Source organism: Ochlerotatus camptorhynchus, unplaced genomic scaffold (genome assembly GCF_037179485.1).
Source record: "Ochlerotatus camptorhynchus isolate MF236.1 unplaced genomic scaffold, CSIRO-AGI_Acam_v1.1 ptg000406l, whole genome shotgun sequence".
Lineage (NCBI taxonomy): Eukaryota > Metazoa > Arthropoda > Insecta > Diptera > Culicidae > Ochlerotatus > Ochlerotatus camptorhynchus.
Window position 1 is genome coordinate 2,987,280 of NW_027040892.1, and position 72,089 is coordinate 3,059,368.

Here is a 72,089-nt window from a genome sequence, read left to right on the forward strand (position 1 = left end):
TTGTGTATCGTGTATTTTGCGAAACTCGTTGTTGTCGTTGGTTCCGGGTTTGAATGGATACACAAATTTGAGCAACGGTATTATGTGATATGAGGGGCTCGGTGGCCTTAGAGCAACCGTTTTTGCTTACTGAGCAGAACATCATGAGTCTAATCTCAGGCCCATCCACATTCAAGATTCGTCAATCGTTTTATTTGTTAATATGACTACATGGTAATAACAGCAACTCGGTGATTAAAAAGGTGCTCGTCTGCCTAGTGGCAAACGTTTTTGCTTACTGAGCAGAAGACCGTGGGTTTAGTCCCAAGCTCCTTCGCGTTATATGATCGTTAGGACATTAATTCAGCTTATCGTTTACCAAAACGAACCCTGCTGCAAACCCAACCCTCTTATCCAACATCCCAGTGATTCCTCGTGGAAGTGCAGAGGTGTTCTCGGCTTCCATCAAAGCGAGTGTCTTGTCAACACAATCCTTCCCATTCCTTTCTTGACCTGTGTTCGGGCGCGGCCGGCGCTGGTATTGCCTAATTTAAGATCACCAGTTTTTACACATTGAGGATGATTGCCAGTCCCAAGCATCGTCTATTGGTTCTCTGTGTAATTACAGCTGATCTGGCAATAACAGAGTAGCAACCGTGGGCGGTCAATCAAGCTCAAGCTCAAGCTCAAGCTATTATTAGAAACAAGAAAGGTAGATCTTTCCCTAAATCATGTATTTTTCATAATTATATGTTGAATTCATAAAGAAAATACGACATGAATGTTGATGTCGTGTCAAACCGGCCTAAATAGGTCCAACCATCATCAGTTACCCTAGCACAAACTTCAACAATGAAAATAATTGGACCAACACTCACTTAAGCCATTAGTGGATTGCTACGCTGGATCCGATGATGGAAGGTTTCAGCTCGTTGAATCGCAATGACATGAACCATATTGGATCATGTCGGGCGTAGCCGTAGCACGGGGTCGAAGAAGTAGGAAATTCCTATTTCAAAGAACTCTGGAAGAGTCGGTTTCGTGGAGTAACACTTTTGTCGTAAATACTGCCTGGCGAAATGTACGCCTATGTTCTAGAGTTTCAATATCCAGAAGAAGACAACGATCTGCATTGGGTGGAAGGTTCACTGGATCACTGCACTGAAGTTGACGAAAGGACAGATTCAATCCCTGCTATCCAAACGGCCTTGATACGGGCACCATATCACTGCGTCAAACTCCAATTTAGATCGTACGAGAGAGCAGTACACAGCTGTTAGGCAGGCAGGATCGCGAATTTTGCCAGAGATCTTAAAGATGAACCCGAGTTGTCTGTTAGCTTTGGCAATTATGTCTGAGTAATGTTGCTTAAATGTTAAAGCAGTGTCACGCATAATTCCAAGGTTACGAAGTATAGGCCGATAAATGAAATAATTTGCGTCCCTTTTAACCTTATGGTCACGTTTAAGGTACCTTTCAGTTATGACTGCAATATGCACGTTATGAACTCTCAAAAAGTTAAATAGCTCGTCCTCACTATCTTTAAAATATTGAGCATTCCAATTCCAAATATTTAATGATTAAAAATCCATTTCTTAATTTCAGCGTCATGACGATATTGTTCGCAGATTTAACTCCATTTTAAATAGCATCAAAGATGGAGTTAGCTTGAGGCATATCAGTAATCGTGTCAATTACTGATTCCTGTAAAAATTCCAGTAATGCTTCCCAAGTCAAAATTATCAAAATTACCGTTCGAATTATGTCGGCTAGTATTTTGATTTCTAGTCGCTGCAATAGCAACAAAGGTAGCTCGATTTACTCGCTAAACATTGTTAGCAGCGAGGGGACCAGGTATAGATGAAGAATTTGAAGCAGGGGTGATGTTTGTACCTACGGGTACGAATATCGAATTTGTTCCTCGCTGGTCGTTGTTAACAGCAGAGGAATTTTTAACTTGGTTGGGAACGTGAAGCGTTTCCTACCTGTCGCTTAGAACGAAATGGTAGGATCGTCTTGCGAGTCTTACATTCCCAAAAATTGGATTTGTGGTTTTTACCACAATTTGAACATTGGTTGGAAATGAATGGTAAATCTTTACATTCTACTTCTAAAAAACTCATTGGCTCTTAGAAAGAGCTTGAATAGATTATCTCTTCAACCAGAAGTGTTCCAAGACCGGACCGAACCGAGTTAAGTTGATATACTTAGAACAAATGCACGCAACCTGAACAATTGAAATACAATGACATTTTACTGCTACTACTCGCTCAATTAATAAACAATTTGGGACAGGATAGCAACAAACAACTTTCAAAATTTATCTCAGAAAAAATTTGCATCAAAGTCTGCTTAACCTCTCAAACTTCCGATGACGCATCTATACCTTTCTTTCTATTGTTCGATCTCGCTCCAATGGCTGAACCGGCACCGGATTGATATTCAATAAGCGTTCGGAAGTACAAATTCCAAAAACATGGCCCATAAGCCACCAGCAGCATGTTCCGCGTGAGCAGAGGTACACTGCCGGTTTCTTACTTTTTTTGTGTCAGTCCAGAGCGACAGAGTTTTCTCACGTCGATCGAAAAGAAGAAAAAATTGAAAACTTCCATTCCGTTCGGGTGAGCACCCTTCGCCGATGATGGATGGAGCCAATGTCATGCAAATTAACAGTTACAATTTGTTCACGTACGACAGATTGTTTATTTTTTCGGTGATCCCCTGTACTACTATTGTCAACTGTGTGAAGGAACGTTCGCTTCTTTGTGTTGTTTAGTTTTTTTTTTCGAATTGTAGCCACTCTTTTTTTTTTTTGAATTTCAACATTGCCGTACGTGACCATACGAATCATACCTTGGGTACATGGCTCGCAAAATATGCACGTGCTGCTGCCACCGCCACCGGCTTGAGTAGTAGAATTGTGATGAAACACTCACGTGGAATGGAAATTGGTGCCTTCTGCAAAAGCCGGAAAACTGTGCCCAAATGCTTGTCACACGTGGAAAGCTAGCAGAGCAAGAGTCGAAAACCGATTGACGAATATGTAGAGAATGTAGGATAGCGGCAGACAAAATATCAATGGAAAAAATGTGTCGTTTTTTGCGAGTGAGAGCTTTGCAGATCGGGTGCGGCATTCAAATGAAAGCAGAACTGAGTCATTGAAGGAGTGTGTGTGAGTGGGACACAATGAATTTTGTTGATCGCACTGAATCGTCATAAGTTGACATTTTTCTACTAAGAATAAATCTTCAATCCACACAAATGCAGTTCCTTTTAAATTGATTGATTTTCTCCATCCCAGTTGCAACGGGGAAAAGCTTTCCTAGCACTCGATTGGTCAAATAGCTTCCGCAGAAAAGCAGCCAATTTCACTCCGGACCGGAAGCAACACTTGGTGCAAACCGTTTGAATCCAATTCCAGCCAATTTCGGTGCAAACGTTGACAAATTGATTCGCATTGCTCAATGTTTAATGAAACTTTCTGTTTGTCACCACGTTCATTCGAAAAATTTCGACTGCATCGGAGTGGGTGGCTCGGTCTCCAGTGTAGTGAGTAGCGAGTGCTTAAATATTTGAGCGGTGCTATTTTTCCGCTTCGTCTGCGCGGAGGAAATTTTCCGTTTCCGAAACCGAAAACCCATCCGTGCATTTAATTGTGGTTATTGAAATTAGTGAAATTTTAATGATAACCGGAAAACGAGAAGTTCATAAATTTCTCACCAGCACTAGTGGCAGAAGTGCACTCACTCACTGTTCACAAGGGGAATCAGAGCAGCAGTAGGGATGTCATGGTAGATTTGAAACTGGTTGCCCTCTTAGAATCACTCTTTGCACCTTTGTAGGAAATGAAGAAAAACAATGCTTATTTTCAGTAACTGGTTACCCTGGAGGGCCACCAGTTCTAACCACCATGACATCACTGAGTAGCAATAGTGATTGGACCGCAAAATTCCGTTTACTGACTGTGCCTGGACCGGATTGAGGACGGTAGTCGCCGGAGTGTAGTTAATATTCAAAAACTGACCAACTGAACAAACCACACCGGAGCCATGTACAGAATCCGGTGGACCAAATGTTGTGTCCTAGTTTTTTTGGTGGTGGCGAATTCACGAATCACTGAGTATAGTTTGTGGTCAGTGCTGACAGGTAGGTTATGGGGAGAGGTTTGGGAGGTTTTTGAATTGAATCCAAAAAACAACACAACAAGTTCAACCAAATATTCGATTATTTGAATTTTCTGTAAGGGTACTAAATTTTAATAAAAATGCACTCTTTTAGTAACCAATGATCAAAACTTTAAAGTACTCGGTTTCTCAAAATATTGAAGACACCCAAACAGAACGAACCAACTTTCAATGCACCGGCGCAGCTCTAGTGCAAGTAGGTATCTCCTACACGTGTACGCCGCATTCCTTTGTCTGCACATCTGTGTTATAATACCAAAGTGTATGCAAACATACAACTTCATCATCATTCACTCCACTTGGTACCAAATTCAGCGCGGTGCAGTCTGCAGCTGCAAGCAGCGATAGAATCTACCCGGCAGCATATTAACAACCGCAGAAGCCACCACTTCACAAACGGGTATAGCCGGATAGAAGCGAGGACTGTGTTTTGATACGATTCCAGCATACGGAAAAAAGGACGATGAGAAATGAAGATGCATTCGGGTTCCAGCGAAACAGCTTTCCGGCCGGTGCGGTGTTGTGGTATTTAGGGCGTACATATTTTTTTGAGTTGATAGAAAAGAGATGAAGTGAAACCACAGACAAACATTCACAACACGAACGCGCATTCAACGGTCAATTCGAATATTTATTAGTTGGTAATACCGCTTACTGTGGCGCAAATAGGAGATTCCCTTGCGTTTGACGTTAACACATTATCGCCATCTGTTCAGAGTACTATTATTATTATTATTATTATTATTATTTATTCAATACTAATCTGTAACATAAGACATTCGTCTTTTTATAATTGTTACATATGTTTTTCCACGTAGAATTGGCGTCACGATTACTAATTCAAATTAATATTAATCCATACTGATTTTGTTAAATTATTGACTCATTCATTAATTGACCAAACATTTTTGTTTAGTTAAAGTACTCAATACATCTCCTGCTAAATGCTAAGAATGATTTTTCTAATGTTAAATCGTTGGGAAGTAAATTCCATTGAATCACGCCTCTAACGAAAAAGGATTTTCCATACCTTGATGTGTTGAAGCGCGGCAGTTTGTACTTCCTCGATCGATTGCTTCTGAAAGACTCCAATTTATTGAACAAATAGCCGGGTTGTTTTGTGGCAGCAAGACTGAACAGAAACAAGCAGCTTCTCATGTGACCGAATTTATCAAAGGGACAACCAATGAGTTGATGTTGTAGGTGTGAAACACTTGAGAATCGATTTAAGTTAAAAACATAGCGTACGCAAGAATTAAGTGCAACTCGTAGTCTAGACAGAGCGAAAGACGAAACTTCGAACAAAAGAAAATCGCATGCAATGAAGTGAGGAAAAAGCAAGCTTTTAAACAATTTAATCTTGGTGTCCACACTAAGGAATGAGCAGGCTAGGTTTAGTGTTTTCAAACCAGCAAATATTTTGCCACACTGTTTTAAGATAAATTTGTCAAATGAGAAATTTTCTCGAATTGTCACTCCAAGGCTAGTAGCATGCTCTTTAAATTCAATATTTTGGTTGTTAAATACCAAAGTGGGTTTCAAAACATAATTTCCTCTACTGTTACTGATAAAAATAGCATGTGTTTTCTTAATATTAATAGACAACATGTTGTTAGAAGACCATTCGTAAACTCTGGCTAGATCTGCATTGATTTTTTCCGAGATATCAGAAGCAGAGGTTCCTGAACAATCAAAGTACAATTGGACATCATCGGCAAAAAGATGAATTTTGCAATACTTTAGTACACCGGGCAAGTCATTTATGTATAAGGAAAACAAAATTGGGCCAAGAATAGAACCCTGAGGTACTCCCGAAGAAATAGGAATGAAGGCTGAAAGTATTCCATTATTGCAAACGGCTTGCATTCGACCCTTCAAATAAGACTGAATTAAAGTTGTCCCACGATTAGAGAAATTGAAATTTTGACGAAGTTTTCTGCACATTATTTTATGGGAAATAGTATCAAATGCTTTTGAATAATCCAGGAGTATCAAAACTACCGGCTTGTTATTATCCAAGACAATACCAATATCGTCGAAAACTTTTAACATCGCAGTTTTCGCACTGTGTTTTGGACGATATCCTGATTGATGGGTATTGAGAAGATTATTGTGATCGACGTATTGACAAATTTGCAGCTTCAACAAACGTTCAAAAACTTTGGATAAAGCGCTAAGAATACTAATCGGACGTAGGTTGTCTATGGCATCACTGGAAGATTTCTTTTTTATGGGAATAATTTTTGACTTTTTCCATCCATCGGGAAATCGGCTGGATAAGATGATGGAATTAAATATGTGAGTAATTGGTTTTATAACTGAAGGGCAAATAGTTTTCAAAAATTTCAATGGAAGCAAATCTAGTTCAACTGCATTTGATTTTACATGATACATTGCATTAATTACATCGACCTCACTGACGATATCAAAGTAGAATTCATTCTCAGGAATGTGTTCTTCATTTTGACTTTGGAAATTATATTCATTCGAATTACTAGAACAGCTAAAGTTCTTGGCGAAACTTACATTAATTTCATCGGAATTTAATCCGTTGATCGGACAAGAGTTGGTTTTACCAACACCCATTGATTTTAATCTTTTCCATAATTCTTGGGCGGGTAATTTGGGATCTAGATGCACTGTAAAATAGTTTTTTTTTCGCATTATGAATGAGCTGGTTGACTTTATTGCGTAGTCGTTTGAATAAATTGTGATCATCAATGAGCTTTGAATTTTTCCACGCTTTGTACGCCAAGTCACGATCAACCATAGCTTTGCTTATTGAACTGTTAAACCAGGAGTTTTCTTTTTTATCTGAATTGAGAACACGAGTAGGAACGAAATCATCGTACAGATTTGTCATAGCAGTGTTGAAAAACTCTAAAAGAGTGTGTGAATCGGCAGTTTGATAGAAACTCAACCACTCGAGTTCATTATAAGCATCCAACAGCCCATCAACATCCATGGAATTGTAATCCCGAAAAGAAGTTATGTTATCGCACTGTTCCATGTCAAAATCAAACGAAGCAAATATAAGATCATGATTGGAAAACATCGGGACATCTATTTGATTAAATCTTAAAACTTTGGACTCATCATTAAAAAGCATTAAATCTAACTGAGAAGACCCATTCGTATGGAAAAATGTTGGTTGATTTCCTAGAGTAGAAAGATTGAACGATGAAAAAACTGACATTAATCTAGAGGTTCTGGTAGCATTAATATTAAGTAGGTTTGTATTGAAGTCTCCAAGTAAAAGTGTATGTATGTATTAGGAGGAAACGATAATTGAGTACTAAACTAAAATCTACGTTATCAAACATTTCAAATGTTGTACTTCATTTAAAAGATATGACGCAAATAATTATTAATAGCATTATTCACCAATACAGCAACGCTCCATTCCATCTCTCGTACCGCCCAGTCCTCGGGCCCAACAGCAGCAACAGCAACAGCAACAACATCAGCACTATAGTTCAACTAAAAACTTCAACTTTTAGGAGGAGAGACACGGGATAAAAAGGAGCGGAGGCAAGGATGTAAACAATAGCAAGAAAGGATAGGTCAACGTTGCATTATATCTTCCAGTTCACTCTCGGACATTACAGCAACCGCACGATCACTTCCATTCGTTTTGACGAAGACGATCCCATCTCTAGTGAAGACTCCCGAAAGTTGTCCGTTTTTCTTCATCGCCAGTGCTTTGGATCGTAATCCCCTCGTAGCGAGCCCAAGGTTTTCGTTGATGAAGATCCGCTGATTCACCGAAAATCCAATCTCCAAAAGCGATAGGTTGCGAGAGCGTAGATAGCGTGCGAAAAAATCGTTCCTCTGCACCGTTATGGCAAACTGGCGGCTCCTGCCTTTGGAGTTCCTTTTGTAAGTCGCCTGACATCTACCATGGGTGTACAGTTTTCCGCATATCCCAGAGACTGACACCACGTCGAAAAATATGCAGATAGATCCTCTCTCGGTGTAAACGGCACACCGCTGACAATTAGGTCGTTCATACGCACATTCCGATCCACTGCAGACACAGCATCCGACTTGGTCCTTTCAATGGAAACATTCAGTTTACGAAAGGTGTTGTTGTTTTCCTCACGTAGCTGCTCGATGTCAACAGAAATATCGGCTTTCAGCTTGTTCATTTGAGCCGAAAGAGAGGCACCCATTTGTTTTAGTTCTTCTTTGGTGATTTTTTGACACAAAGCGAAATCACTCAGGGAATCACTCATTCTCTTGAGTTCTTCCTTCGTACTTTGTTGATACGATGCAAACTGCAATTTCATTAGATTCGCAAGATCAGACACACTCATGTCGGAGTCCGATCTTGTTTTTCCAGCTGTTGAACCACTTCGAAGCTGCTTGGGTGCAAGTTGATCTTGTGACATCTTTGGTTGAAGGCGAAATACAGATGAGCACCAACACAAAGCACACTGCTCGAATCACGTCTTTTATTGTCTTCGATTGTAAAAATGACTTCCAGGCACCAAAAAGTGTGCACTTTGTTTATTGGTTTATTTGATTCACCGCACAGTATTTTCTTAAACCGCCAACGGAAAACGATGGAATGACACTTTATCCTCGCGAGAAATAACAGATGGTGATTTATACTTGGATTTTAACTTAGCAATTTCTTATTTGCGCCAGCTCAAAATGATTACGTGTTCACCATTTCTACAGTGTTGTGTTAATTAAAAAAAGTTAAAAAAAAACTACCCACCACAGTATAGTCAACAGATGGCGGTAATGTCTTAGCGACAATGTTTTACACTGGTAAATATTCAATGTGTTATGTCTTTTTTTCTGTGGCGGTAGTGTTTTACTGATTATGTTTTACAGGGAAACATATCCAATGCGTTATGTCTGTTCTTCTGTGGTGGAACTATTCAATGCAAATGGGTTTGGCTTTATGAAAAGTCGACCATTTATTTGCTTTCAATTTGAAACATGGTATTTGCTCATGATTTATCCGGCGGATAAATTTGAAATGAATACATTTTTTGTTGTTGAGCTAAGCTTCAATTTGATGAGATAAGTTCCTGAACACTTGAGCAAAACTCGAAGAAGGTCGATCCACTCCAAAACATTTGACAATTTCCTCGTTTCTGAATTATTTATGGACAACTTGCAAAAATTTATTCCCAGAATAATCGCTAACAGTTGCGAGCCTTCGTCGTCCTCCCGAGTGTGCCAAGCGTGCACATTAATAATTAATGTGCTACTTGACTGCGAAGAGCTTTTCATTTCCGACGATGAACCAACGTGGACAAGCGAAAAAAAAAACAATGTTGATGGGCAGGGAGATATAAAGTGAAAATGTTCGTATGTGTGTAAGGTAACTTTTGGTGATGCCATTTACTAAACGCAATCGTGGTCGTCATTTGTTTTAACACACTGGATCATAAAAAAAATATACGATGGTAAACGAAGAAATAAAACTCTCGCTATCTGTATATCTCTTTTTTAAAGCCGCCAAACCCGTGGATAACAACTGCGTTCATTGGCGGTTCCACGAAATAGGGTGGATTGCATTTTGAGCCCCCTAATTAGTAAATATCAATGAACCATTCAGTCATAGATTCATGTCAAAAAACGTTTACGCCCACCTATATAAATCATTCATGAACTTTGTCGTTCACTTTTTTCCAGGAAAAAAGCTACAATAAAAAAAAAACCTAACATGGGTAGATCACCTTTTCGTAGTTAGTTACGAGATGTAAGAGCTACTACGGATTCCTTGTCCTGACTACTTCAAACTAGGGGGGCAGGATTTTCCAGTAATCAAAGAAAACATCATAGTCCTTGTTGATAATGACTAGACTCGGCTTAGAAAAAAATTGTAATATAACATACCCTATTGTATCTTGACAAAATACCATTTCATGTAGATTATATTGAAGTATTGTAAGTGAACACAATTTATATAAACAGTTGGTAGTTCTCAGGAGAACAAGAATGAACATCCGGTCAAGTATGTATATAAACCCTAAGCACCCTATTGTAAGTCTCTTTGATGTCCGAACCGTTGACTAATAAATACCAAAAGAAGAACCTCGTGTGTTTGTGAGTATTTATACATTTGAAAGACATAACAGTTTCTGGCGACGAGGAGAACAATAACGGTCGCGTCTATTGAGTGAGTGAAACATGTCAGTTGAAGAGGAAACAAGAATATTGTAGTGATGTCAAAGATGGCGTCTGTAGGACGAATGGATCCATTTGTACCTGGTGATGATTTCGAGGTGTACATCAAACGGTTAAAGATGTACTTTGTTGCAAATGGGATTTCGGATGAACTAAAGGCAGCAGTGCTTATTACAGTCATGGGAAGTGAAACGTTTCAAATACTCGATTCGTTGTTTAGTCCGGAAGACCCATGTGAAAAAAGTTTCGATGAGATTGTGTCTAAACTAAACAATCAGTTCAAACCAATGGTGATTGTGGCCGCAGAAAGGTATAAAATGTATACCAGAAAGCAGAAAGTGAACGAGCCAATAGTAGAATATACCGTAGCATTAAAGCATTTGGCCCAATCGTGCAATTTTGGAGCTTTTCTACCAGATGCACTTCGTGACGCGTTTATAATCGGTATTCAGGATTCGAAAATACGAAGGCGGTTGTTGTCAGAGGACATGAATTTTGATCAAGCGTATAAAATAGCTGTTGGAATGGAGTTGGCGAATTCCGAAGAATCAAAGTTAACACGTGGAAACAGTTTGAATCACGTGGTATCGAAGCAGTCAAATGGGTGGATGAAAGTATCAAAAATGCGTGGCAGTGTAAGTGGGAAGCAAACAAACGAAGAGCGAAAGGTGAAGATGTGTAGTCGGTGTGGTAGATCAAGCCATCCGATCAACCAGTGTCCTGCTGTCAGCGTAGTCTGCTTTAAATGTCGAATCAAGGGTCACTTTGCGAGCCATTGTAAGACCAGAAATGTTCATTTGGTCGATGAAAGCGATGGAGATGAATACGATGATGAAAATGTAGATGTGATCAGTTGGGTAGCGGAAGGTAATGATCCGTTACTAATACCAGTAAATGTTGAAGGTAAGGAGATCCTAATGGAAGTTGATACTGGTGCTTGTAAATCGATTATAGGTGAAGAAGAGTACCTTGAGAAATTTAATCACGTGTATTTAAATCAAGAATCAAAGTCATTTCAAGTGATTACCGGTCAGAAATTTAAGCCGATAGGAGTGGGAGAATTCAGAGTCAGCGTACCTAATAGTGACACGGTTTTTAAATTACAAATGAGTGTAGTACGGTCTGAATTTAAATTCAAAGCACTTCTGGGACGCACGTGGCTAAATATCTTGTACCCTGGATGGAAAAGTAGAATTTTAGATGGAGGGCAAGGTTATGTACATAATGTGGAAAATGGGAAAGTGATTGAAGGCATTGCAGGTGAAAAAAGCAAGACAGTGTGTAAGCGAAGGCTAGATTCATTTACCGAGAAATATGTGGTAGAAAACAAAAATGATTTCTTAAAAACATTGCAAGAATGCTACCCGCGAGTATTTAGTGACGACAGCAGTACATCGATCGAAAATTTTGAAGTGGACATCCATTTGAAAGAGCATACACCTGTATTTCATAAGGCATACGAACTTCCGTTCAAAATGCGAGGACCGGTAGAAGAACTAACAAAAATGGTGAACAGTGGTATTTTGAAATCAGTGAAGCATAGCAGATATGCAAGTCCGATCGTAGCCGTTCCAAAATCAGATGGTAAGTCTATTCGAGTTTGTGTTGATTGTAAAAGGACGATTAACGAATTTGTGGAGACTGAGCACTACCCTTTACCGCGAATTGATGATATTTTGGCAAGCTTTCCAGGCTGTAAAATATTTTGCGTTTTAGACCTAAAAGGTGCTTATCAGCAGTTGGCTTCATCTGAGGAATCTAAGAAATATTTAACGATTAATACTCACAAGGGCTTATTTCAGTTCCAAAGGCTTTGTTACGGAGTGAGTAGTGCTCCTTCAATTTTTCAACAAGTGATTAATCAAATTCTGAAAGGTTTGGTGAATGTTAAATCGTACATTGATGATACACTCATTGGCGGGAAAATTTTACCGAATGCATGGAAAATCTTAAATTGGTATTAAATTGTTTAGAGGAGAATAACGTTCACGTAAATTTGAATAAGTGTTGTTTCTTTTTACCGCAAGTTAATTATCTTGGGCACATAATCAGTGCAAGAGGCATCAGCCCCAATGATGACAAAGTAAAGGCAATTGAAGATACACCCTCACCATCCAATATTTCCCAACTGCAGTCATATTTAGGATTGCTTAACTATTATTCACGTTTCCTTCCTAATGTGAGCACTTTGTTGAGGCCTCTTTATGATCTGTTGAAGAAGGATACACTTTTTCATTGGACAGACAAGCATCAGAATGCTTTTTTGAATAGCAAGAAACTTTTACTATCAAATAGACTATTGGAAATGTATGATCCCGAAAAAAATTGATCGTCTCGTGTGATGCCTCACCATACGGAGTAGGTGCCATACTATCTCATGAAGTGAATGGAGAACAAAAACCTATCATTTTCGCTTCATGTACATTGTCACCTGCCGAAAAAAATTATTCACAGCTGCATCGCGAAGCATTGGCGATTATGTTCGCAATAAATCGTTTTCATAAATACATTTATGGTTATCAGTTTGAATTGCATACAGACCACGAACCACTTCAAGCAATTTTAAATCCAAAAAAATGTAAGAATGCAATAGCAGTTGCAAAACTTCAGCGATGGGCTGTGCAATTATCCATGTACAACTATATTGTTAAGTACAAACCTTCTTCTAAAATGCGACACGTGGATGCCTTATCAAGGCTACCATTGAAAGGAGAAACAGAAGTGGATTACGTAAAATCGTTAAATATTTCTGAGGAACTTCCTATTGATATTGAATTGATTCAAAAGAAATCTGAAAATGATGCTTTGTTACAAAAACTTATCAAACATTGCTCATCTGGTTGGTCGAAAATGGACCACTCTGACAATGAACTAAAGTATTATCAAAAACTGCAGAATTGCCTATCAATTGAAAACTATTGCCTAGTGTACCGTGATCGAGTAGTTGTTCCAAAGGGACTACATGATAAAGTTCTGTGTTTGTTACATGAAGGTCACATCGGAGTAGTAAGAATGAAGATGTTAGCTAGGCAATACGTTTGGTGGAAGAATATTGATAGCAGTATTGAACATTTCGTGGGTCAATGCTCAGTCTGCCAACAAACTCAGAAAAAACTGCCATCTGGTACGGTCCCTTGGCCAACTACGAAATTTGTATTGGAACGGGTGTATTTGGATCTATTTTATTTCGGTAAATATACATTTCTGATCATTGTTGACGCGTTTAGTCGATGGATAGATGTCAATCTCCTTAAAACTTCAAACGCTAATTCCATAATTGATCATTTGCGAAGATTCATTGTCACTTTTGGATTGCCTAGAGAAATTGTCTCAGACAATGGGCCACCCTTCAATTCAAGTCAATTTATAGAATTTTGTCAAAAGCAAGGAATTAAAGTTACTAAATCACCCCCATACCATCCAGAGTCCAATGGTTTAGCTGAACGCGGTGTACAAACTACAAAAAATGCATTGAAACGTTTTTTGCTGGATGAAAAGTACCGTGCGATAGTTAACTATAAATGAACAAGTTGACAATTTTCTATTCAAATATCGCAATACACCTAACGCTGTCTCTGGAATCTCTCCTTCGGAAATCATGTTTAAATTTAAGCCACAAACACTAATTGATAAATTGTCTATTAAACAGAAACCTGACGATAAAATTGAAAGTCAAAGGAAAATAGATGTAGTGAAAATTAAAAATTTCCCAGTCAATAATTTCGAAAAAGGAGAAAAGATTATGTATCTTAACCACTTTAAATCATTTTGCAAATGGATTCCCATTAGGATTAGGGACAGGATCTCTAAGACATTGTATAGAATTTACGTCAATGATACTATTAGAATAGTTCATGTTTCTTCTCTTAGAAGATCAAAACAAAGTGACAAATATCATCCCAATGTAGCGATAACCATTATTCCAAATAAGGTTGAACAGAAAGAATTTCATGTACAGAAGAAAAAAAATTAAAAGAAAACAATCCGTGCGACCTAGATTGTATCTTGACAAAATACCATTTCATGTAGATTGTATTGAAGTATTGTAAGTGTATACAATTTATATAAACAGTTGGTAGTTCTCAGGAGAACAAGAATGAACATCCGGTCAAGTATGTATATAAACCCTAAGCACCCTATTGTAAGTCTCTTTGATGTCCGAACCGTTGACTAACAAATACCAAAAGAAGAACCTCGTGTGTTTGTGAGTATTTATACATTTGAAAGACATAACAAAAATGAGTTAGTTTGTCTTCACCTACGGGATTCATAATCGTTGTTCCCTAGTTTGAAATAGTTAATGCTAGGGTTCTGATACATGGTTATTATCGGTGTCATTGCTCAATTTTGTTGCTAAGGAATCCAATTTTAACTGACAAAGGGACGCGTCTTTGGTGGCTGTTCTCACTCATAATAGCGGGACAATAGCGGGCAAGAATGACAACTGTATCAAAACCGAAAACTACATCATTTCTCAATAGTAATGGAGTAATACGACATGCCCTAAACTAAGGACACAGGATACAATAGATCAAATTACTAGTCACAGTGGATTTATGTCATGAACAGAGGGAAACAAATATTTCCCCAGCAGAGCCAAAACATTCAAATGTGAGCTCAATCCCTCAACATACCATGATTTATATGCACGCTCCCACTCACAGACTTCAGATTAGAGTACTTGGCACAGAAAAACATGTTAATTTAAATCAACATCCAAGACCCTGCATTATTCGTACTCGACACAAAATATGCTTTCTAAGCCCCACCTGTTAAGGGCGGGGCTTGGAAAGTATCCCAAGTAACCAAAAGTTCTGATAAAAGGCTAGTTGTTGCTTAAGCAGCTTGGTTGAAGGTGATCTATAGAATGTAACCGTTTAGTTACAATGTCCTAGGTTTTAATTTGCGCATGTTGTTTTAGGAAACTGTAGTGTTTTTTTAGTGTCATTGTTGGGTTAGTAGGATTAGTAGGATTGTTGGTAAAATTGCTGTAATTGAAAAAATGTATAAATTTGTGTTAGTAGGTAGTTTGAAATTGATATTTGTTTATAAACTTAATTGGGTGTGACAGGATCGAAAGGGTGTTATGATCAACTGTGGTAGAAAAACTCAATAGGCGAAGGAGATGATATGGATGGGTGGTGATAAGCTACAAGGAAGGAAAATGGAGGAAATAAGGAACGAATTGAAAACTGGATGGAAAAAGGAGGGCTTTTGATAGCTGGGATGGTCAACCATTGCCCAGAAGTAAACCGGCGTTTGTGCCTAGAAGACGTGAGTGGAGTACAAAAGAGAACCGAATTGCAGTGAACAACCTTTTTATGTTCCTAGTGTTCATTCAGGAACTGAATTTGACCAAATATGATTTTGGCTCGGTTTTAAACAACCATTTGTCCTTTAGGACCTTTTTGATTAATTCCACGGATATTCTTACAATCGACACTTTTCGACCAAGTCTAGATAGAGCTGGAATAAGGGCGTAACAGCTTTTGTAAACAATGACTTCTAACGATGATTTCTATGAATTCAAGGCACGCCCACGCAGACCAACCTAACCATCGGATAGGGGAAGTCGTTCCCTACCCGATGAGGATGTTGGTTTGCGTGGGTGAGCCTTGAATTTCTAGAAATCATCAAGAGAAGTCATTGTTTACTAAAGCTGTTTGGCGCTATCCAGAAGTCAGTCTCCACTGTCTTAGTCTAAATGTCAAGGACCTTCCACTCTCCACCTTAATAATTGCCAGAAAGGAGAGCATCCTTGGACTCGGAAGTCCTAATTGTTAAAAAAGAAAGACCTTTCCCGGCTCGACCAAGGTGGCCTTGTCACGGTCAGCTGATATTCGCCAAATAAAGGGAGACGCCGTTGACACCGAAAAGGCTACTTCGGTAGCTGCACAGGGATTGCTATATTCCCTGGTTGAGAACCGCCATCGCAACGCGCAAACCCAAGCCTCAAATCCGCTCCAGTCATCAGGCGCCATCTTCCAGATCACCAGATAAGTTGAAGACACCGCCAATTGTCGACGGAGTGATCAAGCCACGGACCGCCATCGCGGTCATTCAACATCGGCCTCAACACAATCACCACCCGCGAGCGCTCGCCATCGTCCAGCAAACACCACCGGTACGTACCAAAGAAGCAGAAACCCATAGAACACACCCCAAAATAGCCCAATAAAACCATCCGCACCATAATACAATTTTAATAAATTTCTAGACATTTTCCACCCACACTTTAGCTTTCAATTAATTTCACCATCACTTAAGAAATCCAACAGTTTCTGCACAGTTTGTTCCGCGTACCCCTGCAAATTACCCAATAGTATGCCAGCCCTGTGACACAGTTCAGGGGTCCCATGCTACTAAGCTAATTATCCGGGAGTCTTGGTTGAGCCACTAGGGTGAGTCTCATCTAGTCTCAAGAATTCTAAGCAGCCTCATTTTTAAGTCGTTATAAGAACTTGAAAGTTCCAATACCATAATGAAGAGCTTTCTAAGCAGCTTCTGGTGGAACTTGAACGGAACTTTGAGAAAATAAATTAAAAAAAGGTTTTGTCCTGTACACCAATTTTATGTTCAGTTCGAACTTTTATGAATGTTAATTCTAAAGTCAGGTCTTTATGAAAGTTATTTCTAAAGGCAGATATGAAGTCTATTGGTTTATCAGTATTAGTAGTAGTATTTGAGCTGTTTGAAGAGTTAAACCCAGTCCTTCTGCGTGAGGGCCCCAGGACGAACCGCTACGCCATTTGAGATATATTAAAGTGAGCTGTTGTCCCACCTGAAGTTTTCAGTGCCAGCTGACTAGCTTGAATACGAAACACAACACCTTGATGAATTTTACATTGGTGTTTGCCCGCATTGTATTCCAACACAATTTTGATTTATTTGAGCCACTGACCATTTCATTTTTACGAACATTAATTTTTGTTCCTAAAAAATACTTGTGCGGATTGCTTCATGTGGGCTATGACGGACCTTTTAAGAAACTTTCAAGTTGCTAAGGAGTTCCGCAGGGCGCTTTTACGATACTTTAAAGTTGCTAAGAAGTTCCACTGGGAACTTGTTCGGAACTTTGTTGTGGCCATGTTTTCAGCTTTGCCTGAAGTTCCTAAGAAGTGCTTAGAGATGCTTTGTGGAACTTTTTTTGAACTTCAAGAGCCTGAAGCTAACGGCACCGATGGTGTACTGGTAAGTGTGATTACCTCTCACCCCAGCAGGCCTGGGTTCAATCCCAGTCGGCGCCACCGGGATGTTCTGAGGCATAACATCTCTGATCATGCCTTCCTTCGTCGATCTTGTTTCCCGTACTGAGTACCAATGCTACCGACGCACAGTGGTGCCAATGGTATCAAAACAAGCGCTTTTTTATTTACGCCGAAATGGTTGATTAAAGGTACTAGGTGTCTTGTGAGAAGTTTCTCCAGTTACAACACTCCTTCTTATGGTAAAAGAAAATTAAAGATTCATCCACCTTGAAGTGAGATGTAAAATTTATTTTTTTTAATATGATGAGATACAAAATAGTTTTGTCCAATAAAGCTGTAGAGAATGTTAATGTGAACAACTTTGTTGAAAAATATACTGTGTAGCTCTTAAAACAACTGCTGAGATATGAAGGTTTTTTGTGGAGACATCGTTAAAATCAGTTTTGTATTTTTAACTTTTTCTACAATATTTCTATATGTTTGGCATGTTGTACAAAGATGTTAGAAATTTTAAACTACATGTCTTCTCAGAAGATTACAAATTGCTATCATTTATATTTAAAAAGTTGTTTACATTTTTTGGTTGAAAATTACCCAACTTCCAATACCAATAACTTCTAAACGGGCAAAAACAAACAGACCATTCTTTGAGCAATTAAAATTACAAGAAAATGCAATAAAATGGTGAAGAAACCAGATTGCCCCCACGTGACCCTTGACCGAAATACTTGCATTGAAACTTGTCACTTTTCAGAATTTGAAATGGCGATTTTGTGAAACCACGAGACTGTTATCGTGTAGGTGTGAAAAGAGGCCTACAAATGAATAACCAAGCAACCTGGTTATTTCTAAGGACTAACAAAATGACTCGGGATCAAAACCAGACTATCTTTGTAGAACATGCCAAACATGTAGAAATATTGTAGAAAAAGTTACAGATACAAAACTGATTTGAACGATGTCTCCACAAAAAAAAACCTTTATATCTCAGCAGTTATAAGATCTAGAAAGTTATAGTCTTCAACAAAGTTGTTTACAGTAATATTTTCTACAGCTTTGGTGAACATAATTATTTTGTATCTCATCATATTAAAAAAAATAAATTTTGCAGCTCACTTTAAGGTGGATTAATCTTTAATTTTCTTTTGCCATAAGAAGGAGTGTTGTAACTCCAGAAACTTCTCAGAAGACACATAGTACCTTTAATCAACCATTTCACACCTGGACCATATCTATCGACCCATCATTTCATGGATCGGTGACCACCGGCTTTACTTCCATCCCGAAGGAAGGCGTGATCAAAGATTTTATGAATCAGAAAATCCCGATACCAGACATGTTTCGCAGTGTCAGGTACTACATTATATAGTTTGTGAAAGGAATTGCTAGGTTACTTGACTGCACTGTCCTCTGTGAACAACTAACGGAAAACATATTATGTATTACTTCCGATCGATGTCACCGCAACCAACAGCAGTGACATCTGATGGAAAATGAGTGCAGAAGCTTCAGAACTTTCCCTTGTTTATAAATTAGCACACTAAAGCTGCGTGTTGATATTAGCATAGTATTTCCTTCCAACTATGAAGGTTTAGAAAACTTCGGGGAGCTTTTGTGAATTTTAGTAAAGTTCTCGAGAAAAGAGGGGGGGGGGCTTGAAAATGGGCCAAATTTGCGTGACATAATTAATGGACCATCCCTAAGGCTGGGCACGACTGTTGGATACCCTAGTGGCCCAAGGTAGACAACCCTTGTACAGAGAACTAATCCACGATACCCACTACAATGCGAGCGGCGGGGAAGGCCAATGCTGAGACACCTCAGTGCATTTGCGAGTTGTGCAAAAACCTCAACCATGTAGCAATGGTAGCTTGCGACCAATGTCGTCGTTGGTACCATCGTACGTGTGTGGAGGTGGCTGAGAGTTTCACCGGTAAGTGGACGTGCAAGGAGTGTATCTCGACCTGGACAATCAGTGGTGCTTCGACATCCGGGAGATCCAGCAACATGTCGCAGTCGACACGGATTCGATTACAGCTAATGCGACTGGAGAAAGAGAAGCAATCTCAAGAAAAGCTGATAAAAGAGCAGCAGGAACAGGATCGTGTTCGGATGGAAGCGAAGGCTGCACTTGATAAAAAATACCTCGAAGAAAAGTACGCCTTGCTCATTGTTGAAGCCGAATAAGAGGAGGCGAGTAGTCGCAGAAGTCGTCGTAGCCGAAGGAGTAGATACAGCCAGGTCCAGGAATGGATACAGGATCTGGATGAAGCAGCGGGAGGGAATCCCATTCAGGTGAATGTCAACGATATGTTTCCACCGATTCCAATCGGTACTGGATCAAACGAGCCTTGCGGAGGAATGCTGACGAGGTATACAGGTGCAGTCTCGAAAAATCCACAGAGTCAGATGAATGACAGATGCAGGAATCCATCACGTCAGCCAACGACGGAATGGATTGCCGATAATGTTGGTACTGAGGGTATGGGTTCGCTACCCGGTATGAAAGACCCGATCACAGCATCGACTCCGATACGATCGGTTGCTAGTACAACAGCCACACGTACAAATTTACAAACACAATCGTTGGTCATACAGCCGGTGCTTACACAACCAGTATGCACGCAGTCGGTGTTTACTCAACCTCCGCAATCTAAAGCTGTACTACCAAAACTATTCCCGTGAACAACCCTACCGACGTTCTTATTTCGAGAACCGCTATCGAAGCCAGCAGCTGATCAGGCACCTGTCTCGCTCCCACCAGTAAGCGAACCATCGTTACTGCGATCGAGTGTACAATTCACGGTGTCGAATCTCGAGTAGCAAGCGAGTTCATTCCAACAAAGACCACCAGCTCTCCGCACTCTAGTGTCACTGCCGTCTCGCTTACCTCCGTTATCACACTTATCACAAGAGCCAACCATCCATCGTTCAACGGAGCAACGATCGAGTGAACACCCAGCACAGACATCGAAAGCATCGTATCGACAACCTCACACACTAGCGCACCCATCGGCATTGGCAATGTGTGATCAGTTCGGTGAACAATCTCAATTTCCATCTGTGTTGCACACGACATCATCGTATACTCCGTCACTACCACACTCTAGTATTTCGCAGCACACAGCGCCACAGCAATACTATACATAGTACTGAATACTATGCTAATCAGATGCAGCAACTGCAGAATCAACAGGCAGCATGGGGACAATTCCAGCAACAGTTGTCCGCCAGACAAGTCGTACCTAAGGAACTCCCAGTCTTCACTGGAAGTCCTGACGAATGGCCACTTTTTGTGAGCAGCTATCGTAACTCCACTGCTATGTGTGGTTATTCTCAGGCAGACTACAGAAATGCCTCAAAGGCAAAGCATTGGAGGCTGTTCGGAGTAATCTGCTGCTACCATCGTCGGTCCCGAAAATAATGGAAACTCTGGAAACATTGTTCGGGAGCCCAGAGCGATAAGTCCAATCGCTACTCAGCAAGGTACGAAGTGTACCTACTCTGAAATCAGAAAGGCTCGAAACTTTGGTAAACTTTGGTCTCGTCGTTCAAAATCTCGTGGGTCATCTCAAGGCCGCCAACCAGCAAGCCCATTTGACAAATCCAACTTTGCTGCAAGAGCTAGTCGATAAGTTGCCACCCCACCTTCGTTTGGACTGGGCTCTCTATAAGAAAAATGTTGGGTATGTAGACTTGGGAGCATTCTGCGATTATATGTCTGCAATCACATCAGCCGCGAGTGACGTAGCACATTTTAGCGATTTCGACGGACCTCGAGTAAGTGGGATTGATAAGTGGAACAAGGAGAAGGTCTTCGTCAACGCGCATGTATCCTCTGAACCAAGAAAGGTCGAGCAGCCAAGAAAGAAGGTGGATAATCCGGAGAAGCCTTGCTACATTTGTCAGAGTGTGAAGCACCGCATCAAGGACTGTAACAAGTTCAAGTCGCTCAGTCTTGGAGACCGTCTGAAAGCCGTAGAGTTGCACCAGCTTTGCATGATCTGCCTCGTACCCCATGGAAAGTGGACCTGCAAGTCAACGCGCACCTTTGGAATTGGAGGTTGTGCCAAAAAACACCATCCCTCTCTACATCCAAGTCAACCGACTGCAAACCCAGAAGGTGCTGGAGCACGGTCAAGATCAGACGCCGTCGTCAACATCCATTGTCAAATCGAAGGCACTACAATATTCCCTATAATCCCGGTGGTATTACACGGCAAAGAGGTAAAAATATCCACCTTCGCCTTCCTGGACGAAGGTTCGTCTTCAACATTGATAGACAAGGAAGTGGCAGATATATTGAATCTCGGAGGAGAATTGCAGCCCCTATGTTTGACTTGGACAGGGAAGGTTTCTCGACATGAATCTGTTTCTAGGTTAGTCAATCTGATGGTTTCCGGGGGAGAAAGTGGCAAAAGTTTCCCACTGAGAGGTGTAAGCACTGTGAGTCAAGTAGACCTTCCTGAACAGACATTACAGTACGACAAATTGTCTCAGTATTATCCTAACTTGGCCGGACTACCGATTAAAAGCTATGACCAAGCCGTTCCAATATAAACAATATAAACCTGTCGTTGCCACTCAAAATACGCGAAGGACAGGTAAATGGGCCGGTTGCAGCGAAAACGAGATTGGGATGGACTGTCTTCGGAAAAATCGGCAACTCAAAAGCGGATTCGTTGGTTCCAGTGTTCCATATTTGCAAGAGCACGGAAGAAAATAACATCCACGACCTAGTTAAAAGCTACTTTGCGATGGAGAATCTTGGAGTTTCTGTACAACGTGGGCCGGAAGCAGAAGAAGATCGGCGAGCGAAGGAGATTCTGCGACAAACAACAAGCGAACGGATGAACACTATGAAACTGGATTGTTATGGCGGTATGACATGGTGGAGCTACCGTCTAGCTATGACATGGCTGAACGACGCATGATCTGCCTCGAGCGAAAGGTACGGAAACATCCGGAATTACAGGCGAGTTTGGAGAAGCAGATAGCCGAATTTCAGACCAAAGGATATGCTAACAAAGCAACGTCTCAGGAGCTGGAAGAAAGCGATCCGCATCGTACATGGTACCTCCCAATCGGAGTGGTTACAAATCCACGTAAGCCCGAGAATGTACGCATCATCTGGGACGCAGCCGCGAAGGTGAAAGGAGTGTGCCTTAACGACTTTCTCTTGAAGGGCCCCGATCTGCTTACGTCATTGCCAGCTGTGTTGCCAGCTGTGTTGCCAGCTGTGTTGCCAGCTGTGTTGCCAGCTGTGTTGCCAGCTGTGTTGCCACCTGTGTTGTGTCGACGCCCACAGCGACTCACGAAGAGCTACTGATTCCGATCAATAGCTGTGCGGCTTCTTCCACCTTCTATGGGTGGTCATGAGGGCTGTAGCTCGCTCCTATCAGGCAGCCTTTCGTTGTGTACTGGAGAACACCACTCACCACGCGGTGATTGAATAAACACCGTTTGGTTAGACTGGATGACATTTAACCTTGAAATCTGTGTTAGGGAAATCGCTGTTTGCAGGCAATCGGTGATAATTTTAGTTTACATAGCAACAGTTACACATTCGTGCAATTTTCAATAGTGACATTTTAAAAAATTAAAAAGTCTTAATTTCAACAAACATTCCTATCGATTGGCGTATTAAGAATTAAAATCCATCATCTCTGGATCCAAATAAGACCTCTTTCATGCCGCGACCGACTTCTGTTTTTGAAATATCACCCCCAATGTTGCCTTCAACATAGTATGTTAGATTTAAACATATCTAGTTAGATTGATTGATTTATCTTTATTAAGGAGGCTTTCAGCCTGAGGCTGGTTCACCTCAATATCTAGCTAGAGCTGGAATTAGGCGTAACAGCTTTTGTAAACAATTAATTCTCTCGATGATTTTTAGGAATTCAAGGCACGCCCACGCACACCAAAATAACCGTCGGGTAGGGGAAGTCTTACCCTACGTGATGGTGATGTTGATTTGCGTGAGCGAACTTTGACTTTCAAGACATCATCGAAAAAAGTCATTGTTTACAAAAGCTGTTACACCGTAATTCCAGATCTATCTTGATATATGAACTGGCATCCGATTGATGACCTTGACAAATGTCAAAAAAAAAATCTCTTGTACAAATTTTTGGTGGTCCTGAAAAGGACCGTTCTGTCGTGATGGTTGAGTAATACTGAGGTATTAGAATGTTAAACACATATGAGGCTGGTGAGCTGTATGTTGTTTGGAATGAGGGTGACGCGTTAGGCATAGATGGCCCAAAGCGACTCACGAAGAGCTACTGCTTCCGACCAATAGCGGTGCAGCTTCTTCCTATGGATGCACATGTGAGCTTTCGTTGTGTACTGGAGAACACCACCACTCACTACGCGCTAATTGAATAAACACCGTTTGGTGAGACCGGATGAAATTCAACTTTTTAATCTGTGTTAGGGAAATTGCAGGCAATCGGTGATATTTTTTACTATCACAGCAACAATTGCACATTCGTGCTATTTTCAATAGTGACATTTTGAAAAAGATTAAGCTTTTAATTTCAGAGATGCGTAGAAATATTTCTGATCCATTGGTGATAAAATGAATGAAATTGGTCCAGGGGCAGCTGAGTTATTAACTCTCAAAATCTTTCATAATTTTGTTACATGTTCTATTTTCGGTTTTCACAAAGTGTACCCCCATATAGAAATCACAGACGTAGTTCTACGTCAAATTATGTGACGAACAAGTGTCACGCACATTATGCCGTGCTCGTTATATGAACAGTGTGAATAGGATGTAAACCTATGATAAACCATTTAAATGATGGTGATGTGTGTGCGCGTGTAAACAGTTTATAGCAAACTAATGTTGTTGTTGTCAGAAATTCACGCAAGAAATGTGCTTTGGCAGCGATCAATTCTTACACTATTCCATTATTTTGGGTGTCTGTATTATCCTTTTCCATTATTTTGAAAACTTTATTTTAATGTTGGAAATTTTAACATGGAAATGTGACCCAGTGATTCGAGCAGTATTAAGAGCACATTGAACTCTCCAACATTTGTTATAGGTAACTTTTAGAATCAGCAAAAATCCGTTTGTGAACTTAGTCAAATTTAAACAATGTAGAACTGCTTCCAGTCAAAAACAGAAACAAAGCGTCTTCCATTTTTCATAACTACTCTACCTGGGTGCATGCAGTTTGACAGCTAAATTGAAGCTTTGTCTGCTGCAAGCAGTAGCTATAGTTCACCGGTTTTATCGCAAAAATAAAGAGGAGCGGAACAGTGCTTCCCACTGCGTGAGTGGTATGTTTGGAGTGGAGCACACGTTCCTGTGACCTGTGCCATGTCTGCTTCGTCTCGCGAGTGCCAAAAGCTGTCAAACAAAAGAAATATCTTTTGTGTTCGATCGCAAAAGCTGCACTCGGGCAAGAAACTCCATTCATCTTGAAGCAAAGGAAAATTTTAAATTAAGAAAATTAAAAAGCTTTTTCCCCATTTCATTCCGCAAGGAAAAATCGGTGAAGCGTTGCCAGACCGGGGAATACGGGATTGTTTGTGTAGGTATAGTGGAACACAGGTAGCGACTTTCCGATACTGGGCTGCTGGTAGGTATATGCAGCTTTGTTCGGTCTCATGTGTTTGAAAGCTTTTATATTAGTTGCCTCTGCGGAGAAATTGAAAACAGAATCGTGGCGGTTTTTTATATGAGCTGAGCGTTGTCAGTTTCCATTCACCCCCCCTCCCCCCTCCGGTATATAATAATATAAAAGTTATAACTTCTATCGAATATTGCAGCGGATGGGATAAGATTGGTTTTTGTTTCTATTGAATTCTCTGACCCAACATGATCGCAATTATACAAAAGACAGAGGATTTGTGCATGATTGAAAGCTTTTCGCCATGAGCTACCAAGAGTCAATCACGATTGGGAATTCAAAGCAATGGACATGTACCTCAAAAACAAAAATATCGATAGATCCTCACGTTCTCTGCCCTTGTAACCATCCCAAGTGTATACTGCTTCCAATTCAGATGTCTGTTTTTGAAAATCTACTTCCAAACCGACTGGCATCGCACGTACCATAATCATCATCACACGAAGCGAAGGTGCTGCGAGCCAAGAGCGAAGGATTTGGATTTATGCCCGACAATTTGTAAAATTGTTATCGTTTCTGTTTTACGGTTTTAGTCTAATCTGAACTAATAATACGGAAGTTGGGTCGTCGTCGTCGTCTCCGGAGGACCACAGTGCGACAAACCTTTTCCCATCAGGATCAACAGCAAACAAGGGAAACTTTTCACATTTGGTTCTGATTCGGTCTGGCCAAATTGGATACCGTCTTTATTGACTTGGTTTTGTTGAAGTTCTAACAACATTGGACCCGGTTCTGTTTCAATTTAATTGATGAATTGGGACGTTTCTGTAAATGGGTATCACTTCCCAGACTAGAATTGATTTTATGACTTTCGGAAAGCCCCTTGAAACAAGATGAACATTTACTCGTCTGGCCCACTTTAAGGCCCACCGGAGGGATTGCAGCCCATGTTCAGTCCGGTGCGGGATACGTTCCTGACAGGGAGCAATAAAATTTGCAATTGAAAAATGTTGGCTGTCTGAAAGCAAAATGCTCCGCAAACTCTCGTGTTCGCCGTTTTCCGTTGCTGGTCAGCGCTGTGGGTGGAAGGGTAAAGCCACTGGATGAACGAGCAATCGCACGATCGCAATTGCAAATTTACAAGGTTGGCTGTGAGGGGGAACCCCAGGGGAGAGGGGAAGTTATTTATTTTAGATGAACGCCCCCTCGACTTTTTATCGTTCCCTTATGCACGTGTGAAACCGTGGCACAGGATATGCTCTACCCCTTCGCCCTGATTGTGGTTGGAATTATTTGGATTGCAGATGAGGGCCTGTGGATGTTATCACGAGATGGATGTTCTTTCTTTGCCTTGTTGGTACGGAACAATCTGGATTGTGTTCTTTAAGATTGATGCCCCGTAGGAGGATAAATTTAATAGATTTTTTAAAAAATTTCTTCGGCGCGGTTGAAAAGTATGCATTTTTGGGTGTTCTCAATTCTGATGAGAATACGCTTAGGAAGCACTTAATAATCAATAGGTGAAATTAAATATCTCCATACTAACTGCAAGAAAACGTAGAAAACATCCAGAAAATATGAAGATTTATTAGAATGCGGGATTCCTCCAGACAGTTGAGATGCTGACGTTTCAACATGATGTCATTACCAAGGGGCGTTGTCAAGATCAATTTGTTGAAGATGCCTGTCCTGCCATTATTTCCCATTTCACTAAAGGTCAATCCATGACGTCTACCATCTAGGCTCCATTTCATTTCCACAACAATGACATCATCTGGACTGGGAGAGTGAATTGTTACTGCAAATAGTCATGACCTCATCACACGTGAAGCGGGAAGGACACGTCAAAGTGTCACTTCAGGGTAAATGTCTCATTCGTCGACGTGATGAAACGGTGGAGCTCAGTTCAGTAATGTAAAGAAATACACTCACATCACAGATCGTCATAACCTCCTGCCCTCTGACAGACTAACTCATCCGTTGAAAGGATCTCGTTAAAACTAGTTTATTCTGGCTATAACGACAAAAAAGAACTAGACAGCAAAATACAGACATTTCTTCTCCGGAACGGAATGGAAGGTGAGTTCAGACCGTACTGCTGCAGATGGGTGTTGGTTGAGGCCAATTGTATACACAAATTCATTCAACGTCAGAGATAAAAACAACCAATTTGCATCTCGAAGAATGGTTTCGGTTTTGCTCAGCAATTGTCGACCGAAACCGCAGCTAGACGATACGAAACGAGGCTCCGGATGCCATAACAGATGTACTCGTCGTACTGCCTTTTCCCGTACAATCTTTGGGTGAGAATGCACATAGGGCATTGTTATGCTTTCTGAAAACATGGGAGCAGGGTGGGGACACTATCTGTTTCAATTGTTTACCGGCGGCTCGTGACAAAGTTCGCACACACAATCAAATTAATGTGCATGTTTTTCGGAAAGTTATCTCCGGCAAGGCAAGTGCGAACAAATGCAGACAAATTTCATGGCAATCCAGTGAATTTAAGCGATGCAATTCAAGCATCATTCAAAGAACAGCTTTACGCTCGGGCAACAGCTTCGGAAACGTAAACTTGACCAACTGTAATTCATTTCTACAATCAAAGATTTTCATTTAAGTGCGATAAAATGTGTTGTAGACACTGGTGGTTTCAGGGCTATGGGAAAAGGGCAGGGATACGTAACAAATGCCTGGGACCAACCATGTTTGAGGATTGCAACGATTTTTTCTGAAATTTTAATTATTTTGTTGGACATTTGTATGTCGAAATTTTATGCACCTCGGCAGTGCTGTTCCAGCGAGGCAACTTCATAATCATCTTCAGATTTTTGAAGTGAAACCCGAAATTTTTGAAAACCCGGTTCGATGGCATATTTTTAACGATACACGGAGCTAGAGAAAAATACAAGAACTTGTTCAAAGCTAAAAAACGTGGTTACTGGCGTCGATTTGACGAAGGGTTAACGCAGGATAATTCTATGAAGCGCTCTGGAATGTCGGCAGGAGAATGCGAAATGTGACATCATCAGTCAATGATGACACGTAGCATTAGAATAGGTGGATATTTGAATTCACGCGTAAACTTTGTCCTGATTCACTACCGGTTCAAAACAGCGTACGCGATCCTCCACCGGATAGAAACGAAATGGACTCTCGTTGTTCATGGTTGACTTCTCAATTGCCTTCCTTTCGTATAACAATACAGCTCCGGGAGCTCAAGTTCAACTGGCTCAAAAACCTCCCAGACGTCGTGAAGAGTTGTTTCTGGAGCAAAACGTTGTTCCGGATGATTGGAGGCAAGTGAGAGTTATTGCCATTCAAAAACGCGGTAAACTCGCGTTCGATCATAACTCGTACCTTCCCATTGCGATGCTTTCCTGCATTCGAAAGTTTATGGAGAAAATGATTCTTCTTCGTCTGGAAAAGTGGAGCGAGTCGAATGACTTACTCTCATATACGCAATTTGGATTTCGGAGGGGCAAGGGAACGAACGACTGCCTTGCGTTGCTTTTTACTGAAATTCAACTGGCCTATGCTCGGAAACTTTTGACTCTGTTTGTATTGATGTCCTCAAGTTTGTCCTTAAACACCACTCACGTGAACTTTCACCAATCCTGAAAAGCTTTTTGAGCAATTTGTTGTCTGAGTCAAATTAGTTACATGAGTCTCCCCCAGGGCTCATGTTAAGGCCCCTTCTTTAAAATTTGTATGTAAAGGACATTGACGATTTCCTTGTTGAACATTGCTCGCTAAGGCAGCTTGCAGATGACGGCGTGGTTTTTGTCATAGGACCAGAAGCACCGGACCTGCATGGACCATTGCAAGATACCTTGGACAATTTGTTTACTTGGGCTATGAAGCTTGGTATCGAATTCTCTCCGGAGAAAACTGAGATCACAGACAAGCAGACATAACACTCGCAAGTTTTGAATCGAACAAGCAGTTAACGGTCAATTTAAAAGTATTTTAGTTGGTAGTACCGCCACCTGTGGCGCGCATGGTTGATTCCTTTGCGTTTGACATTAGGACACTACCGCCATCTGTTCAGCGTATTACCCACCACAGTGCACTCAACAGATGGCGATAATGTTTTAGTGACGATTTTTTACAGTGAGAAATATTCAATGTGTTATGTCTGTTTGTCTGTGCTGAGATGGTTGTTTTTTCTAGGAAGCTTTATCCAGCACAGTTTTAACTTCAACTCATGGGTAAAACAATCATTCATAGCATAGTCTTTTAAGGATTTAGGTGTCTGGTTCGATTCTAAATGCACTTGGGGAAAACATACTGCGTATTTGAAAAGATCCTCGACCAAAATCCTGCAACTCAATGCATGCATTTGTACTACAAATACATGACGGTGGAGGTTGAGCCGTCTACGTGCAACTCCAATTGTGCTTGCTTTCAAGGCTTCTACAGTTCCTCTGTAGATTTTGATCTGACAATGAAGCAAGAAATCCATGGAATTCCAGATCCTCATCGTTCGAACGTTGTTCCCATAATTTTCGCTATAAAGTACTGCCACGCCAGTCAAGAGAAGAGATTTTTCACAGATGGGTCAACCATATATGCGTCCACTGGTTTTGGAGTATTCAATGAATTTCATAGCGCCTCCTAGAAACTTCAGAAACCCTGCTCAGTTTGTGGGAACTTACTTATTGCTCCGTGTTGCCTACTCAACAACCAGCGACCGAAGGAGGACTCGAACGCAGTAAGCCGCAAGAGGATGAATCTGTTCATTCGTCCGACTGTTCATCGAGGGGTTCTTCCATGCATTATGCAATGACGAACGGTAATACATTCAGTTATGCATACACTCCACATCTCACTCCTTCTCTCAAGAAAAAAAAAAAAACAGAAAAATGACCATAAGTCCAGTTGACCTCTGTGTTAAGTTATTAAGTAATGTTATTTTTTAACCTCCGTGTTTTGTCTGAACTTTTATCATGATTCATTCTTGCGCTAATTGGGTTCTTTAGGGGTATTGAGGTAATTGCATATTCGTAATCTGCATTACAAATGGAACCGAAATCCAAAATTTCATTAATTTTAGAGCACTGGAACTATTTTAAATAAGTGTGACTACATTAGCAAAAATCACCGTCTTAGCGCCCCTCGGTGGTACTTTGTATGGGTGCGAGCTGTCAATTTGTTAGTTTTGTGTCAAACAGTGAAGTAATTATTTTGCTTTGAATCTTGATTTAAAAATCGAGATGAAAGCAAATGGGATCGAAAAAAATATCGTTGTGCTCAGAAAACGAAGCCGTTTCAGATGATGTATATTAACCGATATATTTTTCAAAATTAAAGAACCCAATTATCGCACTATATTACTATAGTATATCATTCAATTCATGAAAATAATATTACATGTTTAGGCCTCGACCAATCCCGGTTCTTCCGGCCAGTTAAACGGACATATCTATCGCCTTTCGACATTGTATTACTACCACTCGATACAGTACAGCTATTGTACCATTAGCCGCCCGGTATTCTCCTCCCCTGGCCTGCTCAACGTTCATACGAGATCTGAGAGAAAAGTCTCATTTGTCGGGCAAAGTTTTAACACGTCTCTCCTAATCGAGAGTGGCGCTTAAGCCACTGAGTTAGATCAAAACCTCAGTGAAATTTCACGAACGGTTTCACTACAAAGCAAGACCATGCTGGAGGTGGCTGCGTTTGATTCCCGGTCCAGTTTAGGAATTTTTACGGGTCGAAAAATTTCTCAACATCCTTGGCCTTAGAGCATGATTGACACACATTAATACTTTTGGTGCTGTTTCAATTCAAGTCGGCGCCGCCGGGATGTTCTGAGGCATAATATCTCTGACCACGCCTTCCTTCGGAAGGGAAGTAAAGCCGTTGGTCCCCGGTTCATGAGTTGATGGGTCGATAGGTAGGGTCCAGGTGTGGGAGCTGCTATCCTGGCGTCGGTAGCATTGGTGCTCAGCACAGAAAACAAGATCGACAGAAATCAAATCAAGGAAAAAAAAATAATAATGTCTTTCACTTCTTCTCTAGAATATAGCATAGAGGTTAACTTGTAACCAGTTGGTTACAATCCGTGGATTTTCGTCTGTATGAGTTGTTGTTTGGAAAATTCACGTATTTTAAGAACAAACCCAGAAGGCACACACAGTAGCGAGAGGGTTAGTACCGCTGCAAAACACTTTAAAAATGGAGAATGATCGGCAAAAGGCATGCAAGTGGCCACCTTAAAAAAAAAAAAAACTTCAAGGGACAGCCCAATGGGGTTGTACGCAATGATGACGTAGGACTACGTGGTATGATATAATAAATAGTTTTGTTAACTGCAGCAGGAGCTTGTGTTTTGTGTAGGAATAGGAATTTTAGCGGGTTTCTCTCTGTTTATTTTCTTTAGTTTGACTATGATTGCTCTCAGATTAACCAAGGCGCGTACAACTCAGGCGAAAACTCACTTGACTCCAACACCACGGGCCATACGACGGATGGCAGGTTTAGTGATGCCCTGAATGTTATCACGCAGCACTTTTCGATGACGCCGAGTCCTTTTCCTCCCTTGCCGCGTCCAGTCATTGCTTATTATGGTAGATGTATCTTGAAGGTTGAAACGAAAGTGAACAAAAATTCCAAATTTCGGCTTTTTAATACCTACTTGAGGGTTAAATTCTTCTTGTTCGTTGTTGTGTTCTTGTTCTTTCATCGTTTCTGATGAACACAGCAAACGCATGTTATAAAACAGAATGGAAGTCGTTTTTATTTTTTAACAGAGAAGATCGAACCTGAAAAGATATAAATCAGCTCTCCTTCCTCTGTTCCCTTGGATTCGCTGCCAGACTGTTGAGCAGTTCAGTCGATTTGAATTCTCTCTTGTTTCGTTCGTTCGTTCGCAAGTCGAATTAGCTCCGCGTAGTGTAGTGACGCTCTCGCTGACCCAGCCATGGGTAAGAAATCGCGCGGTAACGCGAGTGCCGGTTTACCGGGAAAACAGACTCTCCCAGGAGACGGCGCGACCACCGAGCCAGCCCAGAAGAAGCAGAAGAAAACCCCATTGCCCATCCCGACAGGCGTTGCGGACCCGCAGCCGGGGCCTCCCGGAACTAAACGACCCAGACCTGAAGACAGCAGCGCCACCGTATCAGCAGCAAAAAAGCTGCTGAGCAACAATCCGTTCTCCGCCCTGCAGAACGGAGCCCAGCCGCAGTCGGACCCTGAGACGGTGCCGAAAAAAGTTAAGTTGCCACCCTTCTATGTGAAGGGCTTCCCTCCCGGGCTATGGGAGCAGCTGGATTTCTACATTAAGCAGGGCCTTCGCTGCACCATTAAACGGTGCACGGAAGGCTACAAACTGATGGTCTCGGCCGAAAAATACTACAACGCAGTCCAGGCCCTCTTGGACAGGATGAAGCTGGAGTACTTCTCCCACGACGTCGAGGCCACCAAGCCGCTGAAAGTGGTGCTGCGCGGGCTCCAAGACATGGACACCACCACCTTAATGGACGAGATTAAGGCGAACGGCCTCAAGCCGGTCGAAATCCACAAGATGACCCGCAGCAAGGCCATCAAGTATCGTGACCAGCTCTACCTGGTCCATCTGGAGAAGAACTCCACAACCGTGAAGGATCTCCAGACGACACAGACACTGTTCCACATCGTAGTGAAGTGGGAGCGGTATAAGCCGACCCACCGTGGCGTCACTCAGTGCTCGAACTGCCTATTGTTCGGGCACGGCACCAGGAACTGCCGCATGGCCAGCCGCTGCATCAAATGCGGCAAAAACCACAAGATCGACGATTGCGACAGCATCGAGGAAGCCGCTCCCACATGCGCCAACTGCGGTGCCGCCCACAAGGCCACGAGTAAGGCCTGTCCGAAGCGGGCCGAATACGCCGAGATCCGGAAGAAGGCCTCGTCCAACAACCAGCCCGGTCGGAAGAAGGTTCCGGTAAACAACGCGCAGAACTTTCCTCCGTTATCACCGGTCCAACCACGGCCAATTCCAGAGTTGCCGCCGCTCCCGCTCAACCAACAGTTAGCTGCTGCCCAGTTGGCTACCGCTGCAGTACCCGGTCAAGCCTCCGGGCCATCTACGGATCCCCCTGCTCCAGGATTGGCTGGTACAACCGGCGAAGCTACAGACGATTCTCCGCTGTCAACGGATGAGATCGTCACACTGTTGGCTCAGGCCATCATCATCAAGCGCACCTGTGCTACAAGAACTCAACAGCTCCAAGCTATCATCTCCTTCGTCGCTAATTATGGACCGTGAAGCCATAAAGATCACCAACTGGAACGCTCGCTCCGTAGGGGCGAAAAACATTGAGCTTGCAGACTTCCTCCGCAAGCACGACATCGACGTGGGCCTTCTCACCGAGACCCACCTCAAGACCGGTGACAGCTTCTTGCTGCCCGACCACAGCATTGTCCAACTTGATCGCACCAGCTCCAGGGGGGGGCGGTGTCGCGGTCATCATCAAGAAAGGCATCAAGTACTGCACCCTACCCCACTACCGCACTTCCATCATCGAGGCCGTCGGCGTTGAGGTGGAAACATCGACCGGAAACGTCCGGTTCATCGTTGTCTACTGCCCCCGGCAATGTACAGTTAGCAATGGTACAGCACAGCAGTTCAAGAACGACCTTGCCATCATAACCCGCACCAATGTCCGCTTCGTAATCGGAGGGGACCTGAACACCCGGCACGAGGCCTGGCGGAACTACCAGCAGAACCAAAACGGCCGCCTACTATTCGACCATTCCCAGCATGGTCTCTATTCCGTCTGGTTTCCGGACGAACCAACCTTCACATCACAGGCGGGCAACCCATCGACGCTGGACCTGTTCTTGGCAAACACCGGATTAGCCAAGCCGGTTGCCGTCAACGACCTGAGTTCGGACCACCAACCGGTGCTGACCGAGCTGGGCTGCAACGTGGCCCCTGCACCGTGCCTGCGGAAGGACTACCATCGAGTCAACTGGGTCCAGTTTCGACGCGTGGTCGACCGCCACATCGACGACAACCCACCGCTCGACACAGTGGAGGACATCGACCGGGCCCTGGAGGGTCTCCATCAAGCCATATCCGTAGTTGACGAAGAGTGCGTTCGACGAGTTCCTGTAAGGGGTAAGTTTCAAGCAATTGATTCCCACACCAAACTCTTGATTCGGCTCAGAAATGTTCGTAGACACCAGTTTCAGCGGACTGGGGATCTGCAGCGTAAATACGAAATGGTCGATCTGAATCGGCAGATCGCTTCCAGAATGATCTCAATCCGAAACAAGAGTTTCAGGCGGCTCGTTCAGAACCTGGACGACCGTTCCAGACCATTCTGGAAGGTTGCCAAGGTGCTGAAGTCTCACCCTAAGCCCATTCCACTACTTAGAGTCAATGACGAACGGCTTATCACCAACGAAGAGAAGGCCAATGCGATTGGGGATCACATTGCCCAGTCGTATTTGCTTGGCTCCACAATCCCAAGTCCACTCGAGAACCAGGTTGCGCAGTGCGTTCAGAAGTTAGATGCTTCCCTTTGTGCCGTCCCTCCACAAGAACGGATTACAGAGGAACAAATTTGCTCAGCGCTGAAATACAGTAAGAATATGAAGGCTCCCGGGTTTGACGGAATATTCAACCTAGCGTTGAAAAATCTCAGCCCGAGGGTGCACTCGCTGCTGGCTGCCATCCTCAACAGATGCTTGGAGCTGCACTACTTTCCAAGCATCTGGAAGGTGGCAAAAATCATCCCGATCCGAAAACCTGGGAAAGACCCTTCACTACCGTCAAGCTACAGACCGATTAGCCTGCTCTCAGCGCTGAGCAAGCTGTTCGAAAAATTGATCCTCAGCCGACTAAACAAGTTTGTGGAGGAACATGACATTCTTCTTCCGGAACAGTTCGGGTTCCGTAAGGGGCATTCCACCAATCATCAGCTAGTGCGGGTGATCAATAACATCCGGAGTAACAAAGCTGTATCCAAGTCCACAGCCATGGCCTTGTTAGACGTCGAAAAGGCGTTTGACAATGTCTGGCACGACGGACTTATATACAAGCTTTGTAACTCCAACTTTCCACCATACCGTGTGAAAATCACCCGTAACTACCTCCAGCAAAGGTCGTTCAGGGTGTCGTTGAATAGTTCCCTTTCGGGACAATTTCCGATCCTAGCAGGTGTTCCGCAAAGGAGTCTGCTGGGACCACTGCTTTACAGCATCTACACGTCGGACATCCCTCCTCTAGGAGACGGTTGCGTGTTCTTCCTGTTTGCAGATGACACCGCGATAGCCGTCAAGGGTAGGATGCCTCGTGAAATTACGAACAAGCTCCAACGATGCCTTGACACCTTTACTGATTATGCCACCACGTGGAAAATCAAAATCAACGCCTCGAAAACCCAAGCGATCATGTTCCTTCACAGACAATCGCCAAAACTTAAACCGTCTCCCTCCTGTACCGTAATAATGGATGGTACAAGAGTCGAGTGGTCCACTGATTTTACTCATCTCGGGATGTTGTTCGATGAGAAGCTCCTGTTCCGCTCGCACATAGAGAAAACCCTAGTTAAATGCTCCGCCTTGGTTAGGTGTTTGTATTCGCTCATTTGCCGCAGATCCCGCCTCTCAAGGCAAAACATATTGGCTGTCTACAAACTGATCATAGCCCCCGCGATCTTCTATGCCGCCCCGGTGTGGGAATCGTGCGCTCAGACCCACAGGAACAAAATCCAGGTTGCACAGAATAGAGTGTTGAGGATGATCCTAGATCGTCCATTCGACACAAGAATAGCAGACCTCCATCAAGAGGCAGAAATTCCCAAAGTAGATTCCAAAATTGAGGATATGACAACCAAATTTATCCAAAAATGCAATCTTTCTGAACATGCTTTAATAAGCAATTTGTACATAGTAGGTTAGTTTTAAGCTGTAAATAGTAGTATTAAGTAGTTTCTCTTCAAATTCTAAAAACAAAACGAACCAATCCCACCAAGGTGGTCGAGCGTCTACTAAGTCTAGGACTAATTATGTAAAACAAATTTTGAATTTTGCCCATACCTAAAGATGAAGAAAGCAATTAAATCACTTAAAAAAATGTATATGGTACACATCCAAGTTGAACTGAAATAAAGATCATTTAAAATTAAAAAAAAGTATAACTAATAAGTTTTTATTTTTTTATTCCACAGTGTGCTATCATCGTAACCACATCGTATTAAGGAAAATGGCGCGTACCAAGCAGACCGCTCGCAAGTCCACTGGAGGAAGGCTCCTCGCAAGCAGTTGGCAACGAAGGCCGCTCGCAAAAGCGCTCCAGCCACCGGAGGAGTAAAGAAGCCTCATCGCTACCGGCCAGGCCCCGTCGCCCTGCGTGAGATCCGTCGTTATCAGAAATCGACCGAACTGCTGATCCGAAAGTTGCCTTTCCAGCGTCTGGTTCGTGAAATTTCCCAGGACATCAAGACCGATCTGATGTAAAAACGGCCCTTTTCAGGGCCACCAAGTTCTTTTAAGAAAAGAGTTTGAGTATAATTTTTAAAGAACTACAAAAATAGTTTTCACCATTGAGTCAAGGCTATTTTTTCTCATGGCGCTGTTCCATTGACAGTAAGTTAGAAATTTGGAAAAGTGGATGGAACGCTTTGGATGCATATTATGGTCAAACAAAGTCAAAAGAAATTATCGTTTTCAGTTTTTTCCTAGAAATTTTTGTTAAATAGTATTTTCTTGCATAATATGTTAAAAGGGAAGGAATTTTTATGTATTTTTAATGCAAAATGGGAGGAACTTCAAATGGTAATCCCCTATGTGATATATTTTTTGAGTGTATCCCCTGTTTCCAAGTTTGGTTACAAGATTACAACTCTGGAGAGCATTTTGTGTGGTCGTTCGGAGCGTCCACCCAACCATCTGAATATGGCGATGAGTGTGCAAAATATTACGCAATTCCATCCTCCCTATTCGCACGCGCCCGAGGATCGGAGGCGAATGCCACTTCGACTTGTTTCGTCTACTTATTACTTTATGACGACTGTGCTGGGGAAGCAGCATATGCATGTAGGTAATTGTTGGATTTGTTAGTTAATTCGACGCTTTTGGACAATGCTGGACATTTACCAGTTTTCAATAGTTTCTTGTTAAAAATCAACATTCGAGAGCATTGTTATCGATGCGTAGTCATATTTCTGATCGATTGGTGATATAATTATTGAAATTGAACCAGGGGCAGCTGAGTTATTAACGTTCAAAATCTCTCTTAATTTGTTACACGATCCATTTTCGGTTTTCACAAAGTATACCCCCATATAGAAATTATATAATTATATTATATTATAATTATATCAGGCGTCCGTGAAGATCAGTTGAGTGTGGAGTGCAGTGCGAATTTAATAATAATAATCAGGGACGATTCCCTCAGGCCTCAGGCCTGATTGCCAAGGACGGTCCCGTCTCGGCTCGACCAAGGTGGCCTTGCCACGGTCAGCCGATGTCGTCAACGACGGAAGACGCATGCCAGCCAAACGAGTCAGCGACGCCTGCTGAGCCGTATGTTGCTGATGAACGCCACCATATCCGCCATTGTCCCAATTCAGCAACGAAATGCTGTTTGCAGCCTGCGTCGCAAGTTTCCGGCCACACGGTAGTGCAAGAGCAGCCGTGTGGGCCAACGCCAACGTCGCGACGCCGTAGGAGATCCCGCTGCAGCAGTGAGTACAGTGCATATTTTAAACCCTAGCATACACGCCAAATATATGTGAAAACCCACACCCACACGCCACAGAAAAGGGCAAATAAATGGTTTTAGAAAATGTGAATATTCCTGTGTATTCATACTTTGTCCGCGTAGCCCTTCTGAATACCCAGTAACATGCCGGCCCTGCGACACAGTTCAGGGGTCTCATGCTACTGAGTTAGTTACCCGGGAGTGTTTGGTCATGACATAGTCACAAACTTGATTAATTCCAGTGATGAATTGTTCTCCTTTCCTACATTATCCTTATTGTAATGAGATGGGGTGCTCCAAAGTAGTGTATCAAAAATTTTGGGTGCGATACTATTTCTTAGATTTCTCATTTATTTTCCCCTTAGTTGGTCATCATCATTTCATTAATCCTCGACAGAAATCAAATTGAACCGTAATTTCTCATCAACCGCCCGCCCAATGTGTCACCACCAATAAAGTAGATTTTATGGCTGTGAACTTCCATTTTCAGAACTCACATAACGACCGATGCGCACCTTCGAACTTCCACTGCTTTCCCCGAAAACCGCCAGAGTCGAGCCAAATATGGACCTGTACGGAAAATGTGTTCGCTTTTATCGCCGACTTTCCAATAAACTTTATTTGTTTGACCCGAATTGGGTGAATCATATCTCGTTCGTCCTCCCCTTACATCCATTCAGGTAGGTTTCCGTAAAAACATATCTCGAATACATGGAAGGTACGTGTTCGAACGTGAGCACTTGTTACCCCACACGATGAAAAATCGACGCTGCGGGATCAGCTTGGGAATTTCTATCTTCCGGTGCTTCTGCTTCTGCAGTCAGCAAAGAGTAACAATTGAGTTGTACTTTGTGTTTGGAATGTCGGAATCCCCCGTGCCCTCATTCACACACGGGTTAGTACGATTCCTTTTTGGAAAGGATAACGACGTGCGATTCCTTTCGGGTTCGTAAGAGACACTCCCCAGTGACTAGAATTACACCAGGTACTATATGTTCCCGGGCTGATGAATGGATCTTGAGATGGTGAAAATATTGCCCTCCACTTTGGTTGACCTTCAGTGTGTTCCTTACCACGCGAGAGCGTTACCGGATCCAATTTTACTGAAATATTCATCCGGAGTGCCTAGTGGAAGGGAAGCTGCACTCGCTCGTTGATGCAATCAACGCAACTCCACTCCTCCCCAGCCAGCTGTTTCCTCTTCAAGGGAACGAACGTGTTACACTTTGAAGCAGAAACGCTTTACTACTTCCTGCTGGAGCTGGCAAACCAACATGCTCTACTGTGGAGCTGCAGTGAGATCGCCGTGATGGTGAAGCTTTTCGAGCGTGATAAATTTAATATGAGATAAATTTTACGACTATGCACCTACTCGGGGCTCCTTTCGTCAGCAACGGTGCACCTGTAGCATCGTGATCCGCTTTTTGTTCCGTTCACGAACAGACAGTGATGACAAAATTTGAATATCATTAGCTACTCGATTTGATGTAGCTAGTCCCACATTTCCTGGAGTGGTTTTGCAAAAGTGCACATGTTGCAGCATGCGTTCATCAGAGTATGATTCGGTGCAATTTTATTTGGATTTGTGGGGATCCAGTGGTAGCTTTTAATTAGTGTACAAATCCATTGTAAAGCTTTATAGCATATTTCAATATTAAGGTTAAGTCACCGGTGTAATTTCAATTCTACCATCCATTCCGTGCTGTAAAAAGACAACGCGATTCAGTATTTTCATTTCTGAAGTTAACGCTTCTAGATTCACCTGGCATCAGCTTATTTACCCTTGTCAGGAAGCTAACCTACATCTTACAGTGCACAGTTCGCCCAAAGGATGGAAACGATTTACCTATGTACGCCACCGGTGCTCACCAAGAAAATTAATTGACCAGGATTTTCTCGGGATATGCTGGGAAAATTGAAACCCTAGCACCCAACCTGCTGGGAGAAAGCAGCCAAGAGTGCCGTTTTTATTGCTCTGAGGGATTACTTCAGTTTGAGGCAAATAGTTCCCAATTAAATTTACGAGAGATAGAGGGATGAATGGTAGCTGATTAAAGCACCCGGAATTTCGAAGATCCGTACAACGCGGAGGTGGCAACGGAGGGCTGCCAAAAAACGCCCAATTAGAGCTCTTTAGCTTTGAAGGAAGAGTCTAGGTTCGCGTGAATGGAAGTGGGGAACGGCATTTGTACGGCAACAAAGGTAAATTATAATAACAAGCATGCGCTTAATTGCGGATCATGGTACGTTTACACGATAACAGGTTGAAGTTGTGAAAATGAGATGTTTTTGAAAATTTATTTTAAGTGGGATCAATGCCAAAATTTTAATGTTATCAAGAAGGAGGATTTCCTTCTTCATATAACAGTTTGTTATCCTGGGTTCTATTAATAACCTGTAGTTTCAGCCACAACAAAGTTTGATTGCACTTCAGGCGAATCAGAACTGAATTTTCAAAAAAGTGATGGTATCGTTGAGAAGAAACTATGGCTCGAAATATGGTTCAAAAGCTAGGTAAAGGAGTATTCAATTTTCACACTGCCTTATTCTAGCGGAACTATCAACCTCTTCAGAACTTTCTCTAGTTAATAAATTATCACCCTGAAGCTTCATTAGTATGGGCTGGAAATGTTCTCCATGTTTACACTCGCTCCATAGATAATCACAGTACAGCTTCACTTCTCCTCTATCTCAGTTTACGGTTCACTGCAGTCATCACAAAGCCATCTCACATCTTTGCACGAAGCCGTAGTGATCGATTGTCAGAGTAGTAAAATGCAATTTGTTACATTAATCGCACTCATCGTCGGCTGCGCTGTTCAATCGTTGGCGCTCGAATGTGTCGTCAGTTATTCTGATTCAGCTTCCGGAACAGGAACGCCTAGGACTACTTTTGGGAACATCAGCTACTGTGAATACCGGGGTGTTCGATATGGGAAGTCAACAGCCGGAGAAGGCAGATTTCAGCCACCCACGCTTCACGAACCCAACGGCCGTGAGGACTATTTAAGACAAGGAAATGTGTGTCCTCAGTTGGACGATATCAACTATCCTTCGGTAGTTCTGGGTGACGAAGACTGTTTGTTTCTCAATGTATACAGTCCGATGGTGATTGATGGCGGGAGCTACTTGCATCCTGTTTTGGTATTTATCCACGGAGGAAGTTTTACCTTCGGTTCAGGTGGTTACGATGTTCATGGAGTGGATCTTCTGATAGAAAATGTTCGTTCGTCATGAAGCAAATTCGGGATGAAATCAAACTATAAATTACCTGTCTTTTAGGAAATCGCAGTCGTCAGCATCAACTACCGTTTGGATGTATTGGGATTTCTTCGGTATCCAAGATTCAACATCACAGGTAACTACGGCCTGTTGGATCAACTCACTGCCCTCCGGTGGATCCACAAAAACATCCAAGAGTTCGGTGGGGATCCAAATCGAATCACCTTGATGGGCCACAGTGCCGGTGCCACGTCAATCAACTATCATATGTATTCGACCCACTCCAAGGGCTTATTCCAGCAGGCAATACTCTCGAGTGGAACTTTTCTCATGCCACATGCCTATTCTTATGATCCGGAGAAATACGCTGATTATTACTTTGGACTGTTGGGTATTTCCACACGTGAGCAGTTATTGAATCGTTCTCTAGGCGACTTCTTCATTCTGAATGACACCACCCGACTTCTCGGAACGGTTTTCGCCAGTATGCAGTTCCCCTGCTTCATACCGACTGCCGATGGAACCTTCATCACCGATGCCCCGCATCGGTTGATTCTGGAGAAACCAATTAGCAACGACATCCCTCTGCTAGTTGGAACGACATCGACGGAGTTTGAGCTACTGTTGGATTATGTTAAAGGATACTTTTCTTGGGATTTGAATTTCCCCAATAGAAATAACGAAGCGCTGCTAAGCTACATCGACACTGAAATAAAAGTGATGGCAAAACATTTAAAGGAAACCGGCTTGGTAACGGAACAATCGGAGTTTTTCCGTCAGCTAGCCAACTATGCAAACATGGATTTCCCTGTGCAGAATTTTATAGAACAGATCAGCGAACGAACGGCTCCAATCTTCCGATATCGGTTTGAGTTTGATGGAAAATTCGGTTGGTACAAGAATGTATTATACCGAGGTCGGTTGAATGTGTCACCGCCGGGAGTGGTGCACGGTGACGATTTGGGTTATATTTTCACGCCTTACAATGTACAAGAGGCACTAAGGCATCCGGAGGAGTATCGTTCTGAATGGAACGTTCACCGGGGGATGGTTCGGAGCATTTCCAGTTTTATAAAATTTGGGTAAGTCAGTTTTGAATATTTACTAATTAGTTAATAACGTGCCATTTTTTTTTTGCAGTAATCCATCATGGGCAGATTCAACTTGGAAGTCTTACAATAGTGATAAATCGAAAAATATTGTCATGGCTATTAGCAATATTTTTCAAAGTAGAAAAACAAATGAGAGTAACTATTTGCATAATTTTTGGAAAGGTATACACGACTGCTATTACTATTACCAGTGTTCATCGTTACAAACTATTAACATTGAGGCTGATAACGTAAACTAAAATTTAATTAATGATTTACCTGCAGGCAGTATATCAGTCTATTATAGCCAAATTATAATCCATGAATAAAGGAAACATTTGAGAAAATTCTATATAATACTTTTGAAGTAATAAGCTACCGAAACTCTGATAATAAATTATATATGATCAAAATATTCAGCGACACTAGTACTGGTCCATGATCTTCTGTAAGTCTTTGAAAAAAATCCTGATCAACCTAATCTTGGGAGAATTTCTAAGAGACATTATTTGATTTATTGAACAATCAGATGTCTTTCGAATATTTAGTAACTAACCAGAAAAGTCCAGACACACATGTCGTGCCGCTTCAAGGGCATTTAGGATTGGGCGATCTTCAGAAAAAGATCGATCTTGACGGATCGATCTTATATTTGGCACTGGAATCGATTCACTGATCAAATCGGTACCAAAGAATCGATCTTTGGTAGATCGATCTTTTGCTTTTTTTTAATACGCTTGTTTACGTTGGTACCCCAAGAAATTCTTTCCTTTATAATGTTCAATTAAATGTTGTCGTTTTCAATGATATAACAAAAATATAATATTTTATTTTTATGTTCTTGGCTTAAACAAAAGGTTTGATAGTATACCAAAAGAAGTATTTGAGAAATACTGTAGATGGGCCAACAAAACACATTAAAACTTCAAGCAAAAATCTTTGTTATTGCAAAGAGTATTGAACTAGTTGTTATTGCAAAGAGTATTGAACTAGTGAAATGTAATACGAAACATTAAAAATGTATGGAATCGAACGAAAGTGCGTAATCAAATAAACAATCAACAACTGGTACTTGCCCAAAACTCAGCTGATAAAGATCCCATGAAAGCCAATCTTGCCATTCGTTTGGCGTTTAGGCGGTAACGGTTTTTAGTTGTAGCACCAGTTCGGGAAAAAAGCCTTTCGGATGGCACTGATGTCACCATTCGGCTGAGGTATTCTCGAGCAATCGGATACACTGTAGGGTACTCTCTCTTGATCGACTCCCAAACAACCAAAGATTTAAGTCAAGTGTAGAAACTTTTTGATGGAGGAAGTTGCGAAGTTCTCCGGAGATCCCTCCAGGGGTATCGGGTTCATGGTTTGCAGATGATTCTTGTACCTATCAGTAAAATAAATAATCATGTATTAATTAATGAAAGAAATCTGAGAATGATTATATTCCATACCATTTGATGATGATAGTTCCATAAACTATTAGACCCATTTTCAAGTACTGAGGGCGTTGAAGTTGACAGTGAGGTAGTACCTGCTTTTTTGTTTTCAGTTTTTATGATATCAGATACGTATTTTAACGCCTTTGCGTGAGCTAATGGATTAAGGTACAGCGTCTTGAAGCGAGGATCCAGTAAAGTGGCAATGGCAAATGTATCAACAAATTCAATGTCTTTGAATTTTCGTTCATATTGCGCCAGGAACATCGATTTTAACTATTTGACTGGTTCTGTCAAATGGCTCATGGAATCGATTCTCTGAAATCATAAATATTAAAAAATATTGCTTAAAAATTATTCTTAGCTTTTCAACTTACCTTTCTCATGTTTTTTAACATAGGGATTACCTTCCCTGAGAGAGAAGACGTTTCACCTTCCAGTTCAGTGATTGTATGAGCCACGGGTTGAAGTAGATCTCGCCCCTCAGCAGCTGCCGCTAGCTCTGATCCTGTCAGCATATGAACGGAGGTAAATCGAAGAAGAATCAGGCTGACTTTGTCGGCAAGCTTAATGAAGCGTTCCAGCATCGCGTAGTTACTACCCCACCTAGTAGGTTCATCTTTAATTAGCTTTAATATTTATGCTTCCGAGCTCAGCTCTTTTAGTTGTAAAGCCCGAAGATCATCCGCCGCATTAACGGATTTCTTGAAAAATGTTACAATGGATTTGGACAATGGATTTTCGTCAGAAGGCTTTCAAAGAGTGGCGATTGTTCTATGGCAACAGATGTGATGCGGCTCAAGCTGTGGTCCACACATATAACATGTCGTACATCTCCAAAGACGTCTTTGCCGGCTGCCACAATGTTGGCTCCACCATCCGTAACTATAACCAAAACCTTAAAATTATAGTCAATATTTAGTTGTCAACAATAATATGTTAAGATTTAAATTCTATACCTTATGCAGGTCAATACTCCATTCGAAACAAACGTCTCGTAGTATTCTTGCAAGATAATCCTTTGTGTGCGCATGATCGAGAGGGCGGGCCGTGAGGGCAACTGACTTCAGTTCAGTTCCCTCAAGATAGTGCGCAGTAACACCTAGATAGCTTTGATTATTACCGGTGTCCGTCCACACATCTGCCGTCAAACAACACTGTTCAGATTCTGAGAGCGCACTTCTGACAACTCCACTCAGTATATCGAACTTGGCATCAATCATCTCTGTGAGTTTTTTTCCTACTCGGAAGCTTGTATAGAGGAAGCGCTGTTTTACAAAAGTGAATGAATCCATCTCGTTCAACTGTTCGTAGAGGAAGGTTGTCTCTGGCAATCATGTATAACAGTGCTTCATTTATTTGAATGGCCATTCCTCCGTGCTCTAAAAAATAAGGTACATATTAAGAATAGTCTCAGTCTCAGTTTCACTGACGAATAATATAATTGGGAGACTATAGAATCATATTTACCTTTAAAATTCATCATCCGAGTGAACGAATCCTTGATAGTTTGATTCGGATTGACACGTCTGCTTTCATAGCTAGTACCAGCAGCAGGTTCATTGAAAGGGTTTTGCGTTTGATTCATAACAGTTTTCGTCGAAAACTTCGGGGTCGATCCTTCTGAATCTGATGCCAAATCGTCGGTTATTTTTTTCCCAGTCAGAAGCTGCTGAGGATGGTGCCTGTTGAGGTGGTTCCAATGGTTTCTGGTGTTCCCACTTGTCTTCACAATTGATCCACATTTTTTGCAGACACCCGATTTTGAATTTTTGACAAAAAACGACCAAATGTCACTTCGTGGAGCCATCGTTTGGTCTTTTTGACGACGGAGGACAATGTATTTAAAAAAAAACAAATTTTACACTTTTTCACACGACCTGCCTGAAATTTGTTTTTGAGTAAAATGCGCGCAAAGCAACGAGTAAACGAATACAAAGAGGAAATGAACTTGCTCACTGTCAATGTGTTTGTCGATTCAGTTTGGTTGTCAAAAAAGTACACGGAGAAACAAAATGATACATTAATGATTCAACTTAGATCATTAATGCAGGCGTAACATTTGATAACGGCACAAAAGCTTTTGTAAACAAAAGTTGTAAGGCCCTTTACACGCGAACCGAATTACGCCCACGCAAACCAATACAACTATCGGAAAGGGGAAAATTTCCCCCACCCGATGATGTTTTTGGTTACGTGGGCGTACTTCGGTTCGCGTGTAAAGGGCCTTACAACTTTTGTTTACAAAAGCGTTTGTGCCATTATCAAATGTTACGCCTGAATGTATCATTCTGTTTCTCCGTGTAGACAAAATGTGACGGCAAGGAGCAAAGAGCACAGCAGGGAGGTAGCGCAAATCTTCAAATGTTGCTGTGTTCGTAAATATCGGTAATGCAAATAATGACATAATGCAAATCTAATAACGATGTTGATGTAGACGTCATGTTCGTTAAATTTACCTCGCAGTCTGGGGTGAGAGTAAATCATTTTTTCAATGTAAATATGCTTATAACACTTTTTTTTTTTAAGATCGAAAAGATCGAAAGAAAAGATCGATTTTTTCGATCTTTTCGTGGACAAAGAATCGATCCAAAAAATCGGAAATCGGGATGAAAAAGATCGATACAAGATCGCCCAATCCTAAGGGCATTATTCCAGTCGACTTCCGTTTACCCGCCATGGCTCCAAAAAACACGTCTGCTAACGCCAAATGTAACCAACAGAATCCTTGTGCTAGCCTCGAATCGAAGTCGAGTATGCTACTTCGTTAATTTCCCCTTTCCGAATCTCTCCAGTTCGGTTTGGTGTCTTCTCACTCCATCATTCTAATTTCATCATTCTAGCCCATCTCTCTCTAATCCGAAAAAGATTCGCTTCTTGATAGACTTCACCTTCGTTCCGATTACTCTATACCATATTCTGTTCTCTCATTCTCACCCCACGTTCATTCGGAATTGGTTAACTCTCGTACTGGAAACGATTTCCGAACTTTGGCTTTCAACCTCGGCGATCGTTTTCCGGTTCAGATTAGCATTTCGATTTTCGTGCAGTTATAAGCTTTCTTTACATACACACAGATTTGCGCATACCCTTTTTTCTTTGTAATTACTACCCCGATCTCATTTGATTTACCTTTTACACGGTTTGGTAGAATTTACTTTTCTTACTAATAACTGCTATACCTACTACAATATTCCCCTTCTGTACTCTTTTGTTTGAAATCAATATTTTTTTTATTTTTAAAGTTCAATATAATAATGTATTTTTGTAATAGCGACAACTGATTTATTTATTTACTGGTAAATACGATAAACAAAATGATTATCAAACCTCGACGGTTTATTTAGTCCCCCTCTAGAACAAAGATTTCGCTCAATTGGCTGAGAACCCATATCTTCTGGAATGTCCGTCATTCCCATCTGTGACCGAGTTGGTGTTGAATCATTCTGGATAGCACTGTGTGGCCCACTGCCCTTCGGGTCCATTTCCTCTGTACAAGGGGCCAGTTTTATGTCGTGGACGTTTCGAGCGTACTGAATACCGTTCCTGCTCATTACTCCAACTTTTGCACCCTGCCTGGCTATAACTGTATAGCGTTCCGATGAAAATGAAGAGTCGGTTTTCGATCTTCGTTGTTGATGCAGAAGAACTACATCTCCAATTTTTATGTCTGACTCCTTCGCTCCTCTGATCATGTCTGCATGCTTCTTGCTGACGAGCTTAGCCTCCGAATCCCTCTCTTTCAGATCAATGCGATCCAATTCCTTTTCTTTATCCTCCTTCCATAGGCTTGGAAAGGTGCCACGAAACTTCCACTCCACCAATAGCTCGAATGGTGTCGCTTTTAGTCTAGCATGGGGCACAAGAGTGTTGTGATTATGCACGAATCGTTGAAGAGCAGTTCACCAATTAATTCCTTCTATCCGAGAAGCCGCCAGGACCTTAATAATCCCTTGATTTTGCCGCTCTACTACTCCGTTTGACTGCGGACTTAATGGAATAGCTTTTCTTACTCTGACGCCCTTCTTCTCCCAAAAGCTACAGAAATTCGAACTCTGGAACGGTGGGCCATTGTCACTCTGTAAAATCTTTGGACAGCCCCAAAGTTTAAAAATATCGCAAAGGGCCGCATTCGTACTTTCAGCGTTCAAGTGATGCATTTCGATGACGTACAGGAATCGTGAGTACGTATCCACGACAACCAAAAACTTTTCTGAACCAAACCCATTTACTGTCGAGCAATTCTCTACAGATTGACGAATTTTTTAATTTTTTTTTTAATATGTCGGCTCCGATTTTGATGAAAATTTGCACAGTTGTTCATTTTTAGTCAAGATGCCAATTTGTGTTATCAGTTCTTCAAATTGAATCACGACTACTTTTCTAACAGGGCCTGTGTAAAAATAGTACTAATGAGTTAAAAAATGTATATTGCTGAAACGCTTTGTTCGATTAATTTGGTGTCTTGAGCAAAGTTGTAGATATTATTTTGGCAATAATGTTAAAAATATACACTGTAAAAAAATTCGTTTGTTTCAATGAAAAAAAAAATATATTTCTTATTAAAAAAAATAATTTCTCAAAAAGTACATTTGTTATGTAAGTTATGCTTTTTTGAAAATTTCACGATTTTTACATTTACATTAAAAACACATGTTTTTCAACCGTGTATATTTTCTCAAGAATTGCATTTTAATTTTGCACAACTTTCTCGAAGACACCAATGCAATCAAGCAAGCCGTTTTTGCAATATAGATATGTTTATTTCATTAGTGTTTTTCTACACAGGCCCTATTGAAAAGTTAGGATTCATTACAACTGATACCATGAAAAGGTATCGTTACTAACAAAACTAAAAAATTCATTTGATGAATATTGAGCTAGAACTAAATACAAGTGAAATGATGCTCAAACTAGCGATTAATTTTCTTTTTTATTCATTGTCTTCAATTTTGCATAGTTGTATCAGTGATCTTAACGGTAATAAGTCAAATACTCAACACTGTAGTAGTGAACACCAAAAACATCTGTCTGTACCTAATGTAGAAATTATACCTATCGATCTGATACTTAAATGAGTTTGAATGGTGAAAACAAGCAGTTGATCACAAAGATTGCTTTTTACCGCATACATCTTAAAAAGTTATCATAGGAAATAAGTGTAACACCATTTGGTTAAAAGGAAAGCATAACCTTCAGTTGTATTTCAATGAAATCATTTTTAAAGATTAATATTTATAGTTTTTTTTTAATACAGGAAGCAACATGACTGAACGAGCATGTTTTATCAGGTGCATTCGGCCGTTCGAGGAAGTCAAGTGCTCGAAAGAGCTGAGGAATATTTCGAATATTACCATCCAGAAATTAAAATCGATTGGATATTCTGAAGCATCAGGATTGAATACTGGTTTTCGCATTTGCACGTCCTGTCGTCTTCGTGTTGATAAACAAGCTCTTTTCATCTCAAACGAGGAACAGCATGTTGCCGGAAGCTCAAAGATGCCAACTACAGTGATAGTACCTGTCGTACCGAGCTGTGAAAGCCTTACAACTGTACCATCAATGACATCAGTTACTTCAGTTCAATCGTACCAAGAATTTACTCAACCATTATTATTTAGCTTTATTAAAGAGGCTTTCAGCCTTGGGCTGGTTCGCCTCCAATAATTTACTCAACCAGTCAACATCGAGATATTCAACCGAGGCATTGCAGGAATCCAGGTATCACCGATAGACGTGGGAAAACTCAACTACATCCACTACCCTGAAAAGAAGCACCGTGAAATCAACGAAGGTATTAGAAAGAATCTTTTCAACTTCGAGCCTGAGGCTGACGAAGCGAATGAACTCAAAGAAGTTTTAGAAAACATGAAGGAAAAGTTTTCCAATGCATCCACTGCAAGAAGTGAAAAATTATTAATTTTATCGTTATTGCCTTATTCATGGTCAACACAAAAAGTTATGGATCAATTTAATGCTAGTAGATATATTGCAACAGAGGCTAAGTTGATAAAGGAAGGTCATTCGTCAAAAACCGCAAAATATGGCACAGCCTTAAGTGATGAAACAAAATTGGCAGTCATAATTTTTTTTGAAGATGATGATATAAGCCGGGCAATGCTTGGTCAAAAAGATTATGTGTCTGTGCAGAAAGAAGGAAAACGACAAGCCATTAAAAAAAGATTACTAATGATGACTTTGAGAGAAGCTTATAAACGATTCAATGAAATTCACTGCAATGTAAAAATTGGATTCTCTTCATTTGCAAAACTCCGCCCTAAGCAATGTAAACTTTTAACCAGCTCTGGAACCCACAATGTTTGCGTGTGCACAACGCATGAAAACATAAATCTAATTTTACACAGTTTGAAAAAACTTAACCATTTAAATGATGTAAAAACGTTCACTGACAGCCTACTTTGTGAAAACAAGACAACATATTGCTATCTACGGTGTTGTGAAGATTGTCCAGACTCTTCCGCATTAGAAAACATTTTATTAAAACAATTAGAGGAAAAATGCATTGATCAGCTTCATTTGAACAGTGGGTTACCACGGATAGATGTGATTTAGAAACTATTGTAAAGCCTGCAGACGAGTTTGTTTCATTTTTCTGCTTGAAATTGACAAGTTTGATACCACACTATTTCATAAAAAACACAGCAACCTAATTTTTTTGAAAACTACACGAAATAATTTGCAAGAAGGTGAATTTTTAGTTACTTGCGATTTTTCCGAAAACTACAGCTTTGTGTTACAGGATGAAGTTCAGTCTCATCACTGGAATGTCCAACAAGCTACCATTCATCCATTTGTTATATATTTTAGAGAAAATATGCAAGTTAAACATTTAAGTTTTATTATAATTTCTGAAGAGTTAAGGCATGACTCAGTGGCTGTTAACTTATTTATTTCTAAAATGATAAGTTTTTTACGCATTAACCAGATTAAAAATATCAACCAGATTTATTTTATGTCCAATGGAGCTGCATCACAGTACAAGCACCGGAAAAATTTTGCTAGCCTTTGTAAATTTAAATCAAAGTATGGAATTGAAGCCGAATGGCATTTCTTTGCAACATCACATGGGAAAGGTCCTTGTGACGCTATTGGAGGTACAATAAAACGTATGGCTACTAGAGCAAGTTTGGCCAAAGAACGAGAACATCCAATAAAAAAAATGCAAGAGAGCTTTATAATTGGGCAAATAATCGAAAAGAAGAAGAATTAACAAAATTATCATTTAGTTTTGCCACAACAGAGGAATACGAATGTATGGCGAAACGAAAATCGCTCTACTCCCCAAACTACCGCCAAGGCCTCCCTGTGCGTTTGAGGATATCTTTGCTCCGTTGATGTGAGACTTTTGGAAGCACACGCGATAATTCTTGGGATGTTTGCGTTGTTGAACTGAGCTAGAACAGCTCCCAAGCCAACAGGTGACGCATCTACAAACAATTCCGTTCTGTCCGTTGTACTGAAAAATCCTAAAGTCTTGATCCGATTCAACGTTTCTTTTTGTAGGGTTGCAAACTCCGTTTCCTCTTTGTATGTCCAATAGAACTTTTCGGCACTAGCCAACGTTCGTAAGTGAAAACGGTCAACAAAGGTGATTAGCCCCAGGAAGCACTTCACCTCTGAACAGTTTACTGGCTTACGGAAATCCCTGATGGCACTCAATTTCTCCTCCTCGATTTGCCAACCATCAGGGGTCAAAATGAAACCTAAAAACCACAGTCTCTGGCTCTGAAACACGCACTCCGTCTTGTTGATTTCCACTCCATGTTCTCTAAGACGATCCAATACTGTAGCTAAGTTTAAGTCGTGTTCATCTTTGGTCTCTCCGAATATCAAAATATCGTCAAGATAGTTTTTAACGCCTTTACAGAATCTTTCCAGAATCTTTCACTGAAGCACTTCTTGGAAGATATCTGGGGCGTTACAAAGTCCGAATGGCAGTCTGATGCAACGGAACATCCCAAACTCTGTCATACAATTCGTCAAATGGCGACTGTCTTCGTGGAGCTCAATATGAAAAAATGCATTGCTTAAATCAATGGTTGAAAACCATTTAGCTTCTTTCAAATCTGCCAAAATATGTTCAAGTGTTGGCATTGAGAATGGGGTTCGAAGAATGTACTGATTTGGTCCCCGAAGATCAATCACCAACCGGAAATTTTCTTTCCCTTTAGGGATAACTAGCATGGATGAGCAAAACGAAGGGTCCATCGCATCTGTTACTCTTTCAATAATGTTAGCAGAAATCAGCTGTAGCAATCTTTCTTCAACGCGTGGTTTCACAGCAATTGGAATGTTGAAAAATATGTTCCGACAAGGAGGTTTTGTTCGATCGTACCGGATTATGACCGGAGGTATGTTAAATTTTGGAAAAATTTTCTCGGAACTTATGGCAGCGATATCAATATTCTGAAATTGAGAATATCTTGATGTATCCGTGGACACAGGAACCTGAAGACCTAGCAAAAGCACGCTGTAACGTGTTGCGGTTGGTCTACCCAGTAATGATTGCGACTCCCTGATGACATAAAATTTCTCCAATAGCACCGGCCGATCTTCCGATACAAACATAAAGGCTTCAAACGTTCCTATCACCGGTATCTCACCAGACACAGCATAAGCTTTGAGGGTTCGATCTGCTCTGTATTGGATGTTGTGCAAGCCCTTTTCGTAGTTTTCGTTCTCAATCATCTTGTTGAATGAATACTCAGTCAACGTGTTGACTTGAGCCCCAGAATCTATGAGAAAGTCACAAGGACATCCTGAAACTAACACCGTTATCACTCCGTCATCTCGGATGTTTGCTACCTGGGCAATTGGAGGAATAACTTTGCCCTGCTCTTGGAAAGCCGAAACCTGTCGAGACAAACGTAATCCTAGTAATCTTGTACCGTAACGTGGGTAGATCACCTTTTCGTGGTACGTTACAGGATGTAAGATCTACCACCGATTCCTAGTCTTGACTACTTCAAACTAGGGGAACAGGTTTTTTTTCAGTAATCAAAGGAACACATCTTAGTCCTTGTTACTTTTTATGCCTTGTTGATGGTGATAAGTCCTCGGGTTGCCTGGACCGAGGATGATCTTGAAACAAGGAAAAATGAGTTAGTTAGTCTTCACCTATGTATGTGATTCCTAATCTTCTATTCGTTGTTCCCTAGTTTGAAGTGGTTAAGACTAGGGTTCTGATGCATGGTCATTATCGGTTTCATAGCTTGTTTTTGTTGTTAAGGAATCCAATATTGACTGACAAAGGGGCGCGCCTTTGGAGGGTGTTTCAACACTCCGAAGGGTATAAATAGCGGAACCTTTCAGTGAGAATCGATTCCGTGCGATGAAGGCAAGAATGACAACTGTAAAAAAAATCGAATACTTCATCATTTATCAATAGTGATGGAGTAATACGACATGCACTAAACTAAGGATACGGGATGTACTACAATATATCAAATTACTGGTCGCAGTGGTGTTATGTCCCGAACAGAGGACAAAAAAATCTTGTACCGTTTCCAATTTCATGTTTTTCTTTGTCGATTTTCTAAAATAGAAAGATCAGAGAACAAAACATTTTAATATTTTCGTTTTTTTTTTTCAATTTGATGTCCCTACAATTACTTAGTGTGACTCTAAGGCTACAATTACGAGGCGTCTCTAAAGCTACCTTCATCGCTGACCTCCTACGATCGGACATTAATTGCAGATCACTTCTGCAGCAGTTGAATGTCAATATTAGACGCGTAAATTTCACGTTCTTATCATTTTTTCAATGTCCCGGCTTCTCGCACAAACTACGGCGCATGTGCAAAATTTTCAGCAAATGTTATAACTGCTTTGATTTTAATATCTGCCGTGTTAGGCTTAAGGAACTGTTTTATAATGTACTTTTAACTTCCTGACGGTTTCTGTTTTCTGTATTTAAATTAAGTTAATTGTGTTATCAGTAATATCTTTTTATATGTTTATGAAGAGTGATTGTAGCTCTTTAAAAGCAAAATTGATTATTTTGATGTGCCAAACACATAAATTGCAACCGCTTATTTCTTGTAAATTACAAGCACAAAACATCATCATAACATCAATTGATTTCATAATCCTGAAAAGAAACACAAGCTTTTATAGCAAATTAAGAATGAATATTCATCGATCATTGAATTGTGCAATTTCTTCCTTTAAATTACAAGTGCACAATATCATAACTCGGAAAAACTTTTATAACAGCAAATCAGTGACAGCAACCATTGAAAATATGATACTGCACAACTGCCGAGTTATTGTTTATGTAGGGGAAATGGATGTAATATCGGCCTAAATGCCCCTTATTTGGGCCCATACATAAATTCAACAATTGACTAAATTTCCATTAGCGACAAAAATATCCATTAGTACCGTCCCAATGACGCGTTCATTTAGATAAAATTGATAAAAACCAGATTTTTAGCAATAGGCCCAATCTTAGATCCATAGGCCTACATGAGAGCCATTTCCGCTATATAGTTTTTTTTGTGAAATATGCAGATCGCTCACTTCCTTCATGTAGTTTACCAGCCATTTTCAATTGATCAGGCCTGTCGCGTCAGCAACAGGAGATGTAATTTTACACAATATGATGTTAGAATGTAGCTGGCGCTGGTGGTGTAGTGGTAAGCGTGACTGCTTTCTCACCCCAATGGGTCTGGGTACATTCCCAGCCGAGGTCGGTGGGATTTTTCTGAGGCATAAAAATCTCTGGTTACGTCTTCCTTCGATATCCAAGCATGTGTGGAAGCTGCCTTCCTGCACATTCGATTGCCGTCAATGGATGGCAATCGATGTCGGTCGGTGATTGGCACTAGATTGCGGAACAAATACCGACGTTAAATAAAGGAAAGAAGAATGTTAGAATGTCAAGTCTCATATGCAAAAACATAGTACATAAGGATTATTGCCGAACCTGTCGAACGGCGCCGGTGGTGTACTGGTAAGCGAGGTTACCTCTCACCCTAGCAGGCCTGGGTTCAATCCCAGTCGGCGCCGCCGGGATGTTCTGAGGCATTACATCTCTGATCACGCCTTCCTTCGGAAGGGAAGTAAAGCCGTTGGTCCCCGGTTCATGAGTTGATGGGTCGATAGGTAGGGACCAGGTTTGGGAGCTGCCTCCCTGGCGTCGGTAGCATTGGTGCTCAGCACGGAAATCAAGATCGACGAAAAACAAATCAAAGAAAAAAGCCATAATGAGCTTTAAGGCATTCTACAAGTCTTTATAATGATCTGCAGAACCCTAATAAAACCATAGCTGTTACTTGTCTAGTTTCAAGATCCATCTAATGGTTTCAAGAGTTATATAGAGGTAGCAACTATGGGCGGCCTATTAGGCTACAATTCCAACTAAATGCACAGAGTTTCTGAAACGAAGCTCCCCCACATCGACAGATTGGTGATTATTTCTGTACCATTTTATGCACGTGTTCAGAAGTACAAAATAAAATATTGAGATCCACAAATCTAAAGAAACAGTTCCAATCATTGAATTATTTGAAAAGCTAGCTAAAAATAATCCCATCTGTATTGATTACCTTCCCCATGGTGTTTTTTTTTTCTTGCCCATGCTCTTCGGTATTTACCACATTTTTGTATACTGTTTGAAGCGATGCCCCTTGAGAAAAAAAAAGAAAATCTCTAAAGAGAGCAACCCTCGTACCCTCGCTACCGGATTTCGAGTGAAAATCCCAAACGGAAATTCATTACGCCTGTTTTCCTCCGCTTGAAATCAGTCGACGCATGACGGTTCGCATTCGAAGACGACAAATGCCGGATCCTTGTTGTCTGTTTTGAGATTTACCAACCTTCTCGTACTCTTGGCAAACAAATTTATACGTATGTGGCACGCAAGGATTTCAAAAGGAACATGGCAAATTCCTGTGTGGTGCTCGTTTTTCCCTTCAGGGTGAGAAGAAAAATCCGACACAGGTGTTATTTTCTCGCCGGAATCTATTTATGGTTTTAATTCTTCGCTTTAGATGTGATAATAAATATGGTGCTTAAAGGAGCGAAGGAAAGAGCTCGAGGTAACCACACCGGAAACGGAAGACGACAGAATTTAATTATTGTTCAACACTCCGACGAAGCGGGTCGGAACATGCAGTGAAATGGAGCCATTTCCATTCAATTCAGCATTAAATACTTAATTCCAGGGAATGAGAAGAAATAGCAGTTTGGGGAAATCCTACAACCCATCAAAAGGCAGTTGTCTCAATGTCAGGACACAATGCCATGCTTGTCGCCTTACGGAAGGTTTTATTGTTATTGTCCCTATTAAGACAAGCAGTGAATGGGCGACCAGCTGCACTTTTCGTCAACTATTCATACGGAATACTTTTTTTTCTCATTCGGACCGACTGATGCCCTTTTCGGAATAAGATTTTTACGCTTTCACCATTTCAACTTGTGCCACTTTTTGTGTCATTTTCCAACAGCTGTGTTTTGAATTGCCACCCACTGCTTTGCACTGAATTGCTCGCGTTGAGCCACCTCCCGGCAGATTCATTGTCAGAACAATAAGACCAAAGAGCTTCCTGTCGGAATGTCATCCATGGGAACAGGCGAAAATGATAGAACCTCCTCGTTGCTCCTCACACCTACCGATGGAAGTTGGGAAGAAGCGCACGTCAAGCATCCAGACAGCATTGCACAAAAAATCTCTTATTGGATGTTGCGTCGCTTTTTGCCGTTTGCCTCCGACGATCGAACTGCTTCCACATGAGCAGGTTGTGGATGAAATGCGATTGTATCTTGGGGTGGCAAGTCGGGACGAGTTGAGTCTCGATACAGTTTGAAATCTCTGGACGGTTGGATTCAACCCTGACCCGGAGCAATCGATGAATGGAATTGTTTTTTTTTTTGGGGAATCTAAGAAACCATTTTCCTTTCGGTTGGACATTTCCCCAAAGTGAACAGATTCAACTTTGTGTTACTATCAAATTTGATATGCCCGATGGAAGAAGCTTGTCGGTTTTGGTTCAACAGATATGACATGCTTGTAAGAATGTCCAATGTTTACGTCCATCAGAGGCAATTCATTCTAGGTACAGATGAATGCGTTGGATGCAGGATCGCAGTGGAAGGGTGATGTTTGAAGATTATTGCCAGAAGGGAAATTAGAATTCTAGTAATAATGTATCCCACTGCTCTTTGAATGCGAATTGTGGTACCCAACAACTGTGCAAAACTTGCGGTTTATGGACCACTTTGGTATGTTTAAATCAATTTAGGCCTATTTTGGGCGATTCAAAAACCTGGTCAGATTTGGATTTTTCAGATGTGATACCTAATAGGACCTAAATTATTTAATATTCTAGTAACCTAAAGTCCGTGCTCTGTCACAATGTTTCATAGTGATTAATTAACACTCAAAGGGGTAAAATATCAAATTTAGGGTGAATTTGAAAGAAAGGGAACTTTGAGTGTAGAGCGCACTGCCCACTGAACGATTCTGAAGCCTGGCCAAGTGAGTGGGTTATGGGTTTATTTGATTGAACGTCATCTCCAATTTATAAATTGGAACATTCAAACCATTGGCATTTGGTATTTGAGATAAGACAGAGATAGGATGCGGAGGGCCCGCTTAGGGGGAACGTAACCCATGTTATGGTTTCCATTTATTAAATAGTTCATATAGGCTAGAAATGACAGGTTTATAGTGAGAGAATCTACCACATGGTGCCCGTTCGATCAAAATCAGATTCACATTGTCAGGCCCTGCCGAAGAATAAAGGGATTGACGATGATTTTTCAAGTTTTATTTTGCATTTGCATATAATTGTACTTTTTTTTTCCTTTGGTTTGTTTTCCGTCGATCTTGATTTCCGTGCTGAGCACAAATGCTACCGACGCCAGGGAGGCAGCTCCCACACCTGGACCCTACCTATCGACCCATCAGCTCATGAACCGGGGACCAACGGCTTTACTTTCCTTCCGAAGGAAGTCGTGATCACAGATGTTATGCCTCAGAACATCCCGGCGGCGCCGACTGAGATTGAGCCCAGGCCTGCTGGGATGAGAGGTAATCACGCTTACCACTACACCACCGGTGCCGATGAACTTAGACTTTGACATGAGTTCAAGAGCCGTTTTCGTGCTGCAATTCGATGCGAAATGTCGAACACACTATTTTCAAAGGTTGTGAATGAGTGGGAATGGCCAAGCTCCAGTACAGATTAATCCATTGGTTCATTCGGGAAGACAGTCATCTTAGTGCTTTTGTTTCTGGTTCTAGATGTTTGATTTCTTCAGCAATGTTTCTGTATTTGAAAGTTCCTTTTATTGTTATCATGATGATTCTGAAGAGTTTTGAATTAGTTTGGAAATAGCCCGGAAAAGTCTTGGAATATAGTTTTGTTCAACAGTAGTACAGCAGGACAGTAGGAGTATTGCATTGTGATATTGGATGAGATCTTTCCTCTATTTACATTTGTATATACATAAATTTATGATGTATTATCGTTCTATTTCTTTCTACTTAATTGTTATTCTCACCTCCTGAACATCTACAAAACTCCCTTAAGTTTTACAAAATTGTCAACTTCTAGATCCCCGAATTTATTCCAAATTCCAAATGGCTTTTCATGTTACTACCTACGACACATCAACGAGTAAGCAGCAGAGTACCTGCTCCTACAGGGAATTAAATCAAAAATTTTAATTTTTTTTTCTTCAATTTCTCTTAATTTTACGAAGATCTCTGAACATCTTTACACTTCAGGAAACACAGCTATCATCTACAAATATTATTTATTATCTGGAATGTTCCTTGAAATTTAACGAAGTTCCCAAAACCATCAAGAAGTTCATGAAGCTTTTTTGAAGTAAGATCTCTGACAAACTGCAACGAAGTTCCCATTAGCTGAAGCGAAGATCCCTGAAGTTCTTGGAAGTTTATTGAACTACGTTTAGATCTTCTACAAAATTCTCTGATTTTTTTTAAAATTACTCGTGGGAGGGCGAGTTCAAATCTCACCCTCGGATAAGTTCCAAGAGACCCAAGAGAGTTAAAATGACTATAACAAAAAAAAAATGCTCTCATTTTTTCACAGCTCCTCAAAATGCTATGAAATTCCCAAAACTTCTACAAACTTTGCTGCACTTTCACGTTTCTCGTTGATTTTCTGTGAAGTTCTATGAACAACATTTCTCGCGCAACACGAGAAAAGGCCTATCATTGTTGATCGATTCTCTTCATCGATTTTCTCTTTCGCGAATAACCCGACTACAAATGAATTTCCCATTCAGTTTGTTGTTTCAGACGCCGTCTAACATCATCTTCTGTCGAACTGTGCTGCGAGTTTAATGAGAAATTTGTTTATGTTGCCGTGGTAAACCAAAAAGAAAGTCGATGAAGAGAATCGATCAACGAGGGTGGGCCCTTTTCAAATTTTACTCGAGATTTCTTGAATTTGTCCGTAATTTTCACAACTATTCCAAGTCCATGAGGCTTCAAAAAAGTTCTCTGAAATTGTATAGATGCTCCCGATCAATAATGAGCTTCCCTGAAATAAACTAATGTTCCCTTAAGTTATACGATGCTCTTCATACTTAAAGAATTTTTTGCACTTCTACGCAGTTTCCCAAACTTTTCCAAGATCCTTGTTTCTACGATTTTTTGAAGATCTATGAAGTTCCCAGAATTTCTACGATGTTTCCTAAACTTTTAAGAAGTCCTTCAAGTTTTACGGAGTTCCTCGAAACCAAAGAAAAATCACTGGGCTCATGCCCAATGGCAGAGCCTGATGACGTCTTATTATTCCATCGATTAAATATTGATATAATATAATTTCTCAAAATTGTTTCTTCGAGTCCATAACATTAAAAAGTAGTCAACATAAAGGACTTAAAAAATCGTTGTTTGTGGTATATTTTATTAATCGCTGTTAAATAGAAGCAACAAACTAGACAAACTTGGCAAAAAAAACCGGTGAGTCTAAACAAAAATACACCAAACATTATGGGGTGGCCTAGATGACCCTGGAGGGGGCCTGGTCCCTTTGGTTCCCCCATTATCTACGCCAATGTGAAGTTCGACAGCGAGTGAATCGAACCGGTCATTTCTAGATCAACGTCCAATAGAGCTTGCTTTAATCTTTGAGCTTATAACAGAACCATATTTCTTTGAATTATGAGTAGTTTTTCCAAATTTATAGTTGCACTGTTTGACGGCATCGTGGATAAAGATCTACGTTGCACAGTGGGGAAAAATTGACCCAAAATTCTACTTAATTAGACGGCGCACGGTAGGAGTCCTGCAAAATAGCCTATCTTATGTGAAAAAAAAAATCAGAGATTCGATTGATGATGGTCCCGTTTAGGGTTGATTTCGGTAAGTGGTTCGTTTTGCTCGATTTACCCCTAATTTTGGAAGAAAATTATAATTATCATCCAGAAACTGAACTTGGTGCGCTAAGATTGAGAAAACGTGAAGTTTATCCTTGTAAAAAGAGCTGGGAAGTTGAATGGAGCTAGTTTTACTTTGATCAGACGTCAATAAGTAGTAAATTTTTCCCAATTTCTCCTTGGCCTATAAAAACAAGATTAAACACTCGGAAAGCAGAATTTGACGGACAAAATATTGAACTTTATGCACTTAACTGTTGCAAAATTATCCAAGTAATTGAATGCTGCAAAGCTCGCCATGTGGTGACCACTGTAAAACCCTATTTCACCATATATTGCCCTCAAACTTGAACAAACTCATATATCATGTGGTTTTATAGATTAGCGTCATTACTTTTACACGCACTTGCACTATACTTATGTATATACTTTTTTCCCAAATAAATGTTTTAGTTGCATGGAACTTTGAATAAGAATAATAGTAATCGCCATTTAGAATCAACAAGTGCCTTGTGTAGTAGCACCGGAACCACACTAAAGTTCTGAATATCTACAATACTACTTACCAAGTAAACAGTATCCAGCCATGTTTTCTTAGTAGAAAAGAATTTGTCTGTCCATGCACTTTCCTCCAACGTCGAAGAAATCCACGGACCCAATCGCCAACGTCTCGTTGAACAAACTGTCCACTTTCACTGAGAAAGTTGCTACAAAGAGCTGAATGAGACGAGCTTTGCTACGATCTGAGCTTATAAATATTTTCACAGTATCACGATTCGGTAACATATTTGAAACTAAATTTAATAAAAAAAAAAACTTCAGCTCAAACTGTCTTAAATGCTTTGCTTTGTTTTCTTTTGTTGATGCTACCGGATGTCCTAGTTTCAGAATATGAAACCCTATAATTGTCCAAATTAATAAGAATTTAAATCCTATAATTGTCCCTAATCCTTAAAGCGAAATTGTCTGGTTTGTTTGCATTTAAATTAGTCGTTTGTTTTAAGCTCCCCTGTGAAAAGTCGGTAAAGGCGCAGCTGCAAAGCAAGGTTATGCTGGGGTGGCTGGGTTTGATTACCAGTCCGGCAATTTTACATAACTATAGTGCAAGTGCGTGTAATATTATTGACGCTAATCTAATAAACTACATGATATATGAGTTTGTTCGCAGCTTTTAGTTCCTTGTATAATTGTACAATAGTTAAGTGCATAAGTTCGATATTTTGTCCGTCAAATTCTGCTTTCCGTGTGTTTAATTTTGTTTTTATAGGCCAAGGATAAATCTGATACAATGGACTACTTATTGACGTCTGATCAAAGTAAAACTAGCTCCATTCAACTCCCCAGCTCTTTTTACAAGGATAAAGTTCACATTTTCTCAATCTAAGCGCACCAAGTTCAGTTTCTGGATGATAATTATATTTTTCTTCCAAAATTAGGGGTAAATTGGGCATATCTGACCACTTCTCGTAGTCAATCCGAAAAGGGATTATCACCAATCGATTCTTCGATTTTTTCACATAAGATAGGCTATTTTGCAGGACTCCTACCGTGTGCCGTCTAATTGAATAGGATTTTGGATCGATTTTTCCCCACTGTGCGTTGTTTTGATTGATGTTTATTTTCGAAGCAGCGTCCCAAACTAATGATTCACTTATTGATCTTGATGATGCTGTTGCTGTGTGGTTTATATTTAAATACGTATAATTTCCACCACCACCCAGTTTTGATATTCCATTTGAGTTTGCTCTGTGAGAACAGTCCTTCCTGTCCAGTGCCCCCAATGAACTCCACAGCTCTCAAGTCAATTCATCATAAGACCCTATTCGCAAATACCATCTTTATCTGCTCTATCACGTCATCACAGCATCACTATAAATGGTGGCAAGCTCAATTCATCACATTCACAACCACACTGCAATGGCGACGAGGACTACGTACCACGGATGACAAGGACGATTCCCGGCTAGTACTATGTGTGCCATACCTACTACACCTGATGTGATCCTGCTGCATGCATTCAAAGCAAAAATCCAGCTGACAAGCTCCGGACTGTGCTCAAATTGTGTCAGCAGTTTGTCGAACGAATGAACGAACGAATATGGAGCTCTGGTTGGTTGGTTTGATGGCAAACGGTTTCCGTTGGCACCGTAATTGAATGATTATATCAGTCAGCGCTCGAGAGCTCGCCCTTTCTATTGGGAAGTGGTGTGAAATCGATCATTTTCGAATAGAGCTGCGAATCCATAGTTGAATTAGGTACGTAGCTACCTACTAAGGGGAAATGCTCGAAACGAGATTTCCGCGAACCAATTTCTCCTTGTATAGTACCTGACCTAGGGCTATGTTTACGTTAGTGTCAGCTTTATTCTTCCATTACATCCCATTCGTGGTGCATTTCCCGGGTGGAAGTGAAAGTTACGCACTAGGTGTACCACCGACCAGGATCGAGCAGATTGGCACGGGCAGCCATCAGCAAGCGAATGAAATAATGAATCATTAATCCAACACGATGCCGACACTCATACATATAAATTGATTCATTATTTATGCTATTAAAATTAATGAAAAACTGTCACACCATCCGACTGACAGATGCCTTCTTCTACGGTGGTCGACGGTCATCGGAGGTCAGGTGGTGCTTCTTTTTTCCGCGATTTCTTTTTATACCACTCCTGCTGGATCTTGCACACTCCTTACGACGCTGCTTTATCGCTGGCAGTAACAAATTTACACGTTTTGAATAAATTTTAAATCTGCACTACCACCACCGTTCATTGCCACTGACCTGCAGACCAGAGGCCATATATGACGGTGGCAGCAGCAGTTATCATTTCCCACACAGCCACACAATGTTGCATGGATAGGCAGTTGACCGAAATGCAAAAGTTGCAAATGACGGTCATCATATCCTTCTCGGACACAAACTGCCATCATGTACGGTATATGTGTACGAGCAGACAAGCCAGCAGGTATGGCACGCTGTTAATTTCAGACAGAATGGCCGATTGTAGGCAGCTCTACCGAGATGACAAAAAATCGGCTCGAATGTTGCTCTCGTTTAGCAACGTTCTCGTTTGAAATATGAATCAATGCGACAAAGAATGCACTTCTAGGATGACATGAACTCAATTCGAAATGGAAGTACAAAGAGATGAGTAATCTTTATAAAAAAAAACGACGGGTGACGCTTTCTTCCTGACGGCAAATGCCAGCAGCTTTCGAAGATTTCATTTCATATTCGGTTTCCCCGAGCATTGAACGGTGGTGGTGTGTTTCCATAATTAACAACTTTAGGCGATTCGCAACGAGAGCCAATTCTTTCTCATCTGCCTTAAAAATGAACACAAAATATGTATTTATATTATGGCACTCTCCAGCAGCGCAGGCAGGCAAATAAATGCACAAACAGAGGAAAAATAATTTGCATTTTTAATTAACCTATATCGCAGGGTGGAAAGTCACGGGGAAAAAACAACCGATATTGAAATTAATGGGAATAATTTGAAATGTGAAAACCAATCCGAGGGAAATCCAATCTGTGCGGGTTTGCTGTGAATGCTATCTCGGGCGACAAATTGAAGGAAAATAACTTTGATTGGCTATGGTTAATCGGAAGTTGAGTTTCATGTCAAATTGGGTCGATTCATTGTTGAATTTTTTTTTGTTTTGATGAAATGGCAATTTAAGAAATCAAAATAAATAGATTTGGGAATTGCGCATGAGCCAATGATATAACTGGCAAAACATTTTGTTACCCAAAATTAGCAACTTTTTCCATGACTCGTCGTTGACATCAGTAATTGCGTAGATGTACCACACAGAAAAAAATCTGAATTTTAACTATCGCGTAAAATCCCCCTTCTTTTAATTTTGAGCTATAATAAGCATAAACAGCGAAATCGTTTACAAGCTTGCATATAATATTGCTAATTTATGCGATATTGCGCTTAAATTCACACGAAATATCGCGTAAATTTATGCCAAATATAGCGTTAATTTTATGTGCGCTATATCTCGCAGAAATTTACATGAATTTTTCGAACGGTGCAGTCACGGTTAGTAGTTTCTAAGATGGTGTTTTAAGTATTCCACACTGTTTGAAAAAGTCGAGTAAATTTCTGTGATGTCGCGCACACGTAGTTAATGCTAGTTATGGCACTCAATATCGCATAAATCAGCGGTGTTGTATAAAGGGTGTCCCACATCAAATTACATCACGGAAAAAAACGCTGTGGAAAATTCCCCATTGGGTATTTTCTCTTGAAAAATTGGGTAGAAGTAGTTTAGAGTGTATTGTTAATCGCTGTCAGTTTTTCGAAAGTTGAAAAAAATAGCGTCACCCGAAAAGCAACGTCGCGAATTGATTTTGTGCAAGCACCTGGAAAATCCTCACCTCTCTCATCGAGAGATCGGAAAACAACTCGGGATCGTGCAATCAACGGTGAGTCGTGTGATTAAACGTTACTACGAAACTATGAGCATCGTACGGAAGGAGAAATGCGGTCAGAATCGATGTTCTATTAGTAATCAGGATCACAAGCGTGTCGTGAAAGCGTTTAAGCGGAATCCTAATGCTTCGGTCAGGGATGTGGCAAAAAAGTTGAATCTGTCCAAGTCTTTCGCTCAGAGAGCCAAAAACCGAGAGGGACTGCATACGTACAAAGTGAAGAAGGTTCCAAATCCTGACGAATGACAAACTATGGTGGGAAAGTGGCCGTGACGGAAACTGTACACCCAGATGCTGACGAAGGATGATGAGACTTACGTAAAGGCGGACTTCCGGTAGCTTCCGGGGCTACTGTTCTTCACCTCCCAGCACAAGCTCGATGTTCCGGAGGAAGTATGGAAGCAGAAACTTTCAAAGTTTGCCAAGTAATACTTGATTTGGCAAGCGATTTGCTCATGTGGCAAATGAAGTGCACCGTTCGTGACTACCGGGACTGTAAACGGGGAGGTCTACCTCAAGGAGTGCATTGGCATTTTAGTCCTCGGTGACCTTTGGGAGGCTCCGCCAACGCACCACCTTCTAAGAGTTTTAGGAGATAATCCAACCACCCCGGAGAATATGGTGGGCGTTGGCCAAATTTGGATTTTTCAGATATAATCCTAAATAGGACCTAGATTATTTAATACTCTAGTAACCTCAAGTCCGTGCTCTGTCACAATGTTTCATTGTGATTAATCAACACTCAAAGGGGAACTATAAAATTTGGGGTAAATTTGAAAGAAAGGGAACTTGGAGTGTAGAGCGCACTGCCCACTGGACGATTCTGAAGCCTGGCCAAATGAATGGGGTATGGGTTTATTTGATTGAACGTCATTTCCAACGTATATATTGATACATTCAATTTACATTGGCAGTTGAGATAAGACAGAGATAGGATGCGGAGGGCCCGCTTAGGAGGAGCGTAACCCATGTTACGGTTTCCATTTATTAAATAGTTCAGATAGGCTAATGACAGGTTTATAGTGAGAGAATGTACCATATTGGGAAAGCATAATTTGCATAGGGTTCAGAGTGGCTGAGCTGTTCCTTTGTAGTTTGACCTTCCTTCAAAATCAATTTGGGTCTAGAACAATTTTAAACTTGTTCTGAATTATTCACATGTTGCAATTATTGAAAAGAGCTCGATATAAGATAGCCACAAAGAACAGACGTTGAGGCTCCAAAATGTCTCTAAATACTTGTGTAAAGATTCCTATTCGACTTAAGCGCCACTAACGACGACTTCCACACTTAAAAACCCTCTTTGACAACATGATGGCGCTGGCGTTGCAAAACTTACACTAGACACTAAGTGCTAGTAGCGCCAAGTGGCAATTTTCAGCATGTAATTTATCGGTACTAGCGCCAAATTGGTCGAAAGTGATAAATTCATAGAGGAAATCAGGAGATGCTAGCGCTACGTAACGGCAACGTTTCCACTTAACTTTACACAAGTTTCTGATCGAACTTGGACGTCTGGTCTCTGTGAGATAGCTTAATACAATTAAATAGAAATGCCAAAATCTTACCGAGAAGTTTAGCAGTTCTGATTTCGGTACAGTTTGTTGAGGTCGGGTATAGTTTCTGAGTATGGATGCCCATTTTGAAATAACTTATATTAGCACAGAGTAATAGTTTTATTGCTAGGGAACTTTCTTTTGGGATCGTCTTTTCTTCGTACAATTCTCATTATTCATACTATACTAATCATGTTCAGTCTTAGAAAATGTTATATGTAAGCCCCGTTCTAGATTTGTTTGTTATTCATATCTTATGCATTGCAGCTCGCGAGAGGTTACCAAATATGGGTTCTTTTTCTCATCCACAATAGTTTGGGGGGAGGGGGCGATCTGAGAGCTGAATAGCGGCAAATAAAATAGGGAACACAACACCATAACCATGACACGACTAACCAACGCATGCAACTCACACTTAACTTGTTCTATTTCTTTCTTCCCCTCATGTACCTATATTACCTACCTGAGAACAAATGGGAACACGGCCAGAATTTCAATAGGAAGAAGGAAAAAGCGAGAAAACGTAAGAGAGTAAGTAGTCAGAAAGGATTAGGCCATTTGGAAACAGCCAATTTATACTGGATGGAACTGGTAAGTAGGATAAGAATTGTAAAAGGTGTGTGCTTGCATGATTTACCTATTTTAGAATTACCTATAAGCCACATGAGAATATCATTTCCTTCAATTACTACTCCATTGCAGCACACACCTAATAATGATCACTAACATTCATATAGTTTCAGCATTATCGACATTTATACTCAAAAGGTGAATTGTAAAGTATAATTACCATGCATAGATATAAGTGAATGTACCAGAACCTGGACGGACACGAACCTACCCAGGGGAGGACCCGGATACGACCACCAATGTGTGTCTAGAGTATCGCACGAACTGACGAGTGCAACGGGAAGGACAGTAGGACTAGGGGGTTAGTCCCTAGATAAGCCCACTTATTGGTTGGCACAGCCTATACACTGAACAATTACAAAAAAAATTACAATTACAATAATCCAACCACCCCGGAGAATATGAATACCTTACTCGTTCAGGTCGAAGGGTGCCTAAATTCAAGACCAATCACAACCTGCTCCGATGATCCCAGCGATTTAGAGCCATTAACTCCGGCGCACTTTCTGGTAGGATCTTCCTTGCAGTCTATCCCCGAGTTTGACCTCCAGAATATACCAACAAACCGCTTGAAGCAATGGAAACTCGTACAGAGAAATCTGCAAGACTTTTGGGCCAGGTGGAGCAAGAAGTATCTGTCGCAACTGCAAGGACGCGTGAAACGCTGGCGCCCGCTTGTGATCATCAAGGATGGCAATCAACTCCCTTTACGTTGGAAAATGGGCAGAATTCAAGAAATCCACCCTGGTCATCCGAGACATCCAAAACGCATTGTACCAATTGATTAAACCGGATGATTTTACGAATGCAGCTCAAAAGGCTACATGTTCTATATATAATACAATACTGACACCATAAAGGGTGATACGGTCAAAATTTGGTCAAGGGAAAACGCGTGTAAATCGGTGAAATCGTTTATTTAAAAAATCAAATTAAATTTCTTTTTCAAGTTCAATTAGTATAAAATTCAGGAAAAATATTCAGTTAGGCTTCCGCTTTTCCAAATCCGAATTGCCGGGCCTTACGCTTGACCCCTGCCATCAGATTTTGTACAGCCACCTTGTCCACCTTCTTCGCCGCAGAAAGCCAGTTTGCCTTGAACTGCTGCTCGCCCTTAGCAGTTTTTTTGGTCTTCTTTAGGTTCCGCTTGACAATAGCCCAGTATTTCTCAATTGGGCGGAGCTCTGGCGTGTTGGGAGGGTTCTTGTCCTTGGGAACCACCTGCACGTTGTTGGCGGCGTACCACTCCATGGCCTTTTTACCGTAATGGCAAGATGCCAAATCCGGCCAAAACAGTACGGAACAACCGTGTTTCTTCAGGAAAGGCAGCAGACGTTTATTCAAACACTCTTTCACGTAAATTTCTTGGTTGACAGTCCCGGAAGCTATGAAAATGCTGCTTTTCAAGCCACAGGTACAGATGGCTTGCCAAACCAGATATTTCTTTGCGAACTTTGACAGTTTCATGTGCTTGAAAACATCTGCTACCTTTCCCCTTCCTTTTGCCGTATAAAACTCCTGTCCCGGAAGCTGCTTGTAGTCGGCTTTGACGTAGGTTTCGTCGTCCATTACCACGCAGTCAAACTTCGTCAGCATCGTCGTGTACAGCCTCCGGGATCGCGCTTTGGCCGTCGTATTTTGTTTATCATCGCGATTTGGAGTCACTACCTTCTTGTAAGTCGATAGTCCGGCTCGTTTTTTGGCTCGATGCACGGTTGTAGACGATACACCCAGCTTATTTGCGGCATCTCGGAGAGAGAGGTTAGGGTTTCGCTTGAAACTACCGGCAACTCTCTTTGTCGTCTCAGCGGCTTCCGGTTTTCGATTTCCCCCCGATCCAGACTTCCTGGCTGTCGACAAACGTTCCCCAAACACTTTAATTACATTTGTAACGGTTGATTTGGCAACTTTTAGCGATTTTGCCAACTTTGCGTGCGAGTAGCTCGGATTTTCGCGATGCGCGAGCAAAATTTTGATACGCTGCTCTTCTTGCTTGGACGGCATTTTGACAACTGAAGAGTGAATTCCAAAATCAAAATAGGAGCAACATTCTACACACACACACCTTCAAAATGAGGGGTGTTCAGGTTTTTTAAATGCAAAATTGAAAGAAATACGTCAAGTTGATATTGACCAAATTTTGACCGTATCACCCTTTATTGACGAGCGTGAGCTGCCTGAAGAGAATACATCTTTGTTACAGAGGGCTGCAATATCCTTAGAATCATTGGACGAAATCTTTGGAACTCTAGATAGTGTAACAGAAGGTCGCACAGATGAAACAACTCAAATTGATCCGGTAAATATTGAAAGAAAATCGTTGGATGACATGTAGATGTGACCAAAATTAACGGGTGGTCACCCTATCACCGCTCAGGGTTGATGGTTGCACTTTGATCGAACCATCAGCATAAAGCATTAACGAAAATTAAGGCGACGGAGTTCTCACCAAGAACTCCCAGCGCAGCAGAAAATGTGCACCGAGCAGATCGAAAGAGACCTTGCGGTATCATTATCTAGCTACCAGCGCGGCAACAAAGTATCACAATGTGGCCCTTTGGAAACGACGAAACGGTTGAGCACAGCAATATCACAACCCACGATGTGATATCATATTCGTTAGACGGTGGCTTCATGTATGAAAGTGGCGGCGCAACATGAGCCTCCTAAAATCACTGGAAGCAGTATCGAGAAGGAACATTCTCAACGTCTAAGCGGGCGTCATCCTACGTCCGCCGAGTCAGAAGCTTTGGTGCACCCGGCACCAAGAAGGATGGGTTGGATCGGTGCACATGGCACCAACAGGGTCAGATTCATATTCAAGCTCTGTAATCCAAATTCTAATAAACTCAGTCTTGATCAGGACATCAACCGCGTCGGATTGTTGATCTATATCACAGCTTCATTGCGGGAATAGGGTTTCGGCCTATTTCCTAGTTTTGCTAATCCCAGAGTTGTAGTGAACGGCCCTTGCGGGAGCGGGGCCAGCAATTGCTGGAAGCAGAAAAAACATGCATAAGTTGAATGAAATCTCGAACCATCCTCTTGGTGGAGCCCATCAGCGTCCGCACAGTGGAAACGTACACGGAATCAGCGCATTTCTTCCATTTTGCCCGCATTTGCTGGATGTTCTTGACTGCTCCGCCGCTTCGTCGAAGTCGCTGCTTTGAAATTGCCCAGTATTTTTCGATTGGTCGAAATTCATTAGCTTGGGGACAAAATTGATCTTGTTGGCAGCATACCACTCCAGAACCACCTTGGAGTAGTGACAGCTAGTCAAATCAGGCCTAAAGATGACTTTGTCCCTATGCTTGCGGATGAACGGCTTTTTAAGGCATTCTTCGATGTAAACTTGGGATGTCTTCGTCGAAGATGTGACAAATGGTTCCGTTTTCAGGCCACAACTGCTAAGCACTTGCCAAATCATGGCCTTCTTCACGAACTTGTAGGCAAAAACGAACTTGAATCTTCCCGGCACATGCCCACATCCTCTCGTGATGTAAAACTTTTGACCGGGAAGCTGTTTAAAGTCGAGTTTCCTTTTTGGCCACGGAATTCTGCTTCATGTGTCGGTTCGGATGTTTACTGGCTTTGTTCGACTTGTATCCTTTCCTGGCAAGGATGTTCCGCACCGTTTGAAAATTGGCGTTGTACCTTCTGGCGTCGTCTTCAACGTCACCGTCGCGCCGATTTTGAATGGTTGCAATAACAACGTGATCGTAGCTTGTATGATATGATATGAGGGGCTTCATGGCCTTAGAGTGACCATTTTTGCTTACTGAGTAAAACATCATGAGTTTAATCTCAAGCCTTTCGACATTCAAGATTCGTTAATCGTTAACGAACAACAAGTCGATCATTGGTATGTAATAAAAGGAGCTCGTTAGCCTAGTGACAAACGTTTTTGCTTACGGAGAAAAAGACCGTGGTTTCAATCCCAAGCTCCTTCGCGTTATAGGATCGTTAGGAATCAATTCAGCTTATCGTTTACCAAAACGAATTCTGCTGCAAACCCAACGCTTTTATCCAACATTGCAGTGATTTCTTGTGGAAGTGCAGAGGATTTCTCGGCTTTCAACATAGCGGGTATCACGCCAACACATTCCTACCCTTACCTTTCATGACCTGCGTTCGGGCAAGATCACCAGTTTTTACATATTGATGATGAATGCTAGTCCCAACCATCGTCTGTTGGTTCTCTGTCTAATTATAGCTGATCTGGCAATAACAGAGTAGCATCCGCGGGCGGTCAATCATGCTCATGCTCATGTTATAAACAAATCATATAAGCTCAGAAATCTTAGTGGCTCAGAACTTCATAGAGGCTCAGGGATATTTTAAATGGATTGAAAAGAAGTTTGGAAAATTTTATTATTTAATTTCATGAAATTGAATTAAAGAAATTTTGTAGAAGTAGCATCTATTGCATATGTTTTAAAGAACTATGTTGATATCCAAGGGTTTTCTTTATGATTTCAATTAAGTTGTGTAGGTGATTTTCAAAGTCTTGAAAAATTAAAAGGTTTATTCAGTATTACTCTGAAGCTCGAAACAACATCTAAAAAGAATTTCAATTTTTTCAAAAATTTTACTTACATATCTTCAAAAAGAAGCCTTTATGAGACGTTTGCGTGGAATCAATCATCTGCCGTGAATTGAAAATAAATTAAGAAATTAAGAGACAGCAGAGTTTTTTTTTTTTCAATAGTCTGGAAAAATTCGCAAATCCTCTATGTAATGCAAAAATAGATTGCTCGGGTATTTTTTTTTTTTAATTTTCTATGCCAGCTCTAGGTCTGGGGGTTGCTGGCCACCCCCATTTACGCCAAAGATAAGAGGCCTCACTAAGCTCAGTCAGTAAAGGCGCAGCTACAAAGCAAGACCATGCTGGAGGTGGCTGGGTTTGATTCCCGGTCTGATCTAGGAATTTCGCGGCTTGGAAAATTTATCTACTGCCCTGACCATAGAATATGATTGAACTTGCCACACAATTATACTAATGAAAACATGGTACAGGCATCGAAAGCCTTCAATTAATAACTGTGGAAGTGCATCTGGAACACAAAGTTGAGAGCACGCAATAAGCTAAACTACGATAAGCAATATGATTGAAATTCGAAGAATAAGTAGAAGAAGAAGATGATGATGAAGAATAATTTGTTCCAATTTCCCGGGAGAAAACTCTAGAAGTATTTTTGGGTGTAACATATAAGAACTTCCCAGAAGAGGCATAAAAAACATCTGAGGAGAATGTTTGCAGAAACGTTCAGAGGAAGCCTCAAGATCTTCTAAAAGAAATCCGAAGCATACGCAAGGTGAAGTAAGCATTTTGTAACGAAGCCAAAAATACTTATCAACCAAGTGGTTAAACTTTTTAAGAAATCGCTATACAAAAGTTAAAAAATAATCATTCTGATGAATTCAATAATAATAATTTCTGGATTTTGAACACAGGTATTTCCCATTTCCCAGGAATTTTCGGGAAGAGCCATCAGATGTTTTCCGATTCACGGAAAGCTTAAAATG

General features: G+C 41.1%; 1 protein-coding gene across 1 annotated transcript; it reads left to right on the forward strand.

Annotated features, from left to right (window-relative positions):
- The first annotated feature begins 22,406 nt into the window (after positions 1 to 22,406).
- LOC135710917 (juvenile hormone esterase-like) lies at positions 22,407 to 42,436 on the forward strand. Its single transcript, XM_065233623.1, has 4 exons — positions 22,407 to 22,584; positions 40,680 to 41,026; positions 41,087 to 42,108; positions 42,167 to 42,436. The coding sequence occupies exons 1-4, from the start codon at positions 22,407 to 22,409 to the stop codon at positions 42,375 to 42,377; spliced, it is 1,758 nt and encodes a 585-aa protein (XP_065089695.1). The 3' UTR covers positions 42,378 to 42,436.
- The last annotated feature ends 29,653 nt before the right edge of the window (positions 42,437 to 72,089 follow it).

Coding starts and splice junctions, on each gene's coding strand:
- LOC135710917 (XM_065233623.1), top strand. CDS start 22,407: ATGGTGGAGCTACCGTCTAGCTATGACATGGCTGAACGACGCATGATC. Junction 22,585..40,679: donor GGAAGAAAGCGATCCGCATC/GTACATGGTACC, acceptor CTTCCGGAACAG/GAACGCCTAGGACTACTTTT. Junction 41,027..41,086: donor TGGATCTTCTGATAGAAAAT/GTTCGTTCGTCA, acceptor CCTGTCTTTTAG/GAAATCGCAGTCGTCAGCAT.